This window comes from Pimephales promelas, chromosome 17, assembly GCF_988280905.1.
Source record: "Pimephales promelas chromosome 17, fPimPro1.hap1.1, whole genome shotgun sequence".
Classification (NCBI taxonomy): Eukaryota; Metazoa; Chordata; class Actinopteri; order Cypriniformes; family Leuciscidae; genus Pimephales; species Pimephales promelas.
In genome coordinates, this window is record NC_142785.1 from 20,966,808 (window position 1) to 21,034,477 (window position 67,670).

General features: G+C 38.1%; 5 protein-coding genes across 6 annotated transcripts; 2 read left to right on the plus strand and 3 right to left on the minus strand.

Moving 5' to 3' along the window:
* Positions 1-9,740: 9,740 nt before the first annotated feature.
* socs5a (suppressor of cytokine signaling 5a) lies at positions 9,741-23,579 on the minus strand. Of its 2 annotated transcripts, none has more exons than XM_089122134.1 (2): positions 23,425-23,579; positions 9,741-15,487 (listed from the first exon to the last, which is right to left on the minus strand). In XM_089122134.1, coding segments are annotated over exons 1-2 (1,602 nt in total). In that variant the 5' UTR covers positions 23,427-23,579; the 3' UTR covers positions 9,741-13,887. The 2 variants fall into 2 exon arrangements, with proteins under 2 accessions (XP_088978260.1, XP_039517307.1); XM_039661373.2 differs by having other exon boundaries at positions 23,203-23,577.
* Positions 23,580-32,596: 9,017 nt separating this feature from the next.
* Positions 32,597-36,015, plus strand: gch2 (GTP cyclohydrolase 2). Its single transcript, XM_039661431.2, has 6 exons — positions 32,597-33,068; positions 33,735-33,844; positions 34,075-34,130; positions 34,752-34,783; positions 35,492-35,576; positions 35,758-36,015. Exons 1-6 carry the CDS (start codon positions 32,762-32,764, stop codon positions 35,888-35,890), a joined length of 723 nt encoding a protein of 240 aa, XP_039517365.1. The 5' UTR covers positions 32,597-32,761; the 3' UTR covers positions 35,891-36,015.
* A 948-nt stretch (positions 36,016-36,963) lies between these two features.
* Positions 36,964-38,648, minus strand: cript (CXXC repeat containing interactor of PDZ3 domain). Its single transcript, XM_089122136.1, has 5 exons — positions 38,535-38,648; positions 38,201-38,266; positions 38,042-38,096; positions 37,633-37,736; positions 36,964-37,510 (listed from the first exon to the last, which is right to left on the minus strand). Exons 1-5 carry the CDS (start codon positions 38,548-38,550, stop codon positions 37,446-37,448), a joined length of 306 nt encoding a protein of 101 aa, XP_088978262.1. The 5' UTR covers positions 38,551-38,648; the 3' UTR covers positions 36,964-37,445.
* Positions 38,649-38,838: 190 nt separating this feature from the next.
* On the plus strand, positions 38,839-44,759 carry pigf (phosphatidylinositol glycan anchor biosynthesis, class F). The gene is made up of 6 exons (XM_089122137.1): positions 38,839-39,074; positions 39,321-39,570; positions 40,428-40,519; positions 40,591-40,707; positions 41,830-41,938; positions 44,632-44,759. The coding sequence occupies exons 2-6, from the start codon at positions 39,343-39,345 to the stop codon at positions 44,743-44,745; spliced, it is 660 nt and encodes a 219-aa protein (XP_088978263.1). The 5' UTR covers positions 38,839-39,074; positions 39,321-39,342; the 3' UTR covers positions 44,746-44,759.
* rhoq (ras homolog family member Q) lies at positions 44,105-59,911 on the minus strand. Its single transcript, XM_039661414.2, has 5 exons — positions 59,350-59,911; positions 58,710-58,768; positions 49,450-49,614; positions 45,826-45,921; positions 44,105-45,652 (listed from the first exon to the last, which is right to left on the minus strand). The coding sequence occupies exons 1-5, from the start codon at positions 59,489-59,491 to the stop codon at positions 45,497-45,499; spliced, it is 618 nt and encodes a 205-aa protein (XP_039517348.1). The 5' UTR covers positions 59,492-59,911; the 3' UTR covers positions 44,105-45,496.
* Positions 59,912-67,670: the final 7,759 nt, after the last annotated feature.

Here is a 67,670-nt window from a genome sequence, read left to right on the forward strand (position 1 = left end):
GTTTGTTGTATGGATTCACAATTCTGGATTACCCCTTTAACAACTGCTCTTGAATCCTCAACACTGTGTGTCAGAGCAGTTTCATGACTTACATATGCACATGCTACATTAAATGGATTATGCTTGGTTCTGTGCTGCGTCACAAATGTAAAAACTGGTTACTGAAACAAATGCAGGTTTTCAGCTTGTGCAGTTTCTGGTTTCTTAATTTTTTTTTCTGCCCATCTGCCTGAATGTTGTGTGTGTTGTGGCTTCACAGATGCTTTGCTGCTTACCTCGGTTGTAATGAGTGGCTATTTCAGTCAAAGTTGCTCTTCTATCAGCTTGAATCAGTCAGCCCATTCTCCTCTGACCTCTAGCATCAACAAGGCATTTTCACCCACAGGACTGACACAGTTGTTCCCTTTTCACACCATTCTTTGTAAACCCTAGAAATAATTGTGCATGAAAATCCCAGTGACTGAGCAGATTGTGAATTCAGACCGGCCCATTATATGCATATGGCGATATACTTACACGGTGATATAAATCACTTCATTCTACCATTCAGTCTGAGTATATTAGGACAGTGGTTCTCAACTCCAGTCCTTGGGACCCACTGCTCTGCACATTTTGTACGTCTCTCTTATCTGACACACTCAGTTCAGTTCATAGAGTCTATCCTGACGAGCTGAGGATCTGAATCAGGTGTGTTAAATAAGGGAGATGCAGAGAGGGTCCCGCAGACTGGAGTTGAGAACCACTGTATTACTATGTGGATCATAATTCCTCCTCTTATCCCCTCTTTCTTTCTCTGTTTTTCCACAACTGTGGAGCTAGAAGGGCACAGAGGGGGTTGGGAGGTAGTCAGATTGCACATTAAGTGGAGTAGGAAAGTAAAAAAAAGTTAAAGATATTAAGGAGGTTGAAGATAATAGAGGCACTTTGAACAACAAACATGCTGACACAGGAAGTATGCAAATACATGCACACACTCATCATACACCTGCAGAAACATCTCACACTACTTCCCTCAAAAGTTCTGTTTCCTTCACAGAGCTCTTTAGTTCCCTCTGCTGGTTGAGACGCAAAAAGCATTAGGACACAAACGTTTAAACCTAAAACTACTGAGACTGATAAATGTCAGACTTCATGAAACAGCACCAAAACTGCTCCGCTAATAAAGCCTCTAATGTGAAACAGAGAGTTTTAGATGTATGTACCATCTGCAGTCAGGTGAGGGAAATCAAACGGATAATCCACCTAAAATTCAGAAATGGTCATAATTGTCTCACCCTTGTGCTGTAACACACCTGTATGTCTTTTTTTTTTCTTCTGTGCAACAAAACATAATATTTTGAAGAATGTTGGTAACCAAACACTTTCAGTTCCCACTGACTTTTTTTGTCTATAGAATGGAGGTCAATGCGAACCGAAACACTTATTTTTAGGAATGTTAACCAAACTGTTTCGGTTCCCACTGACTTCCATTGTATTTTTTGTCCATACAATGGAAGTGAATAGATTATGATATATTTTTCATTTTTGGTTGGACTATCCTTTTAAAGTCATCATGAACTCAAAATTGACCATTCTTATTTTTCCCAGAATATTGCATTGTTTATTAAAAATGGTCCCCTCCAGTTTACAACGGCAACCCTTCTCTGATGAAGTGTTCAATGGAGCAAAAGCTGACATTCCTCCCCTCAAACAACCAGTCAATCACATGAGATCACAGCAATTAACAAACAAAAATAATCGAATGATCCAATCAATTCATAATGGACAAAGCCGAGCTTACAAAATCCGCCCTATATTTTTTTCTCATTCAAGAATTAATTTCACTCGTACATATAAGGGGCCCTATTAGGTGACGTCATCTGCCTGGAAAAGTATCTTTCTCACTGACGATCATAAAAACATAAGTATACCAACTAAATAAATACTTTTACAAGCACCGACATCAACATCAACTATTCTGAGTGTATAGTAAAGAAACATGCAGTTTCATTTCATAACACATTGTCCACACAATGCTCTTGTGTCTCCCCTAATATTCTACATCCTTCCATTAACATGCTATTTTATTAAAATGAACACTAATGCTCAAGAGGAACATCAGATGTGCCCAAATGTTTTGCTCCCCTGTGACCTCATAATCATAAGTTGAACCATTTTATTATCTGAAAGCAATTTGCTGTTCACCTATTTTTAATTTGTATTGCTCGCATGTAATGTGCATGTGTGCTGCAAAAAAGCCTGGCCCACAATACTGCGCTAATGTAATCCAACTCTACTGCACTCACTGACCCCCATTATGAAACAAAAAAACGTGTGAAGAGAAGTGCTTCTTTCAAAGGAGGCCAGTCTGCTCTAAGCTTCTTGTCCATCCAGTTTTATCTCAATCTCCTTCCGCAGCTTCCGTCTCTCCATCACCAGCTGTGCACGCAATCCTCGGCTCTGTAGGCCCACTCGAAGGGATCGTAAACTTCTTAATCACACCCATCCACCGCAAACTCCTGCAGAGAGAGAGATGGATATGTATTTTACTGTCACTCCGCTGTTCACACTGAAATGAGCAGCCTCGGCTCTCTCGCCCTTCCTGGAGGTAGAAAAAGCTGAGCCTTTTCAAAGTTCAAGACAAAGTGACATGTCCAAGGCCACCTCTTCTCCCTCAACACTATACACACACACACACACACACACCTCTGGTTTTAGCTCTAATTATACTGAGAAGTAGGCTGCTGTTCTAGTTCAGAGCACCCAAGTGGGTGGCCTGATTCATCATCACTGGGCGTGGAGAGGACGGGAGGGGATGAGAGAGAAAGGGAGAGCTGTGACGAAGGAGGAGATGAGCATGGTCCTGCAGAGGCTGCCCACAGAGCAGCAGGACATGCCGGAAGATGTTATGTCTACTCACTGCTGTGTCTTAAAGTAGAATTCATAAAATTCTTTATTATTTGTTTGTGTTTACTGCAATTTAGCGTTTATCAGCATTTATTACTGGTGTTTGCTAAGGTTGACTTTGCTATTATTGTTCATAATAGGGGTATGTGCAAATTTATAAATTTGCGTTTAAATTTGTAATATCACACAGATGCTGCGTTCCAGTCCAAAATCGTCATGCCCTTCACTCGCTAACTTCCCTCCATCTCGTTCACTTGGATGTACGTCATTGCTTATGTTGCATGAGTTCCTACTACTGGCAGAAACTGCAATGGGCTGAATTGGAAGGTCCTAAGCCCTTGATCACCAGGAGTCAGCTATGGAGTTGATTTATTATTATTTCATTTTTTTTATCTTTTAAGAATCTGTTTCATGCAGCATCGAAATGTATATAGATGTGTTTAAAAAAAATCTATCCATAGAGTTGTTTGTGGTGGTGGTGATTAGACGAGATCTGCGGTGACGTCACAATTGTGCTGCATTATGGTATCTGGAGCTGCCTGAAGTGTAAGTAGACTCGCAAGGGAGTGAGCGTCTGTCCATATAAACTTCCCTCGTCCACTTCACGAAGTTTAATGCACTTCAAAATGGCGGCAGGGAAGTGCTTAGGGAAATTCGCAAGTGCGAGTGGACTGGAACGCAGCACTAGAAAATCGTAGCAACCATTCAGATATATTCAACTACCCATTCAACTACCCAGAACCATAGATATGTATATATAGAATCCACATTTGACCGCTCCAGACCAAGGGGGTAATCTATCGACAGGAAGTCGAAGAGCTGCCATCTGTAGCAGAACTTCACTTGCGTTAGCATTTCCATTGACTCCCATTCACTTTGGCGTCACTTTGACAGCTAATAACTTTATATCTGAGGCGTTTGAAGACCCCATTTGTCCTTTATTTATTTCAAAAGAAACACGACAATGTATAAAATGATCCATTACCTTGTAGCTTATGTTATGGCCCCGTATAAAAGCAGTAAAAGTAGGCTAATGATTACGACATACCCACGCGCCTCTCTGTCGCACAGTAGAGAGATTACCGTATGGGCTGGAGGAAAAGCTCGCAGGCAATCGGGAAAACGTGGAGGCAAAATGACAAAATAATTAAACAGAATACCTAGCAAAAGTGTCTCCTGCTCCTAGCTCATGGACAGCTCCTATTCACACTCTCTGCCTCTGCATGTTTGGGAAGGGAATGATTCAGATTTCGCATGCCACAGCCACTAGAAGACAGACGGGTGGCTCTCATCACATCTACGTCGTCAAGCTCTGTTTGAGTCTGCACGTCAGGAACGGAAGTGCTAAAAAAATCGCCAAAAACGGGCTTCACTTGTCTCAATGGAGTTACAATGAATTTGCTCTGTCCACTTCTTATACTGTCTATGCTCCAGACATATTGAAGTGTCGGCCATCTTGGAACAGTCAACATTGCAGATACTGTCATCACCCAGAGTAAAAATCAATGAGCTTTCCAAAAGGCCACAACATTACGTAGATATATCCTCACCCTTCACAAACAAGGAACAGGATACAAAAAGATAGCAAAGGGCATTAATGGTCCTAGAGACACTGTTGGAAGCATAGTTTGTAAGATCAAATTTAAAGGAATAGTGGTTACACTACCGCGGGACAGAAAAAGGCAGCTATCAACAGCTTCAACTAGATTTCCGAGAAGCCAGGTTAAGAAAAACCAAAAAAAAAAAAAAAACCTCAAGAAATCCATCATGTGTCATCGGGACACCTAGTCTGATCTGATAAAGAGGTCTAGGGTCCATAGACAAGCCGACATACAACATGCAACGTACATCAGAATAAAAACTAAATATACCCTATTCAGACAATTACTCCCATAATCTGCATCCAATCCAGCAATAAAAAAGTCCACGAGTCTGTGATGTACAATCTTTATGTCGGACAGACAACAGTTTGTCATCAACATTAAAACAGACTTTAGGGCAGATCTGGCAAAATAAAAAATAAAAAAAATACCCAAATGAATAAAGTCCAGAAGTGAGACAAATGAAGATGAATCAAGAGGGATAGACAGAAAGAGAGAAGGGACTTGCATAACCATGAGCAGCTTCTGGTGATGCGCTGGTTGCTAAGCAACAGCATCCGTGCAGCAGCTGCATTGCGACATTGACTTGAGAACACTTAGTCTAAAGTTGACCACTCTCTCAGCCTTTGACATGCTTTCTAGAAAGCTGTGTTTCCCACGTCTTAGAAAAGGCATACAATATTGTATTCTTACCATAATTATAAAACTGATTCAGGCACACACACACAGTGTGCAGATCACGAGTGTGAGCTGTTATGCTGAGTCACATTGTGCCAACGAGGAAAGAGTTAAAATAATCACAAATGGAGGAGTGCAAGAGAGAGAGGGGAAGAAAGGATAACAGAGGAGAGGGTGGGAATGATATAACCAGGGCAGGAGAGACATTTTTTGTATAATATCGTGTAAGCTTAATTTCATCCAAATAAAATTCCAGCTAACACTCCAAATGGTTTGGTCCACATCAACCTGTCACATATAGGCTACCAATAAACAACAGAAGGAAAGACAAAAGATGGGACAAGGGTCAAAGAGTTTACTTCAATAGTAAAGATACGGATGCTGAGCAATATGCAGCCATTATACCCTTATTGCGATTGAGAAGTGGTGTCTCTGGGCCTCATTTACCAAACATAGCCTACAACAGAAAATTTGGAGTATAGGAAAAATTTGCCATTTATCAATATGGATGTGAGCGGTGGCTGTCTCACCTCAGGTCTCAGTTCATGTACGCAAATTTTTGAGTTGCGTGAACTTGCGTGCAGCAAAGTAAATCTGGTATATTATGAGAACATATTGTTCATTAAGATTATTTTCTGGACCGACAACTCGATATAACCGATCATTAACCGTTAAACGGCTGTTTAAAAAAAAATAGATTAAAAATACCACAAATGTATCGCAAATGCTATCTCAGAGTCAGACAGCTGCCTTCAAATAATCATTACAAACGCTATGAACAAATCAGGACGTCAGTAGAGAAAGGCATAGTTCATCATAACATGGTATAGGCTATACATCATACACCCGCTATCTCTAAATCTAACCAAACGAAAAATATACAGAGATATCTCTCGAGACTCCCCTGCTAGTTCTCTGTTAATGAAATAAAGCCCGCTGGCACATTGACGTGATTGGTTGCAATTTACAAAGTAGTTTGTGACGTCAGAAACACCAGCGGTTTTAACGTTTTAAAGAGAAAGTACTGAGCAATGGAACGGTGTTGATATGAATTGTCTTAAAGCATAATAAAACAACACATAGACAAAAAAAAAAAAACAAAAAAAAAAAACAACAACATTAAAAGCTTGATTTTTTACCTCAAAGGGACTTTAAATAGTTATCAGGTTAACAACAACAACAACAACAAAAAAGGCACATATCAGCTCTAGCCTTGACATTTCAGCCTTTCATTATCAAACTGAAGTGCAGTCAGCCAAATAAAGTTTAGTTACACATAAAAGTTACTCTGCTCAATTTAAACAGTACAATCAGCGCAGAGCCCAACCAAACAATTTTGTATATAGCCTAAAGGATGTTTAAGGACGCAAAGGACGTGACAGGGGGTCCGTGGACAATGTCTAGAGAAAACATAAAAAAATAAAGAAATAAATAAAACTACTAAATAAATAAAAAAACATAAAATTAAATGAATGAATGAAGCAATAGATTAGATATAAATAAATACATAAATTTGTTTGTGTGTGTATATATATATATATATATATATATATATATATATATATATATATATGACACAAATTGTGTGATTTAAACACATTAGTGTGTTAAATATTTAACACACCCCTGTGTTAAGAACATAACACTGGTTGAGTTAAAAGTAAATGTGTTGTCCACAGGTGTGTTAAGATATAACAGGAATTATCATATTTGGGTGTGTATGGCATTCTAAAAGTTTTAAAAACCCTGTTTATTTAAATTGTATTAATAAACTGTACACATAATTGTTCGTGTAGGCTAATTAGGAGGTTAACGGGTGTTTTTAGAGTAGGCTAAGATCCTTCTGTTTCATGAGATTGCATCCTCTTCCTGGCCTGGCCCTCTAGGGGCAATGCTTTAAACGACGATTGTTTTGAGCCACGTAGATCATTCGTACGATGGGAATCACAAGTGAACCATGTGGTCGTACGGTGATTTCTGCCCTCGTTTCTACGTTAGATTTATAAATGAGGCCCTCTCAGTCTTTATTACTGTACCGACACCTGCTGGACACAAAAGGAAACACAAATAATGAAGAAATTGGAAACCACTCTAATATCAAGCTTACTCATGTCGTTTCAAACCCGTATGAATCGACATCGAGGCTCAAATGGTCACAAAAAAAAATTATGACATTAAATGTTCTCATATTTGCATATTCTCTCATTCTCATTAAAAATCAAACATGGCGCTGCCGTGAATAAGGCGTATAGGCCTACATTTCCCTTCAATGAACAGTTACTGCTGTCAAGTTGAACTTGCATCGGATCAGTCCGATTCGTGACTGAATCAATTTTGGACAAACGGTTCAATAAAGAAATTTGGATCGAAAGAATGACTTGTTCGTTATATACCTACCAAAAGAAAAACGGCATAGATTTCGGTAAGATACTGAATGCCGCCAGAAGACATACAAGTATCTTGGCCCTATCTTGACACTTTTGGTGCTTTTCCATTATTTTTGAAGTGTGAAATCAATCCCTCATTGTTCTATATGGAAAATTGACCAGTAAAACGTTTGCGATGTGTTACACAAATGACAGACAGGGCCTACATAATCGAAATAAACAATAAAAACAGACAGAATATTCGGTTTTAGGTTATCTGTAACTAAGTAGGCCTAATGATATTAATTTTATTTTCTTACCCAGAAAAAGTAGGCTCTTTATAATTGTACAATGTCTTTAAACAATATTGCATGTAAGACTGCAGTGCATTTTAGCTGGCACAAGAGCCGTCTGCTCTTCACATCAAAACTCAACATGACCTTCAAATGTGACCTGCTCCTGTCAGCAAGTGTGTGTGTGTGTGTGTGTGTGTGTGTGTGTGTGTGTGTGTGTGTGTGTGTGTGTGTGTGTGTGTGTACTGCTGCACTGCATCTATGTGTTGGCATGGTTGAATTCCTAGAACTCTTAATCAGGCCTAGATAAGACTTGGAAGTTAGGCTATATCAACTTCAATCCCGCTGCCTTTTAGATTAGAAAACATAGCCTAGTTAGGCTATATTTCTAGCCGACAACTTTGATGTTAAATGTTTGATAAATAGGTCTACATCTTGTTACTGCATGTCTGGGAACTCACTGCCAACTTCATGGATGTCTCACAAGATCCAGTCAGACATGGCGTGAGGAGAGAATGCAACCCGACCCTTGCCCTCCCCTTTTCTGTAAAACAGACAAACCCTGAATGATGAACCTACAACATTAATATCTCAACGTTGGGCCCAGCAATAAGAGGCGAGTGACCTATAACCAAAATGAACTTGCAAAACAGGCTGCTTGAAAGGTACTTTCAACCACAATTAAGAGGGTGGAGCTGAGCATTAGAGATGTCCTGAAGGTAAATTGACAGAATTTTTCTTTTTCAAAGTCAAAATAACTAGCTGAGGACAGGAAGAATCTTTAAAATAGCAAAAAAATTTGTGTGTGACTTGTCTGCTAAAAAAGACTATTCTTTACCTTGTTTAAGCTGGATGACAAGAACAGATGAACCAGATGTCACAGTTATTCATTTGTGGCTAACACAAGATCATGCAGACCTTACTGTGAACTTCAAACGTTGCGAAGCACAGATGTCTGGGTATATTTATAGTTCAGTACTGAATTTACAGTTCAGTGTCTTTAAGGCAGGCTCCAACCATGATGAACTCCTGTAAGTCCCTACACATTTACCCACTGACCTCAATGGTCCCAAACCCAAATCGTCATATAACTGACGTTTTGGGACGTCTTTTGACCATACGTCAATATTCGCCTTTTTAGGGCCCCCTTAAACGTCGGTAGATGAGGTTATGGGATCCTAACTCTACCCCATACCTAAACTTAACCCTAAACCTAACCCGTCACCTAACTGACCTTAAAGGTAAAGCGTCAGTTGTATGACGGCCCGGGATCGCCATCTACCGACGTTTAAGGGGGCCCTAAAAAGGCGGATATTGACGTATGGTCAACATACGTCCCAAAACGTCAGTTATATGACGATTTGGGATGAGACTGTGTTACAACCCAAACAGAGGACTGAATACACATGGAACGTTTAATGCAGAATTGGTAAGGAGTGCATTATACAATACTGGTTTGAAGTGACTAGTGCATTAGATTGAGAGATTACATCTTTTTTTTCTCACACCTCTATCCTACCTTCCCTCTTTTCCTCAATCAATGCAGCATTCACGTTATTTTTACCTGACATCAACACACTACAGATACAAATAACCTGAAACTTCCAGTCATGGAGAGACATTTTCTCAATGTTTGATCATAAACGTATTTAACCTGTTAGCAAAACCTGTTAGCGTATTTAACTTTTAACCTGTTAGCAAAATGCTACACTAGTAGGCTACAAAAGGCCAACTAAAAAACACAAAATGATTAATTTAGCATCCTGAATATCATTTCAAGAACTAAAGAAATATCCACCACTTGAAAACGAATCTCAAACATTTAATTGAGGTGGCATTTAAATTTAACAGAAAAAGTTCAGTATCAAATTTAGAAGAACCAACCGCTAAATGAAAAAGGAAAACATGGAAACTGGTTACACATACAACACTTTTATTTTTGAATATTAAGACAATGAAGCATAAGCCAAGAGCACCAAGAGTGACAGCTACTGGTGAAAGAAGGGCATGTGGAGCCCCAAAAACAGCAAACTGTAACCCAAAGTCAAAAAAATAATACAAAAGAGCAACATAGTAACAGCCTGGGAGTAGGGACCATTATTTGTACATAAGAGAGAATGAAGGAAAGATGAGAGAGAACATTGAGTGTGAGTAATTACATTGTACAGCACAAACCTTGGGCAGTGTATAAAAAAAAAAAAAAATTAATGAAACATAAGATGGTGAGAGATCGTGATATCCATGTCACTCCAGAACCATGGTGCATGTTTCATCAAGTGTCTAGAGGGGCTTGTCCCAAGGGTCCAATCAGAAATTCGGCAGCAGGTCATGGGTGGCGCATCTTAAGTGTAATCATTGTCAAGTGTTGTCATCCTGGCACCCAGTCCTAAAATCTCACCTCCAGCCCATTCAAACTTTAAGGTAACACGGTTACCTTGGTGATTCTTGTGAATTATTGAATCTGACACAGAGCCAGCAGAATTTAATACATCAGCACGTCTTTTATTTCTGTCTAAACAATGCCGAACACAGTCTCCCTATAGTTTGTGTACAGAATGCATCATATTGAAAAGAAAGCTTTTCCTGTTGGTAATGTGCAAGGCTCTGCACACAAAATGGCTTGCAACATTATCTCTAACGTTTTAACATACTATTGTTAATTTCTAGAAGAAATTCTCCAGCTAGGATATTGACAGGTATACATATCATGTGAGGCCAAACACTGCCAATCTATGCCTTAGTATCACATCTGAGAATCATGACCTTTCATCTTGCTTTCTGGCCATCTGTGATAAAGTCTCCATCTATGCGCATTTACATGTGCATCACTTAAGTCAATCATACACCTGACGGATTATAAATATTTCATAATCACATTTAACTAATCCAAACCTTAACAACTTGGATCCTAAAACAAGGGTGGATAAAAGCCTTTTGTTCACAAATTATTCATGATATTTTGAACTTTTTCAGCACACAACACCAAATTTGTATAAAAACATAAAACTAATGGATACGTTTGTGTTGTATTTTGCCTTAATTTGCTGAAAGATGCAAATTAACTAGACTGGGTATCACTTAAGTTGGGTTACTTGAGGAAAGGGTGAAGTATTTAAGAAAAGGCACTTCTGAAAGTTAATTAATCCATACTGTGAGCCAATTAGCACCTTTAGGGTCTAAAACTAGATTCTTTTTGACTTTGAAATGTTTATCTGGGAACATTTAGCAATCATTTTGTGAGAAAGCTATCACATTGACATTTTTTCACCAAACTTAAACCTTTGGTCACATTTATCTAGTTTTTCTCACACACCTGTATGACATACTGCTCCAACATCCTATGTTGTAGAAATGTGAATAGAATGATTCTAACCTGAAGACAATTTCAAAGGAGACATATTTCTCAGACAATTCACATCAGTTTTCACCATTACAGCCAAGCCCAAATAGATTATTGCATTTCTTAATTTACTCGTTAAAAAATATTTCATTTTAAAAATCTGTCTAATAATTATTTTATATATATTTGATAGGTATCCATTTGAATCCATTATGCCTTTAGTAAAACTAGGGAAAACTATAGGAGGGAGAGAAGAGGCACCATGATCCTCTTCTCTGCCCTTATCTGACTGAGCAAATGCTCCACCCCTGATGAAAACTGGTACACAGGTATAGGTAGGTACACAGGTATAGGTAGGTACACGTCAAGTTTCATGGGTTAGTGCAGTGAGGAGTGTCTGGAGCAAAGCCAAGCATGAGACTTTTACAGTTGAGTAGTAAGCAGGACAGCTGGCCCCTTCAGATGCCATGTCAACCTGAAACCTGCTTCACAACCATCATACAAGCAGAGGCTCTGTCTAAATTGCACAAATTTCACCCACACCCAACAGAAAGAGATAGTGTGGTGAGGGAGATCAAACCACGCAGTGGTTACAGTGATGTCACCCCAAAGTTCTCTCCTCAAGTCTTTGAATTCTTCCCAGGATGATCCTGACATCCTTTCTTGTGCAAGGAAAAAAAAAAGACTCAACAGGATAATGTGCAGGAAGACGACTTTAAATGCATCAGGATAGACTGTGGATTAGTGTTGCCTGGGAGGAGCGTATAACATACTTTTCATGTCAGCAGAAGTCTCTTACAGTTGACTGAGGTCAGAGTCAGTGCAACACACTTACACACACAAGCACACAAAGCTGGTTATATTTGCACTGTACTACCCTGCTGTTAAAGTGTTGTGAGCCTGAGCTTAGCATTTGGCAGTTCTACCTGATCTCATCAATTAAAAAGTCAGAAAGATGTGGGGATCAATAGTTGTATCCCTAGCATTATTCAAAATACATCACACATCAGCACCAGGCCCATGAAGAAGGTGTCTAATGGTGTCACTGACAGTCGAACGGTCATTGGAAAACATGTCTTTTCCAATTGGACCACTATTAGTAAATCCACTGAATGCACCATGATGATGTACTTAGCGCTACTTAAGTCAACCGTTTCCAATCTTGGTCCTGGCCCCAGAACCAGGACTGGGTATCACTGGCTTAAGTGAGCTTATCTTTTTTTTTTTAATGGGGCAAACATCACGTGAGTTATAAATATGTCTATTTCTCTATATTTAGTATTTGGAATCCCTCATTGTACATAAAGAAATTAAAGTGTGGATCTGATTCTAAAGTGACCAAAAAGCTGGTCTTGGGCAGGGGTGCTCCATTTCAACCTTTCTCCTAGTTGCTTAAAAAAAAATAATCTGCTAACCTTATATGTACTAAAGACTATTTATTATTATTAAAATCATTTAAATTAAGCAGGTCTCACAAAACAAGTCGGCTTGACCTAAATCTGATGGCACTGACGGGATCACCTCAAAACTTACTTACCGTCCTGTCTAGAGCAATGTGGGTTAAACAAAGTGAGTGTAGAGTGTTTATTCCTGTTTACAGGAGGGTGTTTATGCCTAACAACAATGGTCCCAGCATAGCAGGTTTTTGTATCGCCTCTGCTGCACCCACTAACACAAGCACAGTTAAGTTAAAGTGCTCTTAATCAGTGCCCAACTTCAAGGGCACTGATAGACCATTCACAAAAAAAGACGATACAGAATTAGTCAGTCACCACCCCCCAATCCCTCAACCCCACCCCCTGTGCAATTAGTGATAGGAATTAATGATTACAAAACATATTGACAGCAACAGAAGGCAGACTGTGAGTAACAATGTTTTTTGAAAACCAAGCGCTCTCACGTCACACCACATCATTTTGTGCACCATCATCCTTTTCGCTTCCCGGAAGCGCAAGGAAGCTAAACATTACAGAGCCCTTCTCTTCACTGCAACGCATTCCCAAAATCTGTCTAGATACATAGTTTAAGGACAATCCATATTTTATGAATCACACTGCCTCATTCTCCATGAGCAGGGTTTTTTTGAAAGCCTTTCTATTTCCTACTTCAGAATGCATCTAATCTCGGAATGAGCACAGAATGTTACCATGGGAACCACTGAAAGAGCACCATGAAGCTAAAGCTGATGAACAAGCTGGAAAAAGCAATATTTGAACATCACCTTTCATTTCCCCTCCCCTCAGAATTTGTCAACAATATTACTTTGAATAAACATTAACAATGCAATTGTAATGCAAGGGAATTAAGGGCAGGCAGGGAGGTGAACGGAAATGGCAATAAAACCACACAGTCAAGCAGTGAAAGAGTGGAGGAGCATGAAAATATCTGTATCTGCAGATCCCCCTTAGAGCGAGGTCGTGGGAACTGAGGGAGAAGGGCGTTCAAATCTGACCAAGACATCTGCAGTGTCATCCTAGTTCTGTAGTGCAAGCTGTAGTGAAATGTGCACACTGGAGAGACCATTGTATTTGTGTGTTTGAGTGATAACAAAAAAAAAAAAATGATAGAAGCTTATATATTGTGTTCAGTTTCAGGACCCTCCTTTCACACCTCCATCCCCAAACATCTAACCCCCCAGAACAAAAAAAAAAGTAATTCCTCCACTTCTGCAAAGTGCTGAATGGACTACTCCTGTTGGAGAGCTGAGAATTATCCGCCCTGCATTACTTGACCTTTACTGGCTCCCTCTCAAGCCAGCGTACGCGCACCCTCTGCTTATAGTGATACTCCCTGAGGTAGTCCTGCAGAGCAGGGGGCAGTGGCAGTGCCCCGATGCCATCGTAGGTGATCCCATTGCAAATGGCAGCTCGAGCCAGGCTTTGCAGGCCAAATGGGAAGGTCCGGTGCAGAGGCACAGTGAGTAACGGCTCAAAGAACATGCAAGCAGTGGGGTCCTTGTAGTGCTCCAAGAGGGCTGTCACGGTGGCTGCGTGGAACACACAGGGGTCGTGCGCGTCAAAGCTGAAGTTGTGATTCCACTGCTCGATGCGTGCATGCAGCGAACGGCCGTAGCGCCTGAAACTAACGGAAAACAGATAGTCTTCTTGAGCGGAGTCTCGCAACAGAAAGGTGCCCTCGGGCCGTCCATCCAGCAGCGCTTCAGCCTCGTAGCGGTCCATCACACCCCAGTAGCAGGGAAGTGCTGTGATCTGCAGCAGATCTGGAACCAAGCAATGGATGTAGTCAATCTGGGTGTGCACTTTCCAAGGCCCTGGTTGCTTGCTGCTCAGGTGGCCCTCAGTAGAAGTGTGCCGCTGCTTGGGCCTGCGAGCTTGCAAGCAAAGAGTGGTGGTGTCATCATCCTCAGAGTCACAGGTAGCTGCTGTTGCCCCCTGGCTGTCGCCTAGGCCCTCACCGATTCCAGGGGCCAGCTTAGGTCCCAGCTTATAAAGAGAAGCTAGGGGGGCTTTGATGGCCTCCACTGTGTGGATCTGGGCATCTGGAGGTGGGTCCACACCCTCCTCAATGCTGAGTCGCCTTCTTTCTCGCAGACGCTCCTCCTCATCTTCCGGTGATGCACAGGCAGCACCAGGGGCATCCGAGGACGAATCGACTGCTGTCGCTGTGACTGGAGCAGTGTGCTGTTTAATGAGGTGCCATTTACGGGCCAGATCTGATCCTGGTGCGAAGGGGCATGTCTCCAGCATCAGCTCCGTAATTTGTATCTTACGTTTGGGTGGTGGAAGGTGAGTGTTTCGAGAAGATGCTCGCAATGGGAGGCACAGGCCCACTGTATCATGGATCTGCTGGCGTAGTGAGCGTGCTGCTCCCAACTCCTCACAGCTACTACCAGTCCCATGTCTGCGCCGAGACCGGCTCGATCGACGATCTGTGGTCTCCAGAGAACTCTGGGCCTTAGTGGAACACGAGTGTCTCTTCTTTCCACTCCAAGGTGCATGGCGTGAATAAGAATCTCTGCGGGCTCCAAGGGGAGCATGAGCATCTTCAGTATCCTGCTCAACTGTGATCTCTAGTATCTGTGGTACATCCGCTACACAGTTATGGCCCCGTTGTGACACACTCCCGCTGGTCCTCCATGGCACTTGTGGGAGTGCTGCCACACTGCTAGAGGGACTGGCAGCCTCAAGTGTGCTGTCTCCCTGGGCCTTGTCCACAACGTGGCAAACCATGTCTGTTTGCTGTTGAAGCTGTGGCGTCATTTCAACACGAGAACCCCCATCTGTGTGGAGCAGAGATTGACATCCCCTCTTCAGGTTGCTCCACACCTTGCCAACCTTCTCCATGAGGTGGGGGCACCTGGACCTGGAACAAAAAGTCAGCGTTCCATTAGCACATGATGATAAAAACCAATAAGATGGAAACCATCTAGTTACAAACCATCTTGACTTGCAGACAACTACAACTAGAAGACACAAGAGTGTACATGTGGGTGTGAGGGACTATGAGATATCAAAGGCTTAAGTGACTAAGACGCAGTTTACACATCGATGTTGGGAAATCAAATCACAAATTCATAATGCTAAATACTGTATATAGTTCAAATGTTTAAAAAAATATTAATTGACAATTAAATGCAAAAAGAACAAAGTGTCTAACTGAATAAACCATCTGATTCTTTTTTTTCCCCAACTCCTTTAGTAGAATTGATTATTTTCTAATTGACGCTCGACTAGTTCCATTTACAACTAAAAGTAGAGGAAAGAAAGGACCTGCAGCGTGTTGTGAAGACTGCTGAGAGAATAATTGGCTCCACCCTACCGAACCTGAGTGAAGCTGTCTTCTCACGCGGGCCATAAACATCAGGCAGGACACCTTGGACATTCCTTGTTCACCACCCTTCAAATTGCATTATCGTGACAACACTAATTACAACTAAAATGTTTATATTTGATGTACTTTATCAACATGCAGTGACATTCACTCAATAAGACATGCAATCACAACTTGCCACAGCAGACGCATGTTATATACAGGTGTATAAAGCACTCGTTCTTGGTTAAATGACCACTTGGAACCAGATCACCAGAGATGGATGTTAATGCCAGGTGTAAACAGGGCCAAGTGATTAAAGTGTTGCCAGGCAGACCCACTAAGACTCAAAGCCAGTGCTAAAAATGAACTCATGGAACTGCACCCAGTCATAGCCGCCGTGAGCTGAGTTACAATGCTGGTCTGGGCCTGTCTTTTTCTGACCCACCATAGCAGAGCCCTAACCAGTTAATGAACTGAGAGAGTTTTTGCATAGCTTTGTAAATCATATCTCTCTTAATCATTATGTAGCCTTAAAGAACTTTTGATTTGCTTTGGCTTTAATAATCTTTAAAAAAAAAATCATACACTATCAGCATGAGTTTGTATTTGGGATAATTCATCAACTGTTCATCCACTACTATTGTAAAATCAACACCATGTTAGACCAGACCAAAATGTCAGAACAGGTCAAATTGGAGTAATCAAAAAGTCAGTAGTGAATCACCTTCAGGTGAAGCATGAGCTTAAATATTGTTTAACAAACATTTCTATTGAGCAAATGTACTCTGGATGAACTTTCAGCAAACTGTAAAAACCAAGTTCAAGTCTTTCTATGGAAAAAGAAAGCTGAGAGTGATTTTAAAGCTTAAATTATTTAACGCTAAATATGTCACAACAAGAGAATACTGAACAAAAGAGAAAAACATCTATAAATAATTAATGATAGTTCATGAAGTCTCCTGATAAAAAAATAACAGAATGTAGGTCATGTGGGAGAAAGCTACCGTGTATTATTCAACTTTTCTGAGATGGTGGAGAGGAAGAAGAGAGGTGTCATTAAGTTTGTCAAATTAGTCAGTCAAAATATATTTAAAAATATCACTTGTATTCAGTAATTGTATTTTTACCCAAGTTTCCAAGTTTTGTCCCAGAATTTTCATTTCAGAGCATCCCTACAAGAAACCTTGACGTCTTGCAGTCCTGTAGTGTGAGCTTTCCCTTAGGCCCCTTAATTATTAATTGTACATTAATTACAGAAAATGGCTATAATTATAAACATAAATGATGTGTTTTAATTTCTTACAACTAGATGATTTACAAATATTTAAAAAAAAAAAAAAAAAGCAAGTCATACCCCTGCACTTTTAAACCCTCACCCTTATTTATGTTTCTTAGTACTGGACATGGTGACATTTTGGCTCAAACAGCATCTGCAAAAACCTGCTGCTCAATGACAGCTCAGCAAATTAGGGCATGCAGAAAAAGCCTATTAACTTCTCAGACACTTTATTCTGTCTTTACTGACCCTCTTCCCTCTTGTTCCCCTGTCTTTGTCCCTTTCAAAGCCAGTCTGAGAGCATAAAGAATGGTCATAAATCAAATTCAGATCTGTCAGCGAAGCTGTGGCGACAAGATACATAGAGGCCAACAAGCCTGCCTGACCTTTCCCCTCAGGAACCTTGCTCCACTTCCAGAATGAATTTACACTGCTCTGGTCTCAATCAAAGGCCAAATCTATCACCTTAAGTCAAGCACTTCCCAAAACAAACCAGCTGGAGATCTTCAACGTACTGCCTTCTGAAACCCAACAGGCTAAACACCAATTGCCAGAACTGGCAACATATGTTTTTCCATCCATAATGTTTTCTTTCACTCTGCATGAGGCTCATGTTTGGCCTTGGGGCTCCCTTGTGTGGCTAAGAGACAGAACCGCACCCCAAGAGCAAACAAACAAAACTATTTTAAAATATTTGGCCCAAAAACAGGTTTAAACAGCATATTGGAAAAGGAAGTGCCCCTTTGGAAAGTGGAAATCATACCTAAACAGCCAAGTTCACTCAAGAATTTGCAGTTCAAGATTGAATGACATGTTGATTCTAACACTAGGTCTCGAAGTCTCGCTGTCTATGACAGCGCAACTGTCACCAGAGCACAGACTTAACATTCAGCGCATCACAAAATCCTTCTGCTGCGGCACTATAGTCCCACTCAAAAGGTGTCAGCAAATGCTGGGTCTCATGACCTCAGCATCATCAGTACTCCAGTTGGGTCTGCTTTGCATGAGCCCGCTGCAGCTATGGCATGAGTACCACCTATGCCATGGGCCTCCGTTCTGTTTCGCCTCAAGGTTGATCAGAAATGCGTCTCAGCTCTGAAAACTTGGAGAGCAATCGACTGGTACCAGTCAGGTGTAAACCTGGGGACTTCCTCGAGTGTGAAGGTGGTGTCAATGGACGCCTCCACCTCGGGATGGGGAGTGCTGCTCGAGGGCAGACCGTTCTTTGGCTAGTGGTCAGAATGGGAGAAGCTTCTACACATAAACTGTCTGGAAACGATGGCAGTGGACAACGCGCTGAGGCGTTTTTTTTCCCCAGATAAGAAAAAATGACCACGTCTTGGTCTGTTCGGACAACATGTCAGTGGGGGCCTATATAAATTGCCAGGGTGGCATCAGGTCCCAAAACCTTTACAGGCTGACCGAACACCTCCTGGTCTGGGCTCAACACAATCTGTGCATATTGAGAGCACCAGATGTGCCTGGTCACCAGAATTTGGGACCAGACAGACTGTCCAGAAACAATGTTCCAGCAGGAGAATGTTCACTGCACCCGCAGACGGTTCTACTGCTGTGGTAGACATTCGGCAGAGTGGTGGTAGACCTGTTTGCATCCCAAGAAAACGCTCACTGTCCAAAGTTTTTCGAATTATCGAGACTGTTTTCCAAAGATGGCTCCTGCCTGTATACACAAAGTGGACGGTCTTCATAAAATATTGTCTTATTAAACTGTCTGTACACTTACAATGTTCTCAATGATTCGGTTTGCATGTAGGGACCCTCATTATGTTACGGTGTTAGTGTAAGGCTATTTTAAGCCTTGTTAGTGGTATCAACTAGTGATTTTTATTTGTCATTACTCTATGCCCTATACTAGCGTTATATGCTAAACAGTTTTTAGAGATAAAACTCTTTACATTCGATTATCATGAAAAATCTCAGAGAACAGTTGAATGGGTACCAATGTGTTATTACACCAAAGGTATATTTTGCGCCGGAGTTGTCATTTAAGCTGGATGAACTCCACAAATCTGTCAAACCAATTATCAAGTTCCCCAGCATGATTCAGAATGAGCCAAAGAGCATCTCGTGCTTCAGTGGAAGAACATGCAACTCTCCATAAAGGAGTTCCAGTGTTTCCCCTACCATGGGGGGTTAATTTGACAAAAAGTTTATTTATTTCATATGATCAAAATTGGTGATAAATTATAAAATTTGTGTTTTATGTCTTCATTTTATTACCAGAAAAAAACAACACAGAATTAGTGTGAAATTCTTTCATATATATTATTAAAAATGTTGTATAAGTTTAAAACTGCATATGAAAAAGTAGAAGTTTCCCTATTAATTACCTACTCTGGAGGGCTGCCACAGTTTATAATCGGCCCACACAGCTTTATAATGAAAGGATAACAGTTTTACACTTCACATAACAAAAAACTCTAACCTTGTGTTTTGGGCCATTTAGGCCAGTTTTATATGCATTTGGGAACATAATGCCCACTATTATTTTCACATTCACATATCTAATTTTTGTGGACCACCAAAATAAAAGTTCAACTGTATTTTCTCACCAAAATAAAAGCTGAAGGCTGTATCTCTAGCAAGTGAAGAAATTAGGACAAAGTATTGTTATTTCGCTACTGTAAATTTAAAATATTATACTAAAATAAGAAATTAATTTTTCATTTACATTACAGTGAATTTGTTTTAAAATTTATATGAATGTATTAAGGATAATAATAATCTAAATCAATATAAAAGTATTATTATTAATTACAGTGTAATTATTTGGTGTCCTAAAACACGAGAGTGAATGTAATGTATATAGACTAAGGCACCATATCACAAATAAAAAGAGGTTTGAGTACACTTTAAAGTCCAGGTACAAGTCAATGCAAAGACTTTTTACAAAATCAACACAAAGGATGGATGAACCTTCTCAAAAAGGATGAACCTTCTCAATTTTAACGCTCAAAACTAAGGCACAATATGCATTTAACTTTAAAATGTTATTTAAGACAACATAAATGTATTAACAACATTTGTAAGTACCTCTGTACCTATACCCGTTTAAATCCTCATTACTCTGCAGCTTACAGGACACTCCGCAACTACGGTTTCTGCTTTAACCAGTTAGAGGGTATTAGTGGATTAGTGGATCTGTTCTTCTGTTACCCTTGTTCTACAATTAACCAGATGCAACAGAAGCGTCTCTGCGGATGAATCCTGGCACCAGATCACAAAACACCAGCCCGTTAAATACTATGCTATTCTCTGCTCAGCTTGGGTTTCTGCTACCAAGAACGCTAACAAGCCTTGCCCAGAGCTTCTGCTTCCTGGTAGCGTGGGCCCAGCCCCCTCTGTAAAGTATGCCCTTCTCTGAGAGTATGAGAATATGATATTAAGCATATTATATTAAGTATTTAAAAACAAGTAAAATTTGAGTACTGAATTAAATGTACAAGTCCTATCGAGAGTTTATGATAACATCCATGACCTGGATGTCAGACAGAGTGGATTGTTCTTCCTTCCACAATAAATAAGATCGATATAGAGCCACAGCACTGGTGTGTTTTACTTTAGGTGCTCTATGAAAAATGTGGCACTTCGCTTTAATACTACACCAGTCGCTTAAACCGCTAGGAACAATACAAGTAATAAAAAAAAACATAAATAATATATTGATAAAAGGAATACCATGTGTTCTCCTGTCAATGTCAAACGTAACAGCATTAACTGTTTAAAAGTTTGGGGAGTTTGAGATTATTTTTGGAAAGTAATTAATACTGCTATTCAGCAAAGATGAATAAAATATAAAACAATCAGAAAGAATAAAGTAATTAAAAGATAGAGTACAACAGTAGAATTTTTAATTTTACAAAAGATTTCCATTTCAAATAAATGCTGTTCTTTTTTTGAACAGACTTGAAGAGACGTAAAGAACTAAAAACTTCAAGAAAATCTTACAGATCCCCCAAACTTTTTAACAGTTAATTTAGCCTATGTTTTAATCTCATATCTTTAAAATATAAATAATAATAAAAACGCAAATAAATCTACTATATTTGAGACTAGCATGAATCATATAACTTAGCCACCTGGAAGTTACTTTATAAATAATTTGTTAGCTATCTACACTAGTTACAGCATTTATTTATTTTATGCTAATTTCAACATTATAGAATTATTTAAAACAATCTAAAGATAATTCACTATGAACAGGAACAACTTAATTTGTATTAACTAGCATTAAAGATGATTAAATAAATGCTGTAAAAACTACACTGCTCATTGTTAGTGTTAGCTAATGCATTCATTTTAAAAATGAGACCTTATTGTAGGACCACAGTGTCACTGATACTCTACTGAAGTGTAGTTAAGCAGCTTTCTAGGAAACGTCTGTTACAATGTATAAGCCCCGCTCAAGACAACTAAAATATCTGGGCAGGCCTTAACCTCTGCACACTGAAATATGCAAGCAGCAGTTTGCAGTCTCTCACTCTCGGCTAATTGCCTTGCGTGTCAAGAGGATGCATCTGCGATACCCTGAACTAGCTAGATAATATTTCAAACGCTTTTTTTTTTTCAGAATGAACCCACAATCTTTAGCACTGTGTCAGAAAGTTTGCAGAAACAGAAAATGTTCCCTGGCATCCTCAATCTCCACAAACCACGCTTTTTGGAAACCAGACCGTTGTAGAATTGTAGTTTTAAGGAGGTTTTATGGGCCGGCTGAGGTTACACCACTGTGTATCTTATGCAACAATGGCCCACAACTCCCTTTTTCGGATAGATAGGCATTTAGCCTATATTGAGTAACATTTCCAACTTAAATACATTTGGACCAATGCCCTTTTTACTCATTTGAACATTTGCTGACCAGATTCAGAAATTAGCCTGGGCAAATCGTCTCCCGAAGTTACAAAAATATCCCATATATTAAAATGTGGGGGGAAATAGTAAATGTATCTGTTATCTAACATTTGACATATTTTATAATACATATTCTAGGAGTTTCTATTAATAGATTCAGTATGGGTTTTGTTTTCCGCAGGCACTGTAGTGACCTGCAGCTGTCATATATCTGTCTCATAAGCATTTTCTAGTGTTCAATTTCTAATGATATATTGTCTTGTGTGGATAGTTTCTAACTTCTTTCATATTTGATTTCATGACTTGATTCACACGTAATGGCCATAATTGTAACAGATTCAATTGAAAGTTTTTTTTGACAAAGCAAGAACATTTTACATTAGAAATAAATATGTTGTCCAATTAAGGTAAAATATTGCAATTAAACAAAGCTCATTTCTGACAATGGTCAAGATTCATGCTTGGTGTATGTCCAATTTGAAAAATTCACATGCACAAATAGTTACATGTAAGAAATGTGTTAAAAATGACCTTTACCACACAAAGGTTTATCTCATTAATATTAATTCTCATACCATATAATTGAACTCAGGTTGGTTTTACACAATGGCCAAGCGTTTCTATTGCTTGACATGTCATGTAATTTCATGGGATGTCATGAGGATCCACCTCAGATCAAAATAAATACGTTTATGTGCTTAACATTAGGATCATTCAAATAATTGGAGTCCATATTGTATTCACTGATTGCATTTAAACCTTAGAGACAAAAAATATGGGCCTTTGCAATAACATTGCAGCCAGTCTAACTTAGTCAATCCAGGCATTGAAATAGCGGTATTATTTAAGATGCATTCATGATCCTTTCGACACATTACAAGAAGAACTACTGTATGTCATGAATTATATTAATCTAAGTCTGTGCTTAATAACTCGATGTACGTCATTTTAAATGTCTTCTATATACATTCCTCCTGGTTGCTTTAGTTCAACCGGCTTCGGACATTAGAAAAGGGGGCCGACTGAAAAAAAAACTACTTAAAAAGCCATCGAACATGCGCGATAACATAAAATAATCGATACGCATTTACAACACACGGAGAGATGAACTCACCGATCCTTCTGTCGTGCTCTTTTATTGCTTTTTCGGGTGTCTTCTTTTGTTTGTGAAAAAAATGCTACCAAGAATAGTCGGGTACATTTTCCCGAGGCTAGAGACGGTGGTGGATAAAACACACGGACGGGAGACTATTGGGACCATAACTACGATATTCGAAAAGCAAACACCACATCGATGTGTCGATGAAATCGTTAACATTTTACACTTTGTATTTACATGGCCTACGATCTCCTCATCCCGATGGTATTTCTTTCCCTGACGGCCGATATGGTCGCCAAGTGCAGTAGAGAAGGGAATCTGGAGAGGTGGTGGCAAAGCCGCCGCTGCTGACTGACATCAAGGGACTCCAATTGCGCGAAGTTCTGTGTTCCGGCGGATACGGATGGGGAAAGACTTTGGTAGAAAGCGTCACTTCCCTACTCGAATTCCAGCCTGATTCCAGCTAGAGAAAAAAAAAAAAAAAAAAAAAAAAAAAAGATTCCAGCTAGAGAAGGGATCAGACTCAATTCCGTAAATCGGTTCTTTTGAACAATTTGTTTTAAAGAATCGGTTCAAAAATGATTCAGACGTTTTTCCACGCGCCGTGGTCGTTTTGCAGTTTTCTTGTTTACGGTTTATTATTAATTGCATAAGAAAACAATAAATAATTGTACAGCCAACTTTTAACGTTTGACTAGTAATTGTATTTCAGTTCAGTTTGTTGCATCCACGATTTAGCCAACATAATTATAATTCCCATTTGCGTTGGTCACTACTAAAACGAATTAATATTTGTATGTTTTGCACGTTTTAATAAAATAGTTACGTCCAAAACTGTTTCATGTTAATAAAACTACAATGGAGATGTAGTTTTAGGTCGTTTAATTTGTAGCATTCCTGCATTTCGGTTTAGGCTTTTCACCTCATCAAATCCTCGGTTCACTTTGAATAATTCTTATTGTCTGCTTAATCTGATTAGTTTCGGCTTATACTGCAAATTGGGCATGCCCGAACAATTTGAGGACGTGCCCAGACAACGTTGAGACAACAGATGCAAGAGATCCGATTCAAAAGAGTGACTCCTTCAACGTTCAGTTGAGCCCAGCCCCTGGCCCACAGGCCCAGACACAGTAGTAGTGATGCACGACAACCCCAGGATGAAGCTTGTTGTTTGAGTGAAAAATATAAACACAAATTAACTGTCTGCTGACAACATAAAGCTAGACGCTCGCGATCGGATCGTAACTTGCACAAGGTGTTTTGTTTTCAAATTCTTTATAATAGCTAACGTTATATCGTGTGATTATGTAAGACATACACAATGACACAATAGTACGTTGAAATCGTTCTACATGGGTTCTACGTCGTTATAGCTACCCAGTTAACAAACTTTTCTTTCCCAGAACGTTACTTTTAGTTCACAGAACGTTCTAAGAACAAACATTCCCAGCTAGGAAAGTTTTCTTTACGTTAATAAAACGTTCTCTTTATGCCATAAAAACAAATCCAAAAGTAACTTGCAGGAAATGTTCTTGGAGTTGAGTTGTCAGTTCTTTGACTGCTCTGGTGAGAGTAAGTAGGCTAACTGAGAGAAAATTAAACAGTCTTGACTATCATGTGAGTGAGTCTCCCTTTATCCCTGGTTTCCTTCATGCAGTCATGTGACATGGGTTTATGTTGAGTGACAAAGGCAGGCTGTTCTTTAAAATCCCCCTGTAAACCAGTTTCAACTGCTGGCCTACTAGGCTATACACTACATTAAAGTTCATGTGTGCTTAGACTTTAAAAAATGTCCTTTTCATCTCTTACAGTAGCCAACTCATGTACTCAGCATGTGCTGCTTTGATATTCATGGCTCTTTGTGGATTACAGAAGCACGCGACTTTAGAAAGTCCAAGTCAGCAATATTCACGTGAGCAAGATTAGGCAATTTTTTTTCTCCCACCTTATTAGCCTACTCTTAGCAGTGATACAACAGTGCTCAGTAGTTGCCATAGATCTTTTGAAACATTTGGACGGAACTGACGAAATATTCTATTATTAAAGGTCACTCTGAGCTTTATTATCCCAACCTAATGAATGGAGATATAAACATGCATGTGAATGTCATGCAGTAGGTTTCATGCGTTTAGTTTAGTGCATTTAAAGCCCCTCACCTATCATGAAAAGATGATTAATTGATCTTTATGAAATAATTCCACAAAGACCCATTAAAAAGTGATGCAGTGCCCTCTACTGATTTAATCTGCTTAAAACATAAAAATGCCCTTTTCACCACAACACACCAATCAGATGTATCTGTACATTGGTGTGGCTTTTAGTGTGCAATTAATGATTGGTATTGTAATTCATTTTAATCTCATCAGTTGCACTGGTAATAATGAATTTTGTTAGGCATATGCTGTTTTTTGCTGCCCAATCAGTCCAATGACATTTTCCGATTAGTAGGTGAAGGTCTAGCTGTGTTACTGTCTTTCTGCGTGGCAAAGTAATTTAATTCCATTCATCTGACACCATTTTACAACAACCTTGAATTTAGGTTATTGCCAATTGGTTATTGGTCATATATAATAACAATACATTTGATTTTCTACTTAACTCTACTTTATATTTTTATTCATTCATTTGGAATCTATGTCGCTCAGACAGTTTCTCACTGGCTATATTTATACGCGGATCTCACAATCACAAACTCGCCACTCTGATCAATAACATGGGGCCTGTACCATGATGGTAGTTGAACAAACTCAGGATTAATTGCAGGATTAGTTTCGAGTTCGACAAAACCAAACCAAACCAACCAGGCTTTGTTTGTGCCATGATGCTGATCATCAACTTTCTCTGTCAACTCAGGCTTTGATCCTGAGTTTAGGTGTGACATCAGTAGCGAACAGCCACCACATGCTGAGAAAGAGTGAAACTCATTCAAAACTCATTGAAATTGATTTCTCGCAAGAGAAGCAGCGCAATTCACTTATTAAATAAGAGTATTAAAAAAAAACGGTCTTGCTATATTAGTGCAAGTAAAAATTGATAAAGGTATAGAGAGAATTGAACATTTAAGATCATTTTATAGCCTTTATATACGTATTCATTTAAAATCTGCATAATAATAATTGATGAACTGAAATTGTACATGTGAGATCGTTTAAGGGTGCTATATGTATTTTTTAGCGGCCTCTATCTGTGATGTTTCAGATTGCAATCAATTTTTACAACACAGCCACAGTCAGACTTTCAAAACAGAGAAAGTATCACATGACATGCTGGAAACTCATGCTCATACCATGATAACATTACATTTGTGGCGTTATCTAATGCATTTCACTTACAATTCATGTATTTTTCACAATCAGTAATGTGAACATAGGTGAATGTATAATTATGATAATGAAAACGTTTAGTGAACTAGACTGAACAATATCAGTGTAACAGTAAGATCATAGGAAGTAACATTACTGTACTGAAAGTGTCTGGAAATGTGTATTATAAACAATCTGATAGTAATGGGATGAGTGGCGTTAGATCTAGTACATAAAATAAGTTATATCCTTAAGCATCTACTTTTTGTTATCCTGGAACAGTCTTTTGTATTCATTTCATGTCTTATATGTTGTAGTTTACTTGCTATTTCAGTTTACCATTATGTCAGCATATCTGAAAACTTGTAATTTATCACAACAAAAATAGTGGAGATCTCTCCATAATTCAAACGCTCTGCATTGAATTGTTTCAAAACCTCACAAACCCTCAAATTTACATAAACCCTGCCCCTTAAACACGCAACAAAGGGGGTGAGTCCATGAGAAGTGACAGCACAAGATAAGTACAGCACATTTGGATATCTGCTCAAGCTGTCACATTCGTCTTTTCACATTTATTACAATACAGTATGTAACACACATTGCATGTCACTTTGTAGGCATCTTATACCAGTGTTTCCCAACCCTGTTCCTGGCGGCACACCAACACTGCGCGTTTTCTTTGTCTCCCTAATCAAACACCTGATTCAACCCATCAGCTCATTAACCCACCTGATTATGAGCTGATGGGTTGAATCGGGTGTGTTTGATTAGGGAGACAAAACATGCAGTGTTGAGCTGTGTCTGAAACCGCTCACTCGTTCACTCATTCACTAATCCCTATATAGTGTATGGCATTTGAGTGCACTATATCTGCAAGGAGTGAAGGAGATGAAGTGAGTGAATTCGGACGCTGACGTTTACACTGTGCGTCGGAGAGTTGGAGCTGTCGCAGAAAAGGCTTCGTCACGCGTACTGATAAAACTCCTTTTATCTTACATTACCTAGTTTATAAAATAATATTAACAACAATAACAATCATAATGACTTTATTTTGTAATTATACCTCCGTGCCAGCTTTGTAGTTTCATCGACTGAAATTGTACATTAACTCTCACGTTCACAGATGACGTGTCGTCGAGCGCCCTCCGGCGACCGTTATTATGTTCAAAACGACGATTAACGGATATTTTTCAAATCCTCCACTGGATGTAATGTAATCTCTGGTTTAAACTTGCTCGCGCCGAACTTTCATGCGCGCTCAGTTCTCTCCGCATTGGATTGTGGGAAATAGGGCTTCAGCGAGTGTACATCGAATGTACACTCGAATTCAGAGAGGATTGTGGGTAAAAGTAGTGAATGAATGTAGGGAATGATGTCGTTCACTCAGAATTCGGACACCACTACAAAATGGCCGACACCCGATATAGTGCACTATTTAGTGGATAGGGAGCGATTTCAGACACAGCTTTGGTGTGCCGCCAGGAACAGGGTTGGGAAACACTGTCTTATACGACAGTTCCCACACTAGCGATTTATAGATTATCATGAAAGAATAATGCTAATCAACTCCATTCAGAAACGTCCTGTTGCATTTTACATTGTCACTTCTTCTTGAGTCTCTAAATCTTTGTCCGACTCCCGGTTTGAACATAAAAAGCAGAAGTTTCTGACATTTTAGTGCATGTCTGCAAGCTGCTAAGGATACAAGCTCTTGAACCCTGTGCCGGGAGCAGCAGCTAATTTGCATTTAAAGGGACGCACACACAAATCGATATGTTTTGCTGACCCTCAAAAAGGGACAGTTTTAACATGTTATAAAAAATGATCTGTGGGTTTTTTCGAGCTAAAATTTCACATACACACTCCGAGGACATCAGAGACCTATTTTACATCTTGTAAAAGGGGTTATGATACCACCTTTTGAAACCCCCTATCCCTTTACACTACCATTCAAATGTTGGGAGTATGTAAGATTTTTTTAAAGTTTGTGAAAGACGTCTCATGCTCACTAAGGCTGCATTTATTTGATCAGGAAAGACAAAAATATTGCTTTACATTTCCAAACCTTCCTCTTGCCATTAAAGGTAGGCATTTTTCGGAGAGGGTAGCTATAGCGAAAGCTTAATAATTGGATATTAACTATATTGGATATTAACATCCGTGTAAATCACGACAGCAGCTTCAGGTTGGTAATCCAAGGCATTGTTGTCTATCTGTACTTCCGGGGTTCGCTCGCTTTCGATTTCAAAATGGCGGCTGCCTGAAATCAGCGTATGGCAAAAGGAATTGGAAATGTAAACTGATAAATTAATGGCTCAAATACCTTGTTTGTTTTAAAATAGCATGCTTTGATGACACAGGTCAATTATACTCAATTTTTCCGAGTCATGTGATCCTCCAGAAATCAAGCTGATTTGGTGCTCAGGATATCTTATTATTATCAATTTTGAAAACAGTTAGGCTTGACATTTTTGTGGAAACCATAACACTTTCTTCTTTGATGAATAGAAAGATGAATTCATTAACTAATATACATTATAAAAGTCTGTAATATCACTTTTCATGAAATGAATGCATCCTTGCTCATTAAAAGTATTAATTTCTAAACAAAAAGTATCAAACATTTGAACAGTTCATTCACTGAAGAGTGATGTTCTTCAAATTTCATCTAAGTTCAACAGAAGAAATAGCCATACAGGTTTGGAATGACATGGTTTCACTCAACTTTTTACACTTATTAAAGTCATACAGTTTTACTATTGACTTGTAACACCACGTGCGGAATATAGTTTGTGCTATATACAATACATGTTCTTGTGAAGGGAAGCTTCTTTTTCAGAACACATGGTTTCTCATATGGCCTGTATCTCAAGGGTGATCGACACAGCTTTCATTCCTCTTGTCATCAGCAAATAAAAAGAGTCCTCTGCGTGAAGAAATTCTCCACGCTGATTTGCACAGATATCTTTTCCTACTGTAACATCTCCTTTATGGCCTTACATGTGTCTGTTAAAGGGGTGGTTCAGGATTTTGGACATTGTGCCTCATTTCCAAGTTAGTCTTAGCGTTATTTATCAAGGGGGGCAGTTTTAAAAAATGTTTATCCAGTCATTCCAGTTGCACAGTTTGCTGGTGCCAGGCTAGCGAGAGTCAACGGTAAGTGCTAGCCTGCCATTAAAAACAGTTTTACCCACTTCCAAATATGTGTATGGCAGGCTAGCAGTTACCGTTGACCCGCGCTAGCACCTGGCACCGACGAACTATGAAACTGGAACGACTGGATGAAAACCGTCTTTTTAAAAACCGTCTAAATAACACTAAGGCTAACTTGGAAATAAGGCCCGATGTCCAAAATCCTGAACCACCCCTTTAATTGCAGTTTTTTTGTAGATCACAAACATTATTCATAGACCCATTCTGGTCAGTAAAAGTGTAATATACTGTATAACAAACAACAATAATTGCCCTGATGGACTTTTCATGGCTATTCAGGTTGTTTTCTTGCTTACGGCCTGAGGCGGCAGCTTTTAGCATTCCTGTGACACTACTAGCGTTTTGTAAAAAGGATGAATGGAGACCTAAATTTTAATTATTTTTACTTCAGAAAAAAATTCTCACACAGTGTGTAGATCTTGGTTTCAATAATACTTTCCACCATTATGGCTCACAAACCGATATTCACTGAGAACACATTCATGACATGAAAAATGTAATTTTCCTGAAAACACATTTCAACCTGTAAGTTCGAAATGTTCCTTTTTTTAGCTGTTAAATAATTAATTTGGCAAAATCTTGCAGCATATACATGTATCAACCCAAAAAATACATGATCTTTGCAAAATTAAAAAAAAAAAATGCTTAGAAACTCTTCCTCTGTTCATGCATATGGGTCATGCACAGCCCACAAAGCCTGAGGGGTAAGCATTTTGTTCGCCTGGTCTCCACAGTAACATGGCTTATTTGATCTACTTGCTGTGATGCTGTGATTCATGCCATGCTCTGATATCTTGATCTTGTCATACACTGATGACGTCAGGCATGTTAAAAAAAATGTCACAATGTACAATGTCAAAAGCAGGTCTACATTAAGCAGAGCACGCAGCAGGCCTTGCCACTTGTGATGGGAATCTTTTACTGAGCCTTGCAGATCCTGCCTTTAAGCTCAAATGAGAGCCGACTCTTTTGATTCTTAAATCTGCACTATGTCTTTCACAAATCAGAACATTTTTTTGAAATGGTTAGACATTTGAAATGTAATTGCACATAAAGTGTGCCATATAACAAATAACACATAATTATGGCCAAAACAGCTGCATTCATAGCTTATTAATGTAATAACAGCACACAATGTAATAAATGTTACATTATTGATGTAATAAAATGTTCATAATGTAATAATTTTCTCAAAAAGTAATAAAATATTAAGCTCATAATCTAAAAAAATACATTATGAGAAATGAATTACATTACAAACTCACCCAAAATAATGCCATTTTGTCAAAATTGTAATAGCTTTTTAAACAAACAAACAACAACAAACATTTGTATTTCCGTACAGTACACTTTTAAAATCCAAATCAAGTCTTAATCTAATGCACTGGATTTAAATATTCTTTCTTGCTATTATTATTATTAAACATTAAAATCCTTGGTATTCCTTTACAGTTTTAAAATGTAAATTACTTCTATATATAATGTTCATATTATTATTATTATTGTACTTATATTTACATAGGAGGATTTTTGTTAAAATAGAATATTATTTTTTTTAATTTGACAACAAAAAGGTATACATGTTAAATGAAAAACAATACCAACATCATTACATTATGTGCAGTTATCACATACAGTAATACCTTGTTATTAGGCCTACATGTTACTGTTCATCCCTTGAATTCAATTGTGATGTTTTTTTAAGGAACAAATTATCCTTTTGGTCAGTCAGCCACTTTTCCATTTCACCCCTTGAAGGCCAGACTTACCAGAGCCCTTCATCATCATCATCATCACAAGGGAGAAAAGGTCAGCTGACGCAATATATTAATGCAATGGAGCTGCTGGGTTATTTTTGTACATTGCATAAGGAGTAATCTCCCTTTGGTTATGATCTTGGATTCTGTGTTCTTTTGTACTTTCTGAGGAAATTCATTTGAGTATACTGGAGCATTGTAAGTAACAAAGGCATAATTCCAAAACATTCATGTTCATATATAGTTCATTCATTGTTCATACTTTCAATAATTTATTAATTAATTCTTTTATTTTATTTTATTAAATAAAAAATGTCTACCTGCATACAGTTATTATATAACCCACTGTAAATCTCAAGATTTTTTAAAAGCACCTTAGCCCACGCCTGACATTCACATGATCAAATTTCAAGCAAAAATAAGCAAACTGACCTTTTTTGGGGAAACGAGCTTTGTCACAGAGATCAGTCTTGGATATGCTGCAGTGAGGAATAACCCTATTTTTAATATTTTAAGTCATATGATTCCCAAACTTTCTTCAATGGATGAATGCTTTGATCAGGACTTTAATTATAGGAACGAAATTATACTTTCGGTACAAATAATGATTAAATGTTTTAATACAAAAAAAAAATGTTTTGGGTGATGGTTAGATTTAGATTTAGGGGTAGAGAATATCAAATATCATAAGCTCATACACAACAGAAGTCAATTGGACCTTCCAAATATGTGTAGGTCTATTTGTGTGCGCCTTTTAAATATTGCCATTGAAAATTATATTATAGGCTATATTATATTTCAAAACCACTTTAAAAAGCTTTTAAAAAAACTTTCAAAGAATTTGACGTACGTAATACAGATTATGGGGGTCTAGTTTATGGGTGAGCACGTGAGGTCATATGCTCAGATGTTTGACTCTCATTCAGTGTCTTTACATTCAGACTAGCAAATCACGAATCAGTTTCTGCCGTTTGCATGACTGTAACACATTATTCAATTACACCCCATAAAAAGGTGTGACATATGTAAAACTCAACGGAGCGCGTGCTTACACACTAAATCCTGACGTGCTCAATTGGACACAGCGATAGTGAAGGGCTCCTATAAATGCCACGCTGAGTGGGAGAGACTTTTAGACTGCAACTACATCTCAACTCAAGAGCACTACGACCATCTCCTGCCCATAACTGAGGACCAAGAATATACGTCTGATTGCATTTACCTTTTATATTAGCCTACATATTAATAGTAATAATTTATTCTCTTTTAAATAGTCATTTGAAGTAGCCTATACATTCAATGGAGTACCAAAAGGCGGCAGAATTGAACGGTTTTAGCAATGGCAAAATTGTCACAGAGTATCTCTGCCGTAATGGCTTTAGCGAGCTGACAGTCGATACGAAAAAAGTCGCAGTCCAGCACAAAAACGAGACATCCCGGAAAGAGGCGGAGGATGAGTCGCGGTTACCTGCTCTGGAGGCGGCGTACACAACCATACTGAGAGGTCTGGGAGAGAACACTGACCGGCAGGGTCTCCTTAAAACCCCACTCCGTGCAGCTAAGGCCATGCAGTTCCTGACCAAAGGCTACCACGAGACCATCTATGGTAAGTAGCCTATACTTTTATTTTTTATTAATTTTTTTCTGAGAGAAAATTTTCTCTCGACTTCTACGATTTCGTTTTGCATAGAGGGAAGTCTTTACAGCGTTTTAGTACTAATCACAAAGTAAGATTTTAAGTTTGTCAGCAGACACGTCTTGAAAATCACTTTCACCAGACGTTAACGTTACTATAGCAACAGCAGCTTAACCGCTTGATTGGACCATAGAGTATTAGCCTGTACACAGATGGCTCATTAGCAGCTTTTTCTATGGGCTTTTAAACGTAAGCAGCCCGCCATATTGGAACGGTCAACGCCGACGGTTCGTGAACATTTGAGAGCAAGTTTACTGTGCTTTTGCAAATGTATCAAACGCATGAATGAATATCTAGATCCTCCTTCTTGCAATGACATCTATTCTCTGAGGTGTTTACTGGTGCGAGGGCGGGACAACCTGGCAAAACCCATAGGGCAAAATCAAGTCCTGTCATAAAGTCTACTTTAACTAATCACAGTTTAGTTCCTACACAGTTTTGCCTCTCTCCTGAATGGACCTGATTTATAAGAGGATTTTAATCTGAAAATGATCTGTGTCCGCTAGCAAAATACCATAAAAGTTACGTGTTTAAGCAATTCAATTATTTTGTATATATTTTTTTCATATTCTACAGATATACTTAATGATGCCATCTTTGATGAGGACCACGAGGAGCTAGTTATTGTGAAAGATATTGACATGTTTTCACTTTGTGAACATCATCTAGTACCATTTTTTGGCAAGGTATGTCTCATTATCCATCAATGATTGTAATGCTTTTAGCCAGTTAGTTCATGTTATATTATGCTTGATGCAGTGCTAGGTGTTTTTTATGGGTTATAAGGGGATCTCGGATGCATGCATTTGACTATGCCTGGGAGAGTGTTTAGTGCTGGCAGGTCAATGGGTTCTTTTCACTGAGCTGCATTACATGACAAATGAAGTGATAAATTATTTTGTTAATTAATCTGTAGGTTCACATAGGATATCTGCCAAGTAAAAAGGTTGTTGGACTCAGTAAGCTTGCAAGGTGAGTATATAACACACACACACACACACACACACACACAATTTAGTGTGCCAGTCTCAGACGGATGATAAAGGGCCGTGTTCTCACATCACAGTGGGACCAAAAAAGAGAACATATTAGTTACAAGTGGCTGAGTTCTTCTGTTATCACAGCCCATTCACTTGAAGCTTAGATCCAAAGCCTGGCACAGTATCCTGTCCCATCTGAAAAATGCCAGACTAGCTGACCTCTGGCGCTGAGGAAATCCCCCTCAACTCCCAACTCCACTGTGGGGTGATTGTGGGAACCATTAACATTGCTGCCCTCACAAAATATCACATGTGGGTTAATGCTCCTTTGCCAGAGTAAAATACACACAGACAGCTGCCTTTATATATATTACTAACCTTATCACAAATGTTTCTAGAACATTTACCAGTTACACTATAGTTATATATAAATTTAGGAAACAATAATTATAAGAAAACTGCTTATGAGAAAGAGGGTACGACATACTGGAAAAACAGTAATATTCTGCTAATATTGTCATTCTTTGCTCTTAAGGATATAGCTACCTATTAAATTGTCTGTTTGATCATTTCAGCATTTTTGGTGTTTTAACTTGATTTTGTCCCTCTTTAGGATTGTTGAAATCTACAGTCGCAGACTTCAAGGTAAGCATCACTAGATACTTTCCTAAAGAAAAAATAGATAGATATTTGTTATTCATAGTATAATTAATACTTTTATTCAGCAAGGATGCATTGAATTGATCAAAAGTGGCAATTATAATATTGCAAAAGATTTAAATTTCAAATAAATGCTCTTTTGAACTTTCTTTTCATCAAAGAGTCATGACAAAATGGATCATGGTTTCCACAGAAATATTAATTTTCAACATTGAGAAATTATTAAAAATAATGTTTCTTGATCATCAAATCAGAATATTAGTATGATTTCTGAACTTATTTTACGTCTGGAGTAATGATGCTGAAAATTCAGCTTTGCCATCACAGGAATAAATTACAAATATATTAAAATATATTCAAATGGAAAACAGTTATTTTAATATGTAATATTTCACAATATTACTGTTTTCTACTGTACTATATTCTACTACAAAAGAGACAATTTTACAGACTGATACCTTTTGGATGATAGTATTGGAAACATTACTTGGATATAAAAATATTGTACATAATCCAGTATAACATTTTCAGTGCTCTATCCCTCTATTTATTCAGTGCTCCTGTGTTTCTGTCATCTTGTAAAGTTAAAGAAGCAACTGCTGTTGTAGATCCTGCCTCTATACTCTCCTCGTCACAACAAAACATGATAGTGTTGCTTCCTCTGTGTTTTACTCTTAATTTTGCTTATTGCAGTCCAAGAGCGCCTGACGAAGCAAATAGCAATGGCCATCTCTGAGGCCTTGCAGCCTGTTGGTGTAGCAGTCGTCATTGAGGCAGCGTAAGTATTTGAAAGACAAACCACAGTCTGACACAACATTCAGTCAGATTATGTACAATTATCTAATGTAATGTAACTTCAAAGCTGAGAATACAGTACTTTCATTCAGCTTCTGTTAACAGTGACTGTCACGGTTGATGGAATTGTTATGTGTGACCTGAATGGATGTTTGTTGTTGTAGTCACATGTGCATGGTCATGCGTGGAGTGCAGAAGATGAACAGCCGTACTGTGACCAGTACTATGCTGGGTGTATTCAGAGAGGACCCGAAGGCCCGAGAGGAGTTTCTCGCCCTGACAAAAAGTGCAAAGTGATCACACTTACCTGTGCCAACCCCGTGTGTTTACAGTCAAAAAGGTCATTGATTATTCTCTACGTTTGAAACCCTCCATGGTGCTAAGAGAATCTCACTGAGCCAAAGCGTTCGATCTGTCCACCAGCTACCGAGACACTGCTGTATCGCCAACAGCTGAAACTCACAGTTTTTACAAATATTGAAATATAAAATGTGAATAATGAAGGATCAGTGTTCCTATATGGAGTACTTCTTTTGAGAAAAAGACCTGCCATTGAATCATTCACACGGCTGCCTTAAAACTGATACAATTATGTACAAGTCATTTCTATTATCTTACTGATTAACAATTACTAAATTAACATATTGCCTCAGATACTTGTCTAACCTTATTAATTGTATGTCATGTACTCTGATTAGATAATATTCATAGAGTCATAAGCCAACCTGATTTATTGTTATAGAAGTCAAATGTTCTATGTATCTGGGGAATCATTTGTATGTGGTTCAAAGTAACCAATATTGACATTTGAATATTGCCGTTTTTTACATAATATATTTGTCTGAATTGTATAAAACAAAACAGATGTCAACTATTCCAACTAAAACATTAAAGCACCAGTATGAAATGCATTAGTCTCTGCTTGTTGTCAATTTTATTTATAGAGGTAAAAACAGTCTCACATTGGTACAGGTGTCAATTCTTACTTTAACTGATATTAAGGGAATGGTATTACACAGCATCAAAGTATTGCCATGTTGTGCCGCCTCATACTTAAAATAAGGCAAAATAAACTGTGTACGAGCATTTGCAGCAGTTACTGTCAACAATTCCTATTAAGTATGTGGGTTTAAGACATCTAAAGGAAATTCAAAACTTAAGTAATTCCAAATGATCCCTGAAAATGGAAACAAACAGATTTTCAGAAAATATCTACAACATGTGTTCACAAAAAGAACTAATGGTGGGACAATAAGAAGGGGTTAACAGGTTATTAACAAGTTATAGCGGTCTTAAATTTGCATGATGTCACTGTCTACTTGCTTCATATTTACATTCGATTCTGCCGTAGTGACACTGCCTTGAAAACAGTAGAAAAAAATAGCACTTCAAACTATATCTTTATATCTTTTCTTAATTCGGGGAAGAGATGACATTTAAAAGTCAAAGCCTAGAGTTTGGTAAGGTCTGATGACTAAGAATAAAAAGGCAATAAATTGCCATCATAATGCTTGGTAGTATTAAAATGATAAATTATTTACAAAAAGAAATGAATGAGAATATTTAGAAAAAAATATTCTCCAGAAAATATACTTAAAGAAGGCATCTACATTGTCCAAACAGTGCAAGCCAATATATTGCTCTAAGGTTAAGTGAGAGAAAAATACCACTGACATATTTTCATATAAATACAGTCATAATCCAGTACACTTCTTTCACAGCACTTTGCCATAAAACACTGCAAATTAAACTCTTTTGTGAAACTAAATGATCATTCTCAACACGTAGTAGAGTCAACATAATCATCCACGAACATCCCCTTCTCGGCTAAACACCAGCACGAGAGAATAAATCAAACTGAGGTCTGTTTGTAGTTCTTGGTGTCAATAACCTTCTTCCCACACATGGCACAAATTCCTGGAAAGTAGAAAGAGAGGGGTGGTGAGAATATATATATATATATATATATATATATATATATATATATATATATATATATATATTTGTGGCAGAAACAAAAGAGCATCTAAGCATCTCACCTTTCTTGTAAGCACATCCCTGGCAGTAGTGTGAACCAGACTGATGGACAGAGCTTTTGCATATTCTGCAAGTGGCAAATCCAGATTTGCCATAGGGATCAAACCTGTCAAAATGGCATACATATTTTCACTATGTTCATCATAACTCGCAATTGAAGTTGACATGAAGAATGGAAGTCTTTTCTTGTCTTTATCTGAATGAAACAGCTTCTCGAACAAGAAAAAAAATTAATATAGGACGGGGCTTGATTTTGACCATTGAGAATTGATTGGATCGTTGTGCAATCTTCCAATAAACTTCTGTAATATTCCATATAAAAAATAAGAATAGTCTATTTTGATTTCATGATGACTTTAAATGCACTAAAATACTATAATGTTTAAGCATGACATATGTCAATCAACTCACCTGGCTTTTTTTGATGTCAGCATTTTATTTTCATTAAGCTTTCGACCACCACTCTCTGTAATATATTAGTTTTTATGTTAGTATTCAGTGTTGACGAAGGATAAACACAAAAGTATAAATGGGCAGCTTTATCCAAGCTTTAATCCAATTTAACGTTACCTGTTGTGTTTCTAGCTCCATCTTTCCAGGTATCAGGAGTGATGACTCGCCCCAGTTTCTTCTCGCCTGGTGGGAACATCAAAACATGCTTAATTCAGTCAAACACCCCACACATTTTATTTACGTCAGTACTATGCATATATTAATGAACATCATTGAGATGCTAATGCTGTCGTTACTTAGCCTACACTGTGGATGTGGACTGTTTTGTTTCTCTCTAGCTACTGTGATCTAGCTAGCGACAGCTACTGAATACATACGAATCACAATATTAATGACTTAGGCATATTGGTTTAAAATAAATAATAATTTGATTTACAATGTAACTACTTACACTTCTCGCAAACCATCTTAGCGAAATCGTAGTTATCACGTCTTGATACTTCAAAATGTAAATGATGAAGCTAGACACACTGCTTAGTGTTCAGTGACGTATCATGAAGTATTGTCAAAATAAAAGTGTAGACAAGCTAGATACTTTAGTAGCAAGAAGCAAGTAAAATGGTGTAAAATGTTGATCCAATAATAATTATAATAATAATAAATTAATATTTGTTAAATTATTTTATGATTAGAATATTTTTTTATGGTTTGGAGCAGTATGTTTTTTTTGAGAATGTTTTTGATTGTTAGTGACTTCATTTTCCCGGAAGTAGTTACACGGGATTCATGTTTTGTAAATAAACTGTTCACATTTATTTGCAGTCTTGTGGCATTCATTCTAGAAAGGTGAAACTTGAATTTGTTCAAATTGTTCAGGTGCTGAAGGAATCTGGTGATCCATTAGTTTAAGTTAATTTATTGGATATATAACTGTTAAATTACAACCAGGGCAGGCAGTCACAACACTCCACTGGTCATTCTTTACTTCAAAGTAAGTTGAATTTATCATTGAATAAACCGCTCGTTTTAGTTATATGGTAGTGTCCTTGCTTTTCTAACATTTCCTGGAAATTATGTTTTTATTGCCAGCCTCATTTTCACGTTGGACTTTTATCTGTCTTTCGTGTCCTTTCTTTGACCTTATATGAAATATTTTGAAAGACTCGCAAATGGCTTTATCATTTCTTTTCCAATTGTTCATTCATCCCATTAATTTACTTTCATTATTCTTTAACAGGTACCTTTATTTAACTTCCATAATGTGGGATGTTGAGATCAGGGGCATGGCATCTGCTCATGCCATTATTGCCTCCTCCATCTTCATGGCAACTGTCATGCCTGTTGTGTTTTTGGAAAACTTCTCTGTTTATGGGACCCACATGGTTTGGCTGTATTGTGTGGCTGGATCTGTTGCTGTGGTCAACATTGCAGTGTTTTGGCTTCTTGGCATCAGCCCACCAACAAAGAAAAACACAGTGAGCTACAAGGTAGAGATGGTCAGAACATAACTGATAACTAAATAGAATGAGCATTAAAGTCAGCATAAAACAGAAATTGTGATAGTCTTTTCTTCCCTATAGGGTGGTGCAATGATGATGTCAAGATGAATTCGCATCTGGTTCCCTCAAAATTTTCTTATGGGGTTTTTCACTTTATGAGTAAAACAATGTCTGTAGTAAACGTAAGATGTCGATACTTGAACGTTTTGTTCTACAACGAATAATTACACGCACTCAAACTCCAAATTTTCTTTTCCAGGTACTTAATAGGAACATAACAGCTTCAATATTTGCATTATCAATATGTTGCGTTCAGTTACTTTGAGTGTGTGGTACGTAACAGTGTGTGCTATTTATCAGTTATCAGAACAAAATGTCCAATTACTGTCAACTTATGTTTACCAAAGACCTTATTTTACTCATAAATTGAAAAACCCAATAGGAAAACCTAAAAAAAAAAAAAATAGGAAAAGGGAACCAGTGGTGAATTATTCTTCTATTTCTACTATTCTACTATTCTTTTGACATCATCCCTGCACCACTCTATTGTGATGTACCGGTATATAAGAGTGAAACGACTTCTTGAACAAAATAAAAAATAAAAATGTAAGGTGGGACTTGATTTTGTCCATTGGAAATAGATTGGATTGTTGTTGCTTTCTTTTTCTCACGCCAGTAAATACGTCATCACAGAAGAGATGGCAAGAGAAGTTATTTAATAAAAAAAGTGATGTGCATGGATACATCGTTTAGCCTATAATAAATACTGCAATATTCCATAAAAACAAAAGATGTCATTTTTGATTTCAAGGTGACTAAAGTTTCATTTGTTATTTCATTTACAGATCAACAGATTGTTCAGATCCTGTCTGTACTTTCTACTGTCATGCCTCTTTTTTCATTCTGTGGTGGTAATGTACGGCGCACCTCTGCTCGAGTAAGTGTTACATGTTTGTTTGTTTGTTTTGTGTCCAGAAATGTGAAATAGTTACCAATGTCATGTTGTAGGTCTGCCCTGGAGACGTTTTCTCTGGCCGTGCTGCTGTCCACACTCACTACATTGAGATGTCTCTGCATACTGGGCCCTAATGTACAGGCATGGATCCGTGTTTTCAGCAGAGATGGGTAAATGGCTTAAATCACTGCTTGCTCTGTTTACGGTGTGGAAGAGGCTTTGCTGAGCAGTTTGTGTTATTATTTCAGTGGCTGTAATCCACTAGATGGAGACCTTGACCAACTTTGACAAATGGGTACAACAGATCTCATTGAGTTTCAGCGATAAGGGATTATTGTAGGATGAACGCTTCAATAAAAAAGTTTAACTTAAATTAACTATAGCTTCACATTGACTTAAGTGTTTTGAACAAGACCACTGAACGTTTGTGCTATAATTTTGTGATGGTTTCTATGATATGATAGTCAGAGATACCGTGTCTTTGTACAGCTGCAGTATCTCTGTTTAAACGCTGCAGGAAATGTATCTCTCAGATGTAAATATGCAGTCTGTTTTCATCGAACATTCATAGTCCTCTTGTATCCTACATCACTACATTGTATAACAGCCAAAAAGCCTCATATTTTATAACCTACATATGGTATTTTAAGCTAAAGTTGTCAATTTTATTTGGTTGGTAAGATTTTAATGTTTTTGAAAGAAGTCTGTTAAGTTCACCAAGGTTGTATTTATTTGATCAAAAGATACAGTAAACCCTTAATATTGTTATGTATTTTTAAACTATTTAACCTATTTTAAAATGTAATTTATTCATGTGATGGCAAAGCTGAATTTTCAGCATCTTTACTCCAGTCTTCAGTGTCACATGATCCTTCAGAAATCATTTTAATATGATGATGTGGTCTTCTTGCTGCTTCTGAACACAATGAAACATTTTTTTTTTCAATATTCTTTGATGGCTTAAAAAGTAAAAAAAAACAACAACAACATTTATTTGAAATATTTCGCTGTTCTCTACTTTTTTGGCTGTAGATTGACCTATGGGATGACCCCAAAACTATTTCCAAGATAGAAGTCTTTACTTTCACTTCTGATCAATTTAATGCATGCTTGCTGAATGAAAGGACTAATTTCTTTAAAAAAACAAAACAAAGAAACGTACTGACGCCAAACTTCAATTTTATTTTGATATATGGTTAGTTTTCTGTACTCATGAGCAACATTTGAGCTTTATTCATTTTCATTTGTTAGCAATAGCAGCAATGTTATGATTAAACATGTGTCTTTTTCAGGGCGATGTCAGTGTGGGACACCTCTCTTCAGATTACCACCGGCTGTAGTGTGATTGGGGCCTGGCTGGGAGCTTTCCCTATTCCTCTCGACTGGGACAGACCATGGCAGGTTAGTGTGATGATCACACAGAAATTCCAGTCATTTTAAAAGGAATATATCATTTAGCAATTAATGCACATGCTTCCGACTCATTGAGACATGGTGCTCAAGTAGGTAATGCAGGTTTGAGTCTGGCTTGCAACACATCCCACTGCATCTCTCTTCCCCCTGATGATTTCATGTGAATCTCCATTAAATTTGTCCAGTAAAGTAAAACGTTGTTTCTTAAGTGCTACTAAACATAGTTATGCTCATTGCAGAGAGCAGATTTCTGCCGTGGCAGCATAATTGCAGTACAGGGTTCCTTGTTTTAAAAATCAGAAAGAAGGAACATGCCAGAGAAATCATTTTGCTTTGTAAATATATTGGTTTTGCTTTCCTTATGTTTATACAGTCTATTTATAATGCATGCAGTTAATTGCAGATAAAACACCCCCTATTGATAATCAAACCCCATTGATTTTGATTAAATGGGCAAACATAATATTGATTTTGTATATATATATATATATTTTTTAAATTTATTATTATTTTTTTTAATTCAGACAAATTAAACTTGCTTTCTAAACAAATAATGTGTTGTTAACTCTGAGAGCCTTTTTAGACAACATACACATTCCTCAACCAATCGTGCCGTAAACAGGTTTTGTTGGGAATGAACCAATCTTCATGAAAAAAATTGATGTTCTCAAAGCATAGAAGGACTGTGCGGATACTTCAATTATTCATGTGTTGTACAGACATTAATCAGAGGCCAGTGTTTGCCCTCGTTTTGCCCTCAAAATGTCACGCTGAAGTCTCCCCTGTGTGCTTTCTGACACGCTCTATACACACAGATGTCTAGACGAGGCCAGAGAGATGAAACTGACTCATTATGGGAGTGAGGAAGCTGTACTAGGGAGGGGAGTGAGGTTGGCATAGTCGTTAACTCACTAAACGCATGATGATGGGATTGTGAGCAAATGAGAAACTCTGGGGTGGTTACAGATACAGATGCTTTCCGCACAGACTCACTACTTCTCATTGCCATGACGCTATATATTGCAACCCATATCATCAAAGTCTTGAGATAATTGAATAATCAATCTTGCTGACATTATTTTAATTCTGAGCCACTCTTCATATCTTCAGTCATTTATGAAGGGAAGCAATCTCACTCTCTGGAAAAAAGACAGAAGTGGACAAGAAAAGGATGGATAGTGTTTATCAAATATTTTGTTGCTATTTTTCACATAATACCGGTGTGTGTGTTGTGTTTACATATTTGGCTTTATTTGTGAGGGCCAAATGTTCTTTCTTATATATTAATTTTTTTTTTGACAACTGACTAGTGAGGACATTTTATTGGTCCTTGCTAGTTAAAAAGCCGTATAAATCTGCCAAAAGATGTTTCTATTTAAATGTAGTGTTTTGCATATGTTTCTGTGATAGGTTAGCTGTTGGGTTAGGCGATATTTGCCAGATATAAAATCTATGTAGTGTCCTCACTAATATAGTGAAACAAATGTGTGAGTTTAATACACACACACACACACTGTTCAAAAGTTTCATGGTCAATTGGGGAAATTAAGGCTTCTATTTAAAAACGATTCATTAAACTGATCGAAATTGACAAGTAAAATCTATTTCATTAAAATGCTATTCTTTTTAATTTTTTGTATAACGATTCACAAATATATTTGTAGTTTCCCGCAAAAAAACAACAACAGAAAAATCAGCACAGCAGCACACTGACAACAATTAGAAATGTTTCTTGAGCTCCAAATCATCATACTAGAATGATTTCTGAAGGATCATGCGACACAGAAGACCGGATTAACGATGCTGAAAATTCAGTTCTAAATTATAATAAAAAAATAGAAACAAGTTGTTTTATAGTATATTTCACTATATTACTGGTTTACTTTTTTTTCAGCCTTCAGCCTTGGTGAGCATACGAGACTTTTCAAAAACATTAAAACCCTTATTGACCTTGCACGTTTTAATGGTAGTGTATATAAAGCTGTTAAAATATTTTATGTCACTTAATTAGTATAATAGTATTATTTTCCTCAAGTTAATATAACAGAAGAATAATTGCATATATAAAATGTATATGTGCAAGACTGAAATAAGGTATTAAAATATATATATATATATATATGAAGCAGCAACAAGACTAGAAACAAGACAAAATATTAGAAACACTTTTTTTTTATAGTCAGTAAGCATTTTGCGGCAAGTCACTAAATTTACATTTTGTATATCCACTGCACATTTGGCATCAACAGCAAGTTTTTAATCTTGAATGACTGTGCACTCATAAAACCATTGTGCCTTTTGACTTTTAGATTTGCATTCCATACATTTACTGTTTATAAAGGCTTTTTCTTTGTTGCAACAAAGTGCTGGAAGCTTTAAAGACCACTCTGACCACTCCACATTAGCATGGACTGCAGGTAATTCATTAAAAAGAAGATCACCTTGATCATATGAAGCAAAAATTCAAAATGCAAAGCAGTCGGCACAGACCTGAGAGGCAAGGCCACTGATACGTTATGCTCAAAACTCTGTTAAAAAAAGAAAGAGGAAGAAAGCAGTCTCAAATACAAAAATTTGGTTGGTAAAACACCACAGTAAATCTGTAGAATTTGCAGTCAGTCACTTGTGCTCCTGCAATATGACAGTTTTGATCTCTTCGATTTTGTGGCTCCTCTGTGCAGGTTTGGCCCATTTCCTGTACCCTTGGGGCAACTACTGGATTTCTGACTGGCCTTGTCGCTGCCCCTGTCTGGATCCACTGGCATCGCAAACAGCTCACCTACAAGCTTAAGTGAGGAAACAAAGGACACACCCACAGGCCACCAGAAACTTGACAGAGAAAAAGATCCAGGTTTGAGTCAAAAATGACTATCCATCCCAGTGCGTGCTCCAAATCAAAGAAAATGACTCTGGTCACATTTACAACAATACAAATTCTCTTTTTTTTTTTCTTCGTAGAATAGATATTTCATTGGTTGTATGCTCATAAATGGCAGTATATTTATTTGATAATTCCTCTCTTCCTTGTAAATAAAGCCAGTTCTGTCTTGAGACATTTTGTAAAAAGCAACGGTTTTGCGACCTAAATTGAGATGCTGAGTTTCCCTTTTTGAAGTCAAATAAAGTTTTACTTCTGTAAATGACCAAAGGGTTTGGTTGTGCTGTTTAGGCCTGTCTGAGTTTCGTACTCGTGCTCGCTGAGCCAGACACGGAAATACAGCTCGATTGTTCTTAGCCATTAAAAAGGGTGTCTCAGACATCTTTACATTTCTTTCATTGTCTATTCTCTGTGCTTCAGCAAATCATTTTGTTGTTTTCCTTGTATTTCATCTCGAAGATTAGTGTACTTGTGTCATTTCTCCCTGAAGAATGTGTCTTTTTGTCATTTGCCCATAACTTGGACTGTACAGCACCATCATTCATATTTCACAGCGTCCATTGGTTCTCGTTCCTTTAGTTCAGAAGTCAGATTGCTATCTGGGTGGTTGTCGATTGGTCACCATCAGTCCTTGCGTTCTTCCACCTGGACGCCCCTGAGCTGGTGTATCATGTGATGAGGCAGCAGTTGATGCAGCGTGGGCCCAGTCTTCGCTTGAGCGCGCCTTTCTTAGGAGCCAGAATGGCTATAATGGCCTCGTCGAACACAGTTTTCAGACCTTTCTGTGTCAGTGCTGAGCATTCAACATAACAGCAGGCACCAATCTGGAAATGCATAGAAAATGAAGACATCATTTTAGACATTCACTGTTCAAATCACGACAATGTGCTTTTCTTTTCACTTTCCCTTTGACCCATGTCTGAGTTTTCTCTCGATACAAAGTTTCAGTTTCGTTTTAAATTTGAGAAATAGGAAGTATCCTTGTTTTCCCCCTCACCTCCTTTGCTAGCTTCTGGCCTTGTTCTGTCACAATGGGCTTCTCCTTCACATCGTTCAGCTTGGAAATAGTTTTGGGGTCATCCCGTAGGTCAATCTACAGCCAAAAAAGTAGAGAGAGAGAAAGTTACAGTTAAGCAGGTCCAACATGAGGGGTTAACTGTATAAGGACGGTGAATGAGATTGTTTTTAGAGCAGAAGGCTCCAGGAAATTCAACCCAAGACCAGATGGTGGCATGCGTCTACAGACTTCCCCTTTCACCTAAAAAGTACCACCGCAGTTGTGTAGCAGGGTCTCCGCCTTCCCTGTTTCTAATTAAAATTCCACTTCATCTAAGTTTGAGATTTTGCCAGTTACTCTCCACAAAAAAAACTGCTCTCCATATATAATTATTATTAGTAGTAGTAGGAGGAGAACCAAATATATTTCACAAAAATATGAGTATTTAAGAACAAAATAATAATTTAAAGGAGTAGTTCACTTTAAAAAAAACTTTTGCTCATAATTTACCCACCCCCATGTCATCCAAGATGTCCATGTCATTCTTTCTTCAGTCGAAAAGAAATGAAGGTTTTTGATGAAAACTTTCCAGGATTTTTCTCCATATAATGCACTTTACTGGTAACCAAACGGTTCAAGGTCCTAAAGACAGTTTCAGTGCTGTTCAAAGGGTTTTAAACGATTCCAGACGATGAATAAGGGTCTTATCAAGCGAAATGATCGCTCAGTTAAAATAAAAATAACAAAGTTTAAGTTTTATAAGCTCAAATGGTCACCTTGCTCTGTTCTATGATGCTCGTTTGTGACTCTCCTGTTCAAACTTGTACAAATCTTTTTTCGTGTCATTTGGTTCATTCAATGAACCAAATGAACAAATTGACTTCGTTCATTTTGATAAACAAGTTCAAACAGGAGAGATAAAAGATTTTTATCGTTTCGCTTGATAAGACCCTTATTCATCGTCTGGAATCGTTTAAAGCCCTTTGAACAGTTTGCAGTTTTCACTGAAACTGTCTTTTGGACTTTGCACGCTTTGGTTCCCACTGAAGTCCATTATATGGAGAAAAATCCTGGAATGTTTTCATCGAAAACCTTTATTTCATTTTGACTGAAAAAAGAAAGACATGGGCATCTTGGATGACATGGGGGTGAGTAAATTATCAGCAAGTTTTTTTTTAAGAAAACTATTCCTTTAAATTTTAAATTACAATTACTATATTATACTAATATTTATGGCAGTCTTAATTTCTAAATGTTCAAACATTACACTGTTATGTCAGAAAACTCTTAAAGCTTCCCTTAATGAGAAGACTGTTGGTGTGTGTTGCATAATGAGCTGGACATGTCACTCTGAAGCATGCAGCGCATATATTTGTTTAATCAAATCACAGCCTTTGTGATTTGATACAGCTCACTAAATTATATTGCGATTTCAGATTCATTTCAATTACTCATGTAGTAGCCCTGGTTCAGGGTCCTTGTTCCCATGACTCTCTCTGCCCCCCATTCATATCGATTGCTCTGTATTCTGTATTCAGCTCACTTCTGTGGTCTGATTAAGATGGGAACGGAACACACAGCAATAAACATGACCTGACAGGACTAAGGCTGAAGACAAACCCTCACTCTCAACACACATTCATGGGATATAGTAATTACCAACACAATCATAATAAGCCGTTTGAACAATCTCATTGACCATATGTCATGAACATTTGATGACTGAACCTTTTACGATAGCACACAATTCATTATGTTCAATCCATAATATTATCACAAATATAACCACACATCTGTTACAACCACAATGCATTTTCACAGATCATACATCTGTAGCATCAGTAATTCTGACAGTCAACACAAAAACAAAACAAGACAATTAATGTGTTTTTTGCAATCTTTGGAAGAGTATAATAGGGATGCACAAAATAACCTATAGATAATGAATGTTTAATTGTGCATGGTTGTTTAGATTACCTTTTACCATTCATTTTAACACTCACCTCAATTTAAATCTTTGAAAACACAAATAATCTAATAACATTGTTAAATGTAATCTTCAGCAAATCTCAAAAATATGCATTTTTATACTGTACTGTAAGAAAAAAATATTTGGACGTTGAAGATCTCAAAAATGAAGTTCATTACAACATAGCAGTGCAGTGGCAAGGTACACAAAGCATCATGAGTTCACTGGCGTCAGAACGAACCCAGAACATCCAAATCTCAAACCTTTTATCCAGTTACAGTTTACTGTTGTAACAGCTGTGTCTGTAATGAAGTTGAGACACCCCGTTGTCTGAGAAGGTTCTCTGTGTCCTACAGACCCACACCCATTCCCATTCTACAATTGATGATGACCATTTGCTCTGGATGTGATCAACCCAAATGGTGAAGAACCAATATAACTTCACTTCTTCATCTCTATGATAATTAAGCCATTTTGAGGATGAGCTTATTCAAAAATATATATTAGAGTGGAATCTGGGTCGAGGCAGACTACAATTTCTTACAGTACAGTACATTATAGTTTTTTGATGCTGAAATTCACTTGTAGCATTTAAAGGTGCCATATGGAATAATAGAGGTAAAAATATCCAAAAAATGAGCTACAAGCATCAAAAGAATGAGAAGAAATAAGTGCAATGATGTCATTAAAAAACTGAAAAGTTATAGTGCTGCCGAGATATAAACCTAAATTAGCATGCTAAATTACTAGCCCCGGCCCGGCAGGTGTCGTAATACCGGTTTCGGCCATGGGAGGCGGTATGCGGGCGGGCAACATTACCATCAGCCAAACTGCAGTACACGAGTATGTCGCGCCGGCTTGTGTGTGTACTTAAACCTGATGTCAGTCGCGTGGAAATACAGCCCACTACTACATTTCAGTTCAGGGAAGAGTCTTCACAATACCGAAAATCATGATGGTAATGTTTATAATATATTCATGTCTTTGTATTTAGCAGACTAGAACAGGGCAATAATATAGTTTACATTTTGCAGTGATACAAACAATCAATAAGTTTCGATATGCTATATAGTATACATCACCCTGCTATAGTAAGCGAGTGCACTATATGTTTGCGGATAAAATTTGACATAAATAACATTTATGCAAAGAGTCAGGTGATAATATAATTACATTTGTGACCAAAAAATAAATAAATCAGACACTTGCTATATAGTACATCACTTTACATAAGGCCCGGTTTCCATCTGGTATTACGATACGTTTTTTCGTCGATCGGATCACAAGTGGACGACACCAAATACAAGTGGAAACAGGGTTTTAAGTTTTTGACCACTTGAAGAGGTAGTCGAAAACGCATTCAACCGGATTGCTTTCGGAGTGGAAACGTGGTTGAAACAGCCACTAAAGACTACTTTTCAACTACTAAACAAATGTCTATTCATTGCGGGATGTGTTATTGGGAAGCGTGCTTGTCAGTCAGGATTAAAACGTGGGTCAAGATTTGATGACAGGACACCACTATAGCAGCTCTGTAGCATACTAGTGTTCCTAATGTTTTTGTTACAAACTTGTGCACGGTTTCACATACAAAAACAAAAAGAAGGCAGTATACTGAATAATATTGTGCCATTTGTGTAGAAAAGTGTGTAAACCTGAGTGCCGATGAGCAGGTAAGGGACGTTGGGCGCGTACTCCTGCAGTTCAGGGACCCACTCCTCTCTTACGTTCTGGAAGCTGGCCGGATTCACCACGGAGAAGCAAATGAGGAAGACATCTGTCATGGGGTAGGACAGGGGTCGCAGGCGATCATAGTCCTCCTGTCAGACCAGAGGACTGGGTAAAAACAAGCACAGAGCCTTCTACTGTTCATAAGTCAACAATGGTTAAAAAAAAATAAGCATCAAAACTTTGAAACATTGAAAAGAAACATTTACTTTAGTAAAATACCCTTATATGAATTCACTTTGAATACTAATTGAGAACTAATAGCATCCACCAGTGTATTGAATCAGCATCCACAAATGCTCTACATTGGAACATAATCAGCAATCCCTTAAGCAGCAACCAGAAATTACTCGCTGACCCTAATGATCGAGCAGAGATTATTTTGATTTGGATTATGGCTCGTGAGTGACCATAAATCCATATTTCACTCAACAGCATTTCCTCCATCTCCTCATTCGTCCTTTTAAACAGCCCGGAGACATCGACATGTCCTCTGGAAACCAGAAACCCCAGACACTACAACAGATAAGCCTGGATTTACAGGGGACATGTGACTGATATTTTTGGGAGCTTGTTTTTTCCAACGTGTGTTTGTGTCTCCACACTCAGTGTGTTAGTATGCAATCATCCATGGTTATCCTTTCTAACAAGAGTGTAACAGCATGTGCCTCTGGCGATGCGTTGCAATACAAACATTTCATTTGCAACAGGCACCACTCAGGAATAGTCTTGAGCTTCCAGAAATGAAACCTCTTAAATGTGGCTTCAGAGTTTATTCTACCATGACGTCTCTCATCTAGGAGCAACTTTGTATATGAACTTCGAGGGACGATACTAACAACAGCGGAGTTAAGATTGCGAATAAAAGTACTTTTGCGAGTTTCTGTAAGCCTTTATGTGCGGTCATTTAAGAGAAATTGTTGTGAAATTTTGAGGGTGTTCACTGTCTATTGTTAATAGTGTAGAGATGTATAAAAGCACAGCTCACACATAAGTCACTTTTAGCTTTCTATTGGTCAATGTGTCAAATTCGTGGGACCAACTTAAAGGGATACTCCACTTTTTTTGGAAATAGGCAGTTGAGTATTACCGTTTTTTAATCCATTCAGCTGATTTTCTGATATTTAGAAGAATATCAGTAACAAGACAGTTTCTGGTCTCATTGACTTTCATTGAAAAAAAAAATATACTATGGAAGTCAATGAGACCAGAAACTGTCTGGTTACTGATATTCTTCTAAATATCAGAAAATCGACCGAATGGATTTAAAAATGGTAAAACTCGACTGTTTAACTCTGGGGGGGGGGGGGGGTTGGGGGTAACACTGGGGTAAAGCTCACTTTTAGCGATGTCAAAAACGCACACACTCGGTACACACAACACAGCCAGACAGTCGCTCATCCATCAAGAAGATTGGCGAGCGATATAAACCTTCTGTTGTTACTTGCAACTGTCAATGTTTCAAGGCCAAATGTGCTGTTCTGTGGCTGAGATATGAACTTGCGATATATAACCTTTAGAATTACAGCCAAAACGGTTTGCTATTGCTGTGGGGAGATCATCCTGTCCCTGCCACATGACAAATCAGGCATAGTTGCAACATAACCTGACAAAACAAAGTTGAGCAGGTGCATCTGTGGTGTAAGTGAGACTGTTGTGTCAGTGTGTGTTGCCCCTGTGGGCCGACTGCGTTATAAATACACTCGCTGCCCATCCTTTGGCCTGTTCAAACATTCTACAGGGGGCAGGGTGGGAGGGATGGTGTTATTTACAGCTGGCCTTTGCCAAAACTGAATGTAGAAAAAGCCAACACATCATCCACCCACGTCTCCTGCATATCTCCATCTACCACCAGAGAACACACATTTAACATGTCCATGTTGGGAGTCGCTATTGAAATGTAGAGATGCTAACTTCAAGGTGAAATGTATGTATTTCCAAGCCACTAACGGCACCAAACAAAATTGCAATCTTTGTGTTCAAAAGGCCCAATCTGATTGAAGAAGACAACTTATTTAGTTCATTGGCATTGCACAGTGTATACCGACATCAGATCTTATGACACAAATCTGCACAAATCAAACACACCTGATTCAACTCATCTGTTTGTCAGTAAAGACTACAAGACCCAAAGATGGGTGTGTCAGATATGAGAGAAATTCAAAAATGTGCAGTGTTGGGTGAATGCCAGGACTATTAAAATGCCCAAACTGACAAAAAAAATGGGGTTCAGCGCTTGGGGATCAGCTTCCCCAAGAGACGCATCCACATTCTCCTATTCCAATAGATGCATATGGGAGTGTCACAACGGTCTTTTTCAATGGCTCAGGTTTGACTAATAATTTGGAGTAGTTTTCACTACATTCGTTTCTACTGTAGCATCAAAAGTCAGTTGAGATGAAGCTATTGTTGGCTGTGAGCACCAGTTAATTAAATAGTTTTTATATTAGTGCTTCATTCCCTTGAAAACGCCCTGTGACGGCTTAGCGTGACCCAGAGCCCGTTAATAATGAAATATGTGACATTTGGGAAACTGTATGTGTGTGCACGTATACCTGTGTGAACGTGAGTGCCCTGTTCTTTTGGGAGCTGAGGGAAATGGATTGAAAAAAAGAGCGAGACAGCAGTCTATGCAGTGAACCTGGAAACACCCTTCTCTGCTGCCATCATTACCATAAAGCTCTCCCTCCAGCTGATACCACTGACAACAGACAGCCTATGAATGCACACATTTCTCCTGGAGTATGAGTACAGTGACAATACAATAGACAATAGTCAATTGTGCACAGCTTCTCCTCTAGACATAGTACTGTATAAGACAACTGCTTCTGTCCCTCTTCTATTCTTTGCTTCTTACAAAAGCATATCTGATATGGGATGGAGCAGGACTATCAGCTGTTTGTTATCTGTAATGAGATGCCTAGTCACTAGCAGAACCGTCACGATATGGACGTCGTGGTTCGGTGCATACAGTCAGACAACGAATACAGTCTGTCACAGTCGATCCACACTCCAATCCAAAAGGGGTAATGCTAATGCTAATCAGCCTATGCAAAACAAAAACTATGCAAGAGTGCATTCTGTTTACGGTGTATTGCTTAATACTCTAAAGGAGGCTGTACTGTCCAAACTACCTCATGGGGGACGAATGGTGCGTTCATGTGCTATGGTAATTATGGTAAATACCAAAAGCCGACGTGGAAAATGCACATGAACACCCCCTCATGTGGTATTTACCACTGGGCAACTCGTAGAATAATTTGATGGACGAGTTGCCGAGATGAGATAAACTGTCTTTTCAATCTGACCTTTTCAAAATGGCGGAGAGCACCGTGAGAGTCGTGAATGGTAAAAATATATATGATCTAGAAAATATACAGCATATTATTTACCTTTTGAGTTTTGATAAATCATTTTATTGCTGTTGCAGATGACTTATTTAGCTAAAACTATTTTAGATTGCTTAACAGGTCTGGATCTCCATCTTTTTACCACATTACAGACAACAAAAGCACTTGAACGCAACACACTGGTAAATACCAGTTCACAAGTGGAAAATATCCTATTTGAACGCACCATAAATGCAGATAGTTGGAACAAAATGTAATTTGCACTACTGTCAGTTCCGTTCAAAATAAATGAAAAGAAACCTTACATTGGGGATTTATTGCTGTTTCCTGTTCTACCAAATTCATATTCAACAGTGACCCAAAAACCAAGAACGAGACTTCTGTGTACCGTTACACCCCTACTAGTCACTGTCCTCTTCAGACATCCAAATTATATAATATGCCTTTATTCTACTAAAACACACACTCAGTTTCAAATACATTTGTGTGTTGGAGTTAGGGTTGCAAAATCAGAGACACACATTAAAGCATCTGGTATATTACTACTTTATATATTGTATATCAGCATCAGTCATCAGCATCTATACTGTTCTATGTTCCAACCGTACAGCGTTGACTGTGTCTGGTTTTATTGCAGCACAGTTTACAACATTGGGCCAACAAAGCAAGCATCCATCCATCCATCACTTATATTGCAATTGCCTTGCCCTTTTCTCTTCCCTCAGCCGGCCCTTGACTTTCAGATCAGATTCCAATCTGTCTAACTGTACAGTGGTGTTAAGATTCCCAGTCACAGAGAGGAGTTGAGAGAATGAGAGACCAATATGGTACAGAGAGAGGGGGAAAGTGTTTTTACACTGCTGTTCCTATGAAACATTTATCTCAAGAGCCCCTCTGCTCTCCATTTAATGCATGTATGCACATTTCCTGTACACCTAATTCAAACAGATTTAACCTCAATGGACATGTGTGAGTGAGAGACCATAAATTCTGAGGTCCATCTTCATCTGTCAATCTTCTGTATAATAAGTATGTCAACGTGTGTTATGTTTATCTGTGTTTGCTGTGGTGAAATAAGTGGGTCAATCTGCAGTTGATAGTCTCTTTGCAGATAGCACCTCATTCCTTACATAAGACAACAGGAATCAGAGAGAGAGAGCGAAATCAGCAAGCTAAAATTACCCACAAGGCCCACTTATGCAAGTTGAAGAAGAATCAAAGTGGGAATGTAATGGTTGGGTGATTTTCCACAGAAAGTTTTATATTCAGAAAGAATGGGACTAGAGGAAGGGAAGGAGATGGAGAATGAAAGAAAGAAAGAGGCTCCTCTGCCATTATCCATTCCAAAGAGAATAATTCATGGCTGTGTTTACTCCGATTAATTGAAGCTTGCTGTGTGGTACAGCGAATAAACACAAACACACACACACAGGCGGATTAGTCAGCCCAGATGAAGCTCAGTCAGGTTTTTCCTTTCACACTTCCTCCAGGAGTTAAATCAGACTCTGGGAAGATGCTTTTCCTGCACCTATGACAAACACCAAATAAAAAAAAACTAAACTAAAAAAAACAAAACACCCAACAATATGACACCTGAGGTCGCATCAAATGTGGTCTGTAGGGATCGACAAAACATCAGTGAGCGTATTGGTATCAGCCTGCAAATACGATCCAGAATGTGGCAGAATGCTTGGTCTCACTCCATTTACTCCCTGTAACTGCAAACATCAAATTCAAGGCTCTGACCAGGCATTAATGACTGATTCTGGGACTGCATCCTAAATACCACTTTCCTTTGAGGTCAGTGAGTAAGCCATACCTGATGGTACCCTCACAATGACGCACACACTCAAGAACGAGAACCTCTGTACCGCTGTGGTGGAATGCGTCAAACTTTTCCCTGATATTCTGAGACCGTTCAAATCTTCAAGAAATGAATGAACACTTCTGTGATTAATTATGCTTTTCTATTTTCTGCAATTACACTTCTGATTTAGCTTTTATACTGTTCTGATTTACTCTTGAAATTCCAACCTAGGCTTAGATGGTAGAACCTGCCTCGACCCACATTTCTGAAAAATTTAAAAATCGTACCTATTAACTAAACATACTTGACCTAACTTAATACACTCTAAAAAATGCTGGGTAAAATATGGACAACTCAGCCATTGGGTTACATTTTTAAATTAAATTTTTAACCCAATGGCTGGGTTTGTCCATATTTTACCCAAAATTGGGTTAAAACAACCCAGGATTTTTTTTTAGAGTATAGCCATTATGCAATTTAGTGAACACTTAATCTGGTTTAGTACGTCTGATAGTAAAGTGAAACTACATCAGTAGGGTGATGTTGTCGTCACATATGCTTAGTAAGACCACACACACACACACACAATGAACCCAGAGTACCCATGTCACACCCCATTTATCTCTCTGCACTGGCTTCCAGTTTCGGCTTGCAATAAAGTTCAAGACGTGCTTGCCTATAAGAGTATCAGTCCCAACATAAAAGTAATTATCAAAAGTCAAAATTTCATTCAGTGCAATTTGTGTGCTTTTTCAGTCCTGTCTCCACTAATAAAAGACATAAATGTGTGTTTGTGTGTGGTTCAAACTCAATATCCTTCTTTTATCCCAGAAATAGACTCTAGCAAGAATTCAAAGCAGTTGGCAATAAAAGGAACAAATGTGAGCACTTCAGAAATATGAAACATTTTATGGTTTAAAATCCCTTCTAGTTATCTGGCTGGTCATGAGGTAGACCGAGCCCCAGAAAGGGCAAAAGGCAGTCACAGACACTGGGGTGGGATTGAAAAAAAAAAAGCTGACTGCAGCTGGGGCCCAGTTCCCTCTCTAAGGCTTATCAAGAACCTGCCAACTCAACGCCCTGTTAAAACATCACCCAAGTGAATAAAGAAAGAGGTGAAGGACTAAGAACAGAGGACGTACGGTCAGGATTAGATGGTTGAGGCGGAACTGGGAGACAGATGTCAACATCTAAGAGTTTGCCCCTTTACTGACACTATCCAGCTTACTCTCTGACTCCTCCTGAGGCCATTAGCATGTCAGGACCAATCAGACGGAGAGCCTGTGAAGACATTCAACTGACATGCATCTGCTTATGAGCTATATGAGGCCCTCTTGCTTAGCAATAACAGGCTTGAAACTGTTTTAACAGCTAAAATAGAATGATCATCTGCCTATTTTTCCAATATTGCTATCATTTATTCACAGCATAAAGTGTGCCAGAAAACTCTCCTTTCACTATTCACAGATTTAAAATACATGGCTATATGGAGCACGCACACACTCATTGACACATGTCTGAGAAGGGCAAGTTAACCTTTGTCATACAAAGGGAATTCAGATGAGGTCTTTTATCTAGTCAATGCAGAACAGAATGTTTATGGAATCTATAAATTGGGATATTGTAGTCAATTGCACAATACTGATGAAAAAACTAATTATAGATTTGAGATGTCTAAAAGCCAATTCACACTGCGCCGCCGCCGACACACGTCGTCAGTCACCAGATTAAGCACATCACTTCTCAGACATTCCAAGACCCGACAAATGGTGATTAAAAAATTATCTGCCAAAATAAGAGCCGACCAAAGGCAATAGGCGTAACGCACACTTATCTGACAAAACCCGATTAAGTGTCTTTTGGTGAAGTGTAAACTGGCCTTAAAAGTATAAACTGATAGTTACATATTTCAAACACTAATCTACAGAAGGCCTTTTATTACTTTCAAACATTTCGGGTTCAAAGAACTAAAATGTTTGGCAACTAAAAGACACACATACACTGTTTTTTGCTTTTTTTTTTCCCCCCAGTTATGTAGCAATATAAATATTGGCCCCAAAAGGACATTTTGGAATGTATGAATGTATGAATTTTCTTTTGCATTCAGCAAAGGTTTCAATAGACATCAGGGTGATTAAATAAATTTTGGGTGAACTGCTTCTTTAAGTCTGTCCTGAACATCAGCTTTAAATTGAAAACCCTCTTTCCTGTTCTTCAGCTAAATGAATCCTCTTGATCAAGTGATCGGTTCTGTACGGTACTAACTGGTGCCAGCTGTTGAGAAAGGCAGCATGTGGGAAGGATTTTCGGTGTTTGAACTGCTTTAAAACTAAACCCCACCACTTGGCCCTCAGTGACACTTCTACACATCTGGCCCACCACTCACATTTTTTTTTTGTCTTTTTAAAGGATGACGCTCAATGGAAAAAAGCCGACTCAGATGCACTACTCCACAGTTTTTGAACTAAGAGCTTCAAAGTGTGTGTTTTTTTTTTTTTTTTTGTATATCCTGAAGTCCTGGCCATAATTTAGTTTCATGATAACCATTAAAACAGCATGAAAAAAATATGAGGATTTTGTTTTCTATACATCAGATGAATTAAACTACACTAACACTACAAGGCAAAATTGATTTAAATCAGCCATCTTTAACTGTTCAAACTAATTTTTTGATGCTTATTTAATTGTAGAATGGTAAATAAAGTTTCACAAGACATTGAATCCAAAGTAAATAAATAGAGATATTCAGCTTTTAACAGTTTAAGCCTGTACCGCTTCTGAATTATTGGCCCTGGGCGAGAACAGGCATCAGGCTTAGAGTTCAATCTACATTTACAGCTTGGTACTTGGTAGATTCATGCATACCGACACATAGTGCACTGCTGTGGAAATATTAATAACTTCAATTAGATAACCCGACCGTGGACCACAAAACCAGTTACATGGATAATTTTTTTTTAAATATAGATTTATACATCATCTGAAACTGAATAAATGAGCTTTCCATTGATTTATGGTTTGTTATGATAGGACAATATTTGGCTGAGATACAACGATTTAAAAAATCTGGAATCTGAGGGTGCAGAAAATCGAAACATTGAGAAAAATCGCCTTTAAATTTGTCCATTTATCTTCGGGATTGTGCTGCATTCACTCACATATACATATACATATACATATACATATACATATACATATATATATATATATATATATATATACACACACACACACACAAGACCAGCTCACTCGAGTCCGAGTCGAGACCGAGACCATAGAGGGTCGAGTCCGAGTCAAGACCGAAACCGGAGAGGGTCGAGTCCGAGTCGAGACCAGTCCGAGTCGAGACCGAGACCATAGAGGGTCGAGTCCAAGTCGAGACCGAAACCAGAGAGGGTCTTTCAGCACACAGGTTGTAAAATTACTATTTGCACAGCTAAAACTCCAGAAATGTATTTGTTTAGACTAGCCATTTTGGAGAACAATTGTCAAAGGCCATATGGCAAATTAAGATCTTCTTTCATGATCACTTTCAACATCTTGGTTAAGACACAAAAACAGAGGAAGTAAAGATTTCAGATTGCTGTTGCATTCCCACTGCTTCACATGTTGATCTTTCCTCTGAGAGTCACCAGTGTGTGTTCACCTGTTGAGTTTGAAATTCTGTAATCCAACCCTCACACTTATCTTTTTCCAAAACCATGACTTTCTTCTGTGGAGAACAAAAGGAGATGTAGACAGAATTTCATCTGTTTCCATATAACGAATACGACTGCCAGCCTGACTGACATCATCTGTTTTTGTTCCATAAAAGATATTTAGTAATACGGGTTTGGAACGACGTGAGAGTGAGTAAATGATGCCAGAATATATTTCTGGAGGAATGATCCCTTTAAATCAGATGCATATGATGCCAAAAAGACTCTGAATGGATTTGAACAGGCCACCATGTACTTTTCCTGTATTGATCGAGTTACTATTGCTAATGAAAAAGCCTCAGGCCAATGAGAAAAGAATGGTTTAACCCTACCTGACCTGCAGTGTCATACAGCCCCAGCAGGTACTGTTTTCCTCCAACGGTCACACTCACTGAAAACAAAAATCACAAATTATTATTTTAAATATGATTCAGGATCATTTTAAATGGGACGACGCTATCATTTTGATTAAAGAAAAAGGCTGTTTCTTTGTTTTCTCTGTTGATTTTTGAACAAGTTAAAGAAGAAGAATGCAAATTAATGTTAGTTACTGATCAGCTGAAAGAGGGGTGCACATTTGTTATAGCTTATTTATGATCAAGAGAAAGAGAAAATACTCAGTTTTATTTATTTCTGTTCAAGTAAAAGAGGGAAGCAAATTTATATTTATTAATTTCTCATCGAGTGAAAGACGCACTTTGGTCTTGTTTTCTTCTAAATGAAGAAGAGAGTTTTTTTTTTTCATTTATTTATTTCTGATCAAGGGAAACCTATGAATCGTGCCACAAGAATGCAGATGTGCACCACTTGCATCCTCAGCCCACAGGTGGTTTCCATTATCGCAACACAAGTGACTTTGAGGTATTGTACCACTAAATAAACGTATATGCCTACGTTTAGGCTATATATCAAATACACACTGAAATATTGATTCATGTTTATTATGTCGCAGTAACACGTTGGTATATTTACCTGCATAATGATCAAAAACAGTGGGCACATATTCCTCTGGAAAGGCGTCGTTGGCATAGCTCATCAACAGACAAGTTTTTCCAACGGCGCCGTCGCCGACAACCACGCATTTCAACATGATGCTGCCGGTTCCGTTTGCCATGACGATAACAAAACGCGTGCATTCACCATCTTCATCTGCTGGAGATATATCCACCTTTATTAGAGCTCCATTTAGGCGTCACCGTCAGCAGCAGCGCCGCGCTCGGTCTGCAAAAACAGCTGAAATGCCATTTCCTCACCCCGCTTCACAAATTTGGCATTGACTGAGGTGTTCCCCCTTTAAATACTGGCACACGCCGAGCGCGTGCCGCTCCAGTGAGATAGAAGCAAGCGAAGCGATAACTTTCGGGTTGTAAAGACATCAACCTGAAAAGCGCGTGCACAACACTATACGCCCTCACACAGCTGTCCCACTTTCCCTACTTTCCAACCCCAGTATCACCTCCTCTGACTCTTGAGCCCAACGCGGATTGACTTGAGACATAGGCGGGGTATTAACTCTGAATCAAGGGATCAACTATAAAAATTGGTTATATGTTTGAATCAACCAGCCATGATTAAACTGAGAGTCAGACTGAGACTAATTTCCCATTAAAAGGGCAGGAAGTTCAGGAATATAGTTCAGTAACACAGTTGGATAGGCTACTTTCACTAAATTTTGCTTATGCAAATTCACTCACTGTCTCGGTTGTCTGACTCGTGATCAAAACGATTTAAAGGTTAAATTATTGTGATTTAGGCTAAACATGAAATAAATAGTTTTTATCAACTGCTTTAATGACATTTGTTTGATCTGTAACGTTTTAACACTGGACGTACTACAAACTGACAGCAATGTATAGGCTAATCTTTGATGAAGTTTAAGTTGTTGCTATCGCAAGTCATATTTTTCGTTTCTGCACTTTCTAGATGATCCCCAACACCTGATCGCAGTCCAATCAGCTGGAAGCGGGCAGGCTGGTCAAGGATGCTCTGCTGTATCACTTTTGACAGCTACTGCAGGAGGCACGTGACCAAACAATTACCTCATACCTTGTGAGTGAGTGAGTGTGTGCGTCTCTGTGCTCTGTGTGTGTGTGTGCGCGCGCGCGCGCGTGTGTGTGTGTGTGTGTGGGGGGGGGGGGGGGTCAGGGGGGGATTTTGTGTGGGCGCGCACCAATAAAACGGTGTGGTCTGTGGTGCAGACGCGCCCATTCGCTTTGACATCATCACTGTGTCTGTGCAGATTCTCTTGTCAGAATAATTGTATTTTTAGATTACTTAGCTACATTTATTATTTTTTTGTGTGTGTTGAAATTTTTTTGGGGACGAATGAAGAGGAAAAAAATAGGCAACCAGAAAAACTAATTTTAGCCATATAAAACGACCGCGATTCGTATGGTTGCTGCTCCCATTGTGTTAAGATTTTGTTGCACAATCATTCACAACTAGGAGTTTACACACTAATTATGTAGTTCATACTATTAAAGGACATTTTTAGGAATTTAGGCTATAGATATAATGATACAAAGTCAATTTTAAGTCAATTTTTAGTCAATTTGCCATAGACTTAAATGTATTTTCTTGTTTGTATTGTAATGCTTTTTTTTACATCTTGGCCAGTTGACTACAGATGAAAAATCGCCTTTTGGCTAATTCTGGCTTTTTTTTTTTTCAAATCAAAAATCATATTCCTAGCCTAGCTGTAAAATGTTGCTGTAATGACTGAATGTGTTTTCATACAGAAATGTCAATCTTTATAAACCACTAGAATGGTGGTAGCCTACTGCTACTTACTGGACTAATACGCTTTGTAGGTTTATTATGATTATATTTTAACCGACTGGGTCATTGGGTATAGGCTACACTGAGTCTATTTAGTTCAGCATTAAAAAGTTTTACATGTTAAATAGAAAAGTATTAAAAAATAAGTTTCAAATTATATATTCACTTGATTCTGACCAGTGATTACAGAGTTCACACCTGTTCCTGAGGAGGAGCCAGAAGATGGTATCTCTGATTTGGAGAGTAATAAGCCTGCAGGTTTAGCTTTTTGGATTTCTTAGAAATGATCTAGCATTTCAGTTATGTGCAGAGGAAAAAATAACAAAACAAAACATCCTACACAATATCCTCATTTAATGGTCTGACAGGAATAAGAGCGAGAGACAGTGTGACATAAAATTGTATTATATCTCCCTCTTGTGGATTACTAAAGTACTTCAATGCGGATGACAGGTTATCACAGGGGTTTTCAATAATGGGATTCAGGCAGGAACCCAGGGGTCGCTAGAGTGTTCTATCAAATGGTCTTTCAAATGTAGTTAGGTTAAAGTAAAAAGTTTCCAAAAAAAATAATAGTAAATAATAATAGAATTTAAGTACTCAAAATGTATACATAAATACATAAAGTAAATGAACTGTCCACCTCTGCACTTAAAATCTGTTTGCCATTTTGTCACACATAACACAAATATCAGTGATAACACTGAAATTGAACTCTATTAGGCCAACTGTCGTGAATGTGACCAAATAAAAGAAAATAATAGCACATATTTGTGGTTTTTGCACACACACAGGCCTGGTGCACTCTTCAACTGGCCCAACTGCCGATGTCCATGTGGCCGGGTAGTGGCGGCGTTTTGCTTTTTAATAATTGGTTGCATTTATAAAGCACTTTTCTCTGCACTCAAAGTGCTTTACATATGGAAGGGGGGAAATCTCCTCAACCACCACTATTGTGCAGCGTCCCCTAGATGGTCTTTGACCAGCTCCTTGATAAATAGCTGCCGTGCATTGGTTACACCACTATGCAATCAGGTTGTTGTGCAGTGAAGTTGGTGTGGGCATTGGGGATAGCAACATCCAGCACATATAGTATTAGATCATTTCTGGTTTCTTCTCAACACTGTTATCATCCACTGTTTTTCATCATGCATGGTGCTCAGGAGGACTGCACACTTTCCCTTCTTTAACACATAGATATCATGGTCATGTTGCCATTGAATCCAAATTCTGAGCTATATGTCTCCCTTAATTTGGATGGCTTAATGCGGCTTGTTCTGGAGAAGAGTCCACTGACATGTACAAGGTGACAAATAGCATTGACTTAAGACAACAATATGGAGATACAAGGTTTACGGTTAAATTCTGTATAGTTCCAATGGCAACCAATAGATGGCGCAAATGGCTTATTGTAAAACCAGTACCAGATCATCTTACCAACAAAACAATGAGTCGTAAAACAGACTTTTTTCCACTTTCGGAGGGCTCCAGCTCTACGATAAAGAATTCATTAACAGTCTAATATCTGAAGATCATAAATTATAAACCACAGTACGATATTAAACTACTTAATGGCACCAATTTTAAGAAATTTCAAAAAGTTCTTGTTAAGAGGATTTCATGAAGCGTAAAGAGAGAAAGAAATGCGGTGCTGTGGCAAACACAAAAAAGGTGCAGTGAGTATTAGAACTAATAAATAATGTATGGCTCCGTGAAACATTGCCTTTCCACCAATGTGGAATGTAATTGTTCGCCTGCGGGCTATAGTAGGCTAGTCAGGCCAAACTAATCTCGAATACACGAATCCTTATAGCTCTATTCATCTCAGCCCTCTTCATACGTCTTTCGTTGACTCTCTCTCGTAATTTTTTCACTTGCACATGGCCTGAGTTTGATTTATTTTTAGTTTAGTTGTTGTTGTTGTTGTTGTTTTGTGTTATTTTACACTTGTTGCTATCCCAGAGGACAACAACTGAAGACAATGGGAAAGTGGGAGGGAGAATTTTGCATTAACGCTTTTGCATTGCCTGTCTAAGTGCCACTTACCATTTAAACAAGAGATGAAGCAGCTCGATCTCTTTATCAATTCATTTCTCCCAGGAGGACAGTCGCCGAGTGCAAGGTTATAATTTTCACTCTCATGGATGTTGATGAGAATGAGACGTAGGCTATGGTAAGAGAAAGACAAACCATATGAGACAAGAGAGGAGGTATTATCAAACTGTTGGTCGAATATATTTCTTTGAGTTGTATAAAGCTCTGTACCGAATGATCGCCAAATTGTGTGAGCGCTATGATATACAACTACTTGTTATGCTGAATCAAACCCAGGAGTCTTCATTAATATATCAGCTTGACTGATGAGCATTTTGGGGAGCCACAGCCACGTTTGAGAAGTTCCCCTACAGCTGCGACAATGAGAAAGAAACAAGAGCCATTTTAATATTAGAGCAGCTCGACACATTTGACAGATGTTTTGAAGGAATAGCCTAGACATGAATTTTTAATTTCATTCTGAAATATGAAGTTATATTTCATTGAGGGCATTACGTTTACGATTAGAACATTCACATCCTGTGAGAAGAAAGAAATTCTTGATGTTTCAATCGAGTAGTGAAGGAAATGACAGTAGCCTATGTTGTGTGACCTGAATGGTTGCTATAGAGAAGCTATAGCCTATACGAGTAAATATTTGCCTTGCCTTTCTTTTGACTAGAACAGTTGTAAATATTTTATAACTTAAATTTCATCTTTTGAGATCAGGGAGCAATTACAGCGGTTTTGATTCAATAGATGACTTGTAAAAAACTAATTAGCACAGTATTTTTATCATCATCTTCTAAAAAACTAATTAGCACAGTATTTTTAACATCATGTTCTGTACACTGCTTAGGTGTATAGTTGATTTTGATGGAACGGCTGGCCCCTTGAGATGGGTTTGTGGGTTCATGGGCCATAACTGGATCATTTAGGCTTTCCAGTGCTCTCGTTTCTACTAATCTGCTTTATTGAACTCATTTTCGGTTACACTGTAATCATTTTCTGCAGGGCCTGTTTCAAAGTACAGGAAATGACTCTTGTGTTGCCTTGTGTCAATAATGCTTTGGTCTGGACATCTGACGCTTGGGGAACATGACTTTTCAGGGATGTCTGAAACTGAGAAAGATATATTTAATGTTAGCAATTCAAGTTGAACCCGGGCATGCAATGAGTTATTGATTTTTGTCAGAAATCTAAATGGGCATTTTATTAGTGATTAGTATAGGCTCAGACCGCTTCATTGAGCAAAGGTGTTAAGTCAGTTTTGTGAGAAAAATGAATCTGCTCACAGCAGACATCCTACATCTTACCACCAGTACACGATTTCTGCTCGAGATCGCTGTTCCACCTGACAACAAACATCGCAATAAACTGTCACAAATCCATTCCTTTTGCCTGAAGACACATGTTGTGTTCCACACTGAGCATCTATCAAAGGTCTGGCACTACAGCTGTAAGACATGGGGTGGCAAGTCATATTTGGATTTAGATGAGGTCACATACTTATGCATTTAATGGTGAGATCTGTAAAACATTCTTCCATATATCTTCCTTTGTGTATAGCAGAACAAATAAACACATAGGTTTGGAACAACATGTGGGTGAGTAAATACTGACAGAATTTTCATTTTTGGGTGACTTAACCCTTTAACACAAAAGTTGTCCCTAAATTCAGAGGTAAATTATGTTGATAGTACTGATGTAGAAGCACAAAACTCTGGTTGTGAACCTAAACTTTACTTAAATTGTAAATGTGTCCTTCAAATCTGATTGGTTGATTGGAATGCTGTTACACGACCAACAAAGATAAGTTACAGTCTACATCTGTTACCACATTTACTAACATGTATTGCTCGGAAAAGGAATTATTGATTCTTAGTAAAATGTAACTGGCAATGTTGTGACAAAAAAGTTAGTAAATGTTTTGTTTTGCTATAGAAATAGTTAATACTTAATAGCTAATAGTTGTTTACAAGCAATATGACACACTCGCTGTTAGCCTGAATTGCAAGATGTAAACAACACTGGTCCAGAAGCACTTCCTGTTTCAGTTTTTTACACTACATAAAAGCTGGGATAAAATACAACCAACAGAACATATAAAACTGAATCAAAAAAATTCTTTAAGGTGTTTTCTTTACATGTGAAATAAAGAAAACAGTTACAAACTGAAACAGGAAGTGTTTCTGGACCAGTGTTGTTTACATCTTGCAAAATGGTCACATATATATAGAGTGTTGATATTCAGGAGTGTGTCATATTGCTTATAAACAACTATTATAAGCAATATGACGTGATCGCAGCTCTGATTAGCTATTTGATAGAGCTATAACATGGCAGTTTGAAGAATGTATAGGCCTAATAAATTCTTCAAACTGCCATGTTATAGCTCTATCAAATAGTTTACAACACAATCTCATGGCAATTCGTAACTATTTACATTTAGGCAAAGAGGTGAATTTGTGGCTAATTAGTATGAATCTCAGTTGTACGTTTTTGTTTTTGTCCTCCCAGTGACAGACGGTTACGTTTTGGCTTAGGCCTACTTTCTAAACATTGTGTACAGCACACACAATACGTATTCTGTGGAAAAAATACAAAATTAGGTGCTTCCACCTAGATCATGTACAATAGGTACGTTCACATGTGTTGATTATTTCTCTGAATTAATCTACTCTTCTAAACTGATTGTTCAATGGTGCTCCACTATATTTATAGAAGTGTGGAGAAATCAAATAGCAGATATAGAGCTACAGGACTTGATTGACTCCAGCTGAAGCCATTTTCAGCAGGACCATAACTGCATTTCACACTGTGGGGCTCGACTAAGACCAGGTCACGTAGGAAACATGAAGCAGCAGAGCTAATCAGAGCTGCGATCACGGCCCTCCTGCTTCTCTCTCAGCTCTAATGACCAAATTCACTCCCATTGGCAAGACCAGTCACAAAAGCCCTCGCTCCATCTCCAAGACTGCCTTTCTTCTTCAGAATCAGCAAGTGCTGTAAAGAACCTCGGTAGTAGCTTCCTGAATGCATCCTATGCGAAATCAGCTGATAAGCCAGGTAATAAAAATGCAGGATTGGAGAATACAAACAAAGAAGTGTCATTCATACTCAGGGTAATTTTAGAGAGGCAGACGTTTCTATTATCCGTGTGATAAAAGGCCAGGAGAATTACCTTTATGTCTTTTTGAGGGTTTCGAAAACTTTGTTGTGGGTAATTTGGTTTTGCTTCTGAACAAGACTTTTTTTTTTTTGGCATCAGCTACTCACAATGATAAACACAAACAGCCACACTCTGGAGCATGAGAGGAATACTAATGAAATAAGCACAAGCATATCACGAAATCATTTCAGTGTAATCTGAAAATTGTTCTCTCTTCATTCTTCATAACACTTACACAACCTCCAAAGCTATAGCATCGATTACACATCCTTCACACGAGAGGATTTCCGCCTGGTCTCTGGGTATAATACTTCATCAAGCTGTAAAGAAAAGACAGCATGGGAGTAATGCATAGTGACCTTCCCCCACGGCCAAGTTGATTAACAATAAGGCTGTTTTGTGTGTGTGTGTGATGTAAGGATTCTGTTCCGGCCTTGTTGAAATACGATGGCAGAGCCCCATTACAGAACCCATGCTGAAAGCTGTTCAATTATAGTCTATCTAAACACACTAAAGTGCCTGCAGATTCTGGGACAAACAGAGAATAGTGCACTCTATGGCTCTGTAGCATGCTCTCACTGAAGATCACAGTCAAGGAAGATGACTGTCACTAACATGAAGAAATATGAGATTACCTAGCGGGGACATCATGGAGATCATAGACATACGGCTAATGTTCAGGAAAGATCATAGAATCCTCAAGTATAACCGTTATTGGTGAATTAGAGTTCAGAAGCGTGACTTGATGAGTTGAAATCTGAGTTACATAGATACAAGTTAGTATGCTTTTACTATTCGTTAATCGCTCCCTGTGTGTATTCTGAACAATGTCTTTGCTATTACACTTCTCGTGTTTATTGTCTCTGAATCGCTTGCTGTATTCGTCACTTTGCATAAAAGTATCTGCTGAATAAATGTAAATGAAGACAGCAACAAGCTTGCGCTTTATATAAAATGAATATATTGGAAGACAGAAAAATAATGGTGAATATTTATTTATGTTGCCTTTTGTCATCCAAATATTGTCATTTTACCAAAACGTGAAATGCTAACCCCAAATCCATTTATGCATACTTAACATTTAAGTATTAGGTTGATTCTTTTTGGCATTTTCTAATCTAATGAGACCTTATTATAAACAAAATGTCAACTTGATAACATGCTTTAAACGCCATGCTTGGAAAATACCACATTAGTAATGTTTGGGGAGTCAGATACCCCATAAAATCATAAATAAATGCAATAATTAAACATTTATTTATTTATTTAAATTTATTTATTTGTATTTATTTTGTCTGTAGTCAAATTG

Coding starts and splice junctions, on each gene's coding strand:
- gch2 (XM_039661431.2), top strand. CDS start 32,762: ATGGAGTACCAAAAGGCGGCAGAATTGAACGGTTTTAGCAATGGCAAA. Junction 34,131..34,751: donor GGACTCAGTAAGCTTGCAAG/GTGAGTATATAA, acceptor GTCCCTCTTTAG/GATTGTTGAAATCTACAGTC. Junction 34,784..35,491: donor CTACAGTCGCAGACTTCAAG/GTAAGCATCACT, acceptor TGCTTATTGCAG/TCCAAGAGCGCCTGACGAAG.
- cript (XM_089122136.1), bottom strand. Junction 37,737..38,041: donor CTGACATCAAAAAAAGCCAG/GTGAGTTGATTG, acceptor CCATTTTGACAG/GTTTGATCCCTATGGCAAAT. Junction 37,511..37,632: donor GGGATGTGCTTACAAGAAAG/GTGAGATGCTTA, acceptor TCTACTTTCCAG/GAATTTGTGCCATGTGTGGG.
- pigf (XM_089122137.1), top strand. CDS start 39,343: ATGTGGGATGTTGAGATCAGGGGCATGGCATCTGCTCATGCCATTATT. Junction 39,571..40,427: donor AAAACACAGTGAGCTACAAG/GTAGAGATGGTC, acceptor TTTCATTTACAG/ATCAACAGATTGTTCAGATC. Junction 40,520..40,590: donor TACGGCGCACCTCTGCTCGA/GTAAGTGTTACA, acceptor GTCATGTTGTAG/GTCTGCCCTGGAGACGTTTT.
- rhoq (XM_039661414.2), bottom strand. CDS start 59,491: ATGGCAAACGGAACCGGCAGCATCATGTTGAAATGCGTGGTTGTCGGC. Junction 58,769..59,349: donor TGTTTTTGATCATTATGCAG/GTAAATATACCA, acceptor TTTTGTTTTCAG/TGAGTGTGACCGTTGGAGGA. Junction 45,653..45,825: donor GCCAGAAGCTAGCAAAGGAG/GTGAGGGGGAAA, acceptor ATGCATTTCCAG/ATTGGTGCCTGCTGTTATGT.